Source organism: Pongo abelii, chromosome Y (genome assembly GCF_028885655.2).
Source record: "Pongo abelii isolate AG06213 chromosome Y, NHGRI_mPonAbe1-v2.0_pri, whole genome shotgun sequence".
NCBI lineage: Eukaryota > Metazoa > Chordata > Mammalia > Primates > Hominidae > Pongo > Pongo abelii.
In genome coordinates, this window is record NC_072009.2 from 13184463 (window position 1) to 13256551 (window position 72089).

The 72089-nt window shown below is 39.3% G+C and overlaps 1 long non-coding RNA gene across 1 annotated transcript; it reads left to right on the top strand.

Annotated features, from left to right (window-relative positions):
- Window positions 1–27668: 27668 nt before the first annotated feature.
- LOC129053117 (uncharacterized) lies at window positions 27669–56215 on the top strand. Its single transcript, XR_008518229.1, has 4 exons — window positions 27669–27970; window positions 30337–30423; window positions 42937–43013; window positions 56000–56215. It is a non-coding gene; the product is annotated as an uncharacterized LOC129053117 (long non-coding RNA).
- Window positions 56216–72089: the final 15874 nt, after the last annotated feature.

The following is a 72089-nucleotide window of genomic DNA, read 5'->3' on the forward strand; positions in this document are numbered from 1 at the left end:
GTGAGTACGTTTCCCTAGCCAATCAGTGAAGCCCTGGGCTTGGCAAAAGCAGAAAATAAGGTTGGCATATAGCAGACATGCTCAGCTGTCATGTGGACATAAAGGGGTGGGCAGGAGTGGTCCCAGAGTGGGAGAACCCTCTCAGGGCTGTTAACTCAGCCCAGAGGTTCTCCAGCTTTTTGAAGCACAGGATATACCTGGAGCTGCAGGGTGGGCACTCTGCAGTGGCCTGGTAAATGTGCAGTAAGCAGTCAGTCACTGAAGGGCCTTTATTGCCCATTTTTGGATGAGCAAATCGAGCCTCCAAAGCCACAAGTCAGGAGAGGCAAAAGTACTGGCCTGAGACATTACCTTTTTTCTTCACTGGCATCTGTAAGCTTCAGAGCTCCCTGAGCTTGCCTTGAGGAAGAAGATGCCTCTTCTTCATGAGTGTAGGCACAAAAGCAACCAGTCATTTGTGGTAGAGCCATCCACAGCCCCTTTTGTGGGCTGATTTGGGCCTCCTTAATCCACTGGCCTGTGAAACCCAACTGAAATTCCAGAGTCCAGAATTCATATTTGATTCTAGAACAAAAAAGTTTAGCACTCAGGCCAGAGCAGAAGTGGACCTGTTAATTCCAAGACACAAGGCTCAAATCAGAGAACTGACATGACTGTTCAGCTGCACCTAGGCAGTATGCAGCTGCACCTAGGCAGTATGTCTACTGTTGCAAGCAGATCCCATTCTCTTCCTGCCTCCAATTATTTCACCTGCAACTTGTTATTTGTACCAACCATTTATCTACTCCCTATATCCTGTTTTTTTTTTTTTTTTAATTTCTGTGAAGAACACATGACCTAATCATTAAGGGTCACAGAGCTCTAGCCTACTCAGGCTGTGCCAGGAAAAGAGTTCTCTCAACCTTTCTTGACACTTAAGAGTCATGAATAAATAGTATCACTCTATGAGGAGAGCTGTCACATACTCACTCTTTTCTGGTCTCCATACCAAAATACTCTTTTCTGGTCTCATTATCAAAAGATACACTGGAATGACAAAGAAAATAAGACACCAACCTTGCAGTTCTTTCTTTTAAAGGGCAATCTCAGCCTGGTCACACTGAACCACATTTTCAGGGTCTGGTTCAGCATATCCCACCATGGAAAATAGTGGAATTGGGGCTCCAGAATGTCACAGTCCAGTGAAAATCTGGAGGTCACCTCAGCAACCTGTAAACACACAGTCACACCTGTAACAGAAAGAGGCTCTTACCAACTAAGAATTCATTGCATTAACTTATACAACTGTACCTGAAATATTGACAGACATCAGTCTTTTTAGATAAACTCCTGTCAACCCAAACATTCAAGTAAAAGCAAAAACAATTTTGAATCTAGAATCTCAGGAGGAAGAAACTCCACAGCCTGAACCAGCCTGTATGATGGACAAAACTGACAGTGTTGACTTGGGAATACCTGAATACTGACCCTGTATAAACAAATGCTTCTGATTGTTCATAGTTCCATTGCTAAAAAATCTAGCTGTGGTCAACCTGGAGATAACTATTTATCTATAACTAATGTCTGAGCATCTGTTCTGTCTCATCATGTGACATGGAACACAGGCCACACATGGAATTGAGGCTATTCCATTTTTGTTAAATGAAGGCTGACAGGTGAAAGTTTGTTCAGGGAAAAAGTGCCAAATAAAAAGGCTATATGAACTGCAGGCTTTTTGCAAGTGGGCATAGTTATTCAGTTAAGCCCACTGACACTGTACTTTCTGCCCTCTATAGAAGTTTCCACTAAAAGTCCATATCTCATGTACTGGTTCTGAGTCTCTTCTTTGACATCCTGATCCTTGTGCCATTTCAGTCGGTGTTGAGTTTGATACAACTTACCCCATAGTGAGGAAGGATTCAGACTCGGCTCAATGTGCTTCACAGCTCACCAAGGCATCAGCTATAGAAGGATGCCATTGTTCTTTTTACTACTCTCATCCAGGCCTCTTTGTGTAGATGCACAATCAGTGGAATACCAAGAAAGATCAGTAGGAAACACATCATGGTCAGAAGCAAGATTAATGCCAAAATAAGCAGTGACCACTTGGGAAGTAAAAGAGAACATTTTTTCTTTATCATCTGGGCAGCCCTCAACTTCTTTTATTACTTTTTTACTTCAGTAATGGTTTTTAAGCTCCATTTTGCCTCTGGAGGAATCATAAGCCATGATCGTTAAACACCTTTACTTAATCCTGAAGCAAGAAAGCTTTCTGTTGACAAATATGGCCTCTGTGATTATAGCTTATAAGAAATCTAAACAATGCACCACCTTAAAACTTACGAAAGGGAAATGAGTAGGTCTGAGGGAAACAATTTCCCTCAATTTCCCTTAGCAAGTTCAAAAAGTTGTGACAGTAGACAAATGTATAGAAGAGGACAGCATAGTATAACTCCTTATCATGTGAGTTGATAACCAAGAGTTTTTAATCCTAGCTGTAAGAGCTCTGAGTAAAAACCAGAAGTTAACTCACTGCATCTATCAATGATCAATTAAACAACATTTTTTTTATCATACTGAGGAGTCTTCACTGAGGATTTTCCCATTGAAAATATAAAGACCAGAAAAAGTAAAATAGCAATGCCATGAAATCATCAGATAAAATGTAGAAATGTCATCTCCTAATATCATTAGCATTTTTGCACAAATTTGCATGTATATCTACCAATAAAGCTGATATTTTCATAATAAATCAGTTATATGTCAAGTTAACATATATTTAAAAAAAAATTCAACCAGGAGTGGTGGCTCACAACTGTAATCCCAGCACTTTTGGAAGCTGAGAAGGGTGGATCACTTGAAGTCAAGAGTTCAAAACAAGCCTGGCAAATATGGTGAAGCAACATCTCTACTAAAAATTTAAAAAATGACAGGCACTTGTAATCCAAGCTACTTGGGAGGCTGAGGCAGGAGAATCATTTGAATCCACGAGGCAGAGGTTGCATTGAACAGAGATCGTGCCACTGCACTCCAGCCTGAATGACAAAGCAAGTCTCTGTCCAAAAAAAAAAAATTCTTTTTTTAAAAACATAAAGACACATTTATCGTCTAGATATGCCCTGATGTGGAGTGGAGTGGGTGTGACCCTGTTCTGGGAAAAAAGAAAGAGCAGTCAGGACCCTGGATTATGTCTGGGGGATCCATTGGGACACAAACAAAGAGGCAGTCAGGGCTTAGGCCTAGCAACACTGAGGCTTGCAGGGGCCCTCTGAAAGCAGCAGAAATGACCAATGACACTGAACGCTAGATGGGCCTGTAACAATGGACGATATGCCCAGGGATCTTAGCAGTAAAAATTTTCAGAAGAAAGAAAAAAACAAAAATTAAAAAATAAAAAAGATAATATGAAGGAATATGCATAGAAATAAATAAAAGTAACAGTATAAAATTAAATAAACTGCTACAAAGAAGATACAAGTTGGAGTATATTGGAGATGAAGAGAATGTAATGACAAAAAATAGAAATTAAATTAACAGAAAATATGAAAAAAAATAAAAAATAAAGAGAAACAAAATAAAGATAAAGACAAAGGCACAAAGAAATAAAAATGCTAAATAGAGAAATGAGATGTTAAGTTAATCTACAAAACACTTTACCCAACAATAGCATAATACATACTACTACTAATTTCATATGACACCTTTTCTAAAATAGGGAAACTACTAAGGTAGTATGCTAGTTTTAGCATATTTAAACAGATGGTAATCACAAAAAATATTATTTCTGACTATAATAAAATATAACTGGAAGTTAAAACAAATCCAGCATGTTTGCATGTATTTGAAAAATAGACATAATCTTTATCATACTATTTTTCAAGAGTTAGAACATGCAAGTTTTTAGATGTTAATGGTATATAAAGTGACCTACAGATCAGTGAGATCTCTTTAAAAATGATAATTTTTGCAGAAATACTAAACTATGATAAAATGTCTGAATCAATATTTACCTGTGTCACTCAGGTTGGTGTACAGTGTCATAATCATTGCTCACTGTATCCTTGATGTCTAAAGCTCAATTGATTCTCCCACCTCAGCCTCACAAGTGCTGAAACTGCGGATGCATGCCAGTAAGCTCAGAAATTTTTTGTATTTTTTTTTTTTTTTTTTTTTAGAGACAGGGTTTCACCATATTTCCCAGGCTGGTCTCAAACTCCTGGGCTCAAGCAATCTACCTAACTTGGCTTCCCAAAGTTCTGGGTTTACCAGAATGAGCCAACAAATATTGCCTTATAAACACTCAAAAACCCACAAATAACAAAACAACCTGAAAAAAAAAAAACTCAGAGGAATAATTGTTTTATATTTCCAAACATATTGCAAAGTTCCATTAATCAAAATTGTGTGGTGCTGGCATAAAGACAGAAAAATAATTGTTGAAACCAATAAGAGAAGCCAGAAAGAAATCCACATGCTTATACTCAGCTTACCATAAATGAGGTTTCACAATCCTCATTTTGCAGAGCTTTCTCCTTACTTCAGCAAAATTGGGTTCTTCTCACATGACTATGAAAGATGAGGCTCAGGGATACTCTGAAGGATGAGGAGTAGAGTTGATTGGGTAAAAAGATCAAAAGAAGAACACATAAACTGTCAACAAAATGAGTGGAAGTCCTACGAGGAGGCCCCACCTCCCAGACAGATTAACACTAAACTATCACACAAGAACTTCAGAGACCAGTCTCCTCCTTGCACAAGAGTGAACACTCCATGGCTCCATGGCTCCAATCACTTCCCCCATTGTGGACGTGGACATTATTCAGAATCAGTTGAAAAAAGGGTGGCTTCATCCAGGAGAAGCAGTCTGATTTTTCAGTCTTTATGCTGTTTTAGGCTTGAAGGTGGGGTTTCACCCAGGACTATTTGGATGTTTTCTAACTCTGTAATTTCCCCATATAAAGAAGTATATCTAACTGCCATTAGAATAAGAAGGATCAGGACAAACACCACTTTTAAAAGCTTCCTGCTGCCAGGGGCATTGTTTTGAAAAACCAGCAGTCAGATTTTCCTAAGAGGCCTATTTAATTTCTCTAGTGAAAGGGGCCTTGTCTGAGCCTCTGGTGGCATGAGTGTTAGAAATTTGGTAGCCTAAATGTGAGAAGAATCAAACTGGGTTATTAAAAATCATGTATTAAAATGAAACAAGGAGAAGGTGGAAATTACAGCGCAAAAATTCCAAGATATTTTTTCCAGTGTTCATAGGAAGAAAGGAAACGAAAGCACAACATCAAATTTTTTTTTTTTTTTTTTTTTTTTTACCCTTTTGCAAGCATGTCTGGGTTCTGTGTTCTTCTGACCTGAGTCCAATCCTAAGCTAAGCCAACCAGTCTAAGGTTTGGGAAATTAACTGTTCCAAACTTCTAGGATGCATCTGAGGTGACTGTCCCATAGTATGAAGACATGATTACCTGTCTGTAAACAGAGGACAGAGGAGAAAAAAAGGTAAAAAGTAAGCACTTTTTCAAAGGAGGCCCAAAATTTTAGGATGGATTTAAAAGGAATATAGACTGAAAATGAATGGCTCCTCATCTACAAAGAGAGAGAAGATCAGGTATGCCTGATTCCTTTATCTTTCTACCAAATATCCAGTGTATGTTGAGGGATAGAAGAAGGAATGTTGCCTTTCACACTTGCATCCTTGTATCCCCAAATACCAGTGATTGTGATAGGGAGCAATCCATGGATGTCAAAGCAGCTTTCACTCACGTTAACATGGAGGCCTGTTGGGGGTGGAAATATCTGCTGTTAGCTACATATGTCCTCTCTCCCCTGCTGTCAGTAGTTCTGGCGTTCACTAGATCTCATTTATGCAACAGATAGTATCATGACCTTTATCCATGAAATATGAGACTTGGCTTAATCCACTGGAATTAGTCATGCTCTCCTCCACTGTGAATTTTAACCCCCATAATCATCTACTTCTGGGTTTCTCAGCTCCATTATACTTTCTTATGGCTTCAACTTGAGGCTAGGAATTGAGGTTGGGACAAAAACGTTTCTCAGGGGATTGCATGGACTCCTTATTAATAGCTGAATGCTAAGATGAAGTTGTGGAATTGAGTCCTCTTTCCACAGGAAGAGAAAAAAAAAAGTCTTGTGACAAACTCAGATAACTAGCGACAATAGTTAAACTTGCTAAGATTTGGGTGGGCACCCTATTTATTTTCATCACCTGAAAAATTTGCAGGATAATTGCCCAGAACTAGAATATTAAACCAGATTTTTGCATTACTCATCCCTTTTTGTTTCTTCTCAGCTGCAGTTGAAGATTACAAGTTACTTCACAGGAATAAGCATGGTTGGTCCAGAATGTAGGCAAAAATTCAAAACTCATGGTTTTAGAATTTAATGACAAATGCATAGTAAGTTTTGATACATAATCTTTCTCTGTCCAGTCCTCTAATTTAAAAAAACAAATCACAATAGGGCTGATTTGCTTGTGAAATTAACTTTAGTCTTATATAAGGCCTAATTATTTGCATAAAGTGCAGCAAGAATAATTTTGTATCCATAGGTCTTTTATGTTAGATTTGATGGAACTCTGTTCCACAAGAAATTTCAGATAGGACTTTCAAAAGTCATGCCCAGCAATCGGCTTGTATCCTCAATTAGTTGTAACTTGGGTAATCTCCTCCTATAATCCCAAGAGAAACTTGGAGCTACTGGGCCTATCAGAAAGTTTCTTTCTTTACTTACCACAGATCAGGAAACCTGTGCAAGGATTGTGAAGACAAGGTATAAGCCCAGTTCTTCCAAGGAACTTTTATTGGCTCTGCAAGTAGATCTTGCCTCCTTAAAGGAAAGCATACCATTGTAGTCTAGGCTTTGGGAAAATAATCAGTTACTTTAGCTGTGTCCTGTTGCAAAAGAAAAGGGATTATTATGGCACTTATGCAAATAGATATATTGCCTAAAGTTAAAAATACTCAGAACTATTTTTCAAATTGTGCAGAAATCAGACAGAGAGAGACAAACATGCTCTAAATTTTAGTCACAAGAGTACAATTTAGTCAAATATTAAAGGCTGTAAGGAACTCAGAATATGTTTCCTTGACACAAAATATTTTCCTTGACTCTCATAAACAATACAATGATCAGTAATGGTACAAGCAAAAGTCAGAAAGATTACTTTGGCTCTCTATTCTTCCAGTCTATTCAGTTAACTCTTGTTTTGTTTCATATTCATGAACATTTTAGCTCTCTGAGTCCTGTACATTTTTTCTATTTTCCAAATATCATAATCTTTAAGTTTAGCTTTACTTTAATTTTAATTTAACTTGAACTTTAATTTAACTTGAACTTTAATTTAACTTTTATGTAAATCTACAAATTTATCAGAAACCAGCATTTTAGAGCATCTGTACAAAGTTCTATAGCTGATTAATCCTTTTTTGAAAAAAATCAAAACAGGAAAAGATCTAACTGTGTATAACAAAATGTCTAGAGTAATTACAGTAAGAAACATGATTGACAAAAAATTTTGGCTATTTCTTTGACAAAAAAAATTTGGTTATTTCTATGGTTCCAACAACTTAACATAACAACTTTAATTGTGGTTGATAGCATATACTTCATATATTGGAATTTTAGAAATCCCATACAGTTTTGAAACATGAACTAGTATTATTTGCCAAAACATCATCTAAAGAATATTGAACACCATTTTGGCAATTTCATGTAACTAATCATGTCATATAATCCTGTTTGCCACTATTGTGGATACTCCATGGGTGCTCTGTATCATCTAAAAGTCATAAATTCAGGATGACAATTTTGTAACTAACATTGATTTTGAGAAGCATGTTACATGTTACTGGTTTAAAACACTTAATATTATGAAATAAAATTCCAGATTATCATAAATAACTTATTTAGCAAAAACAATGACTTAGAAATGTAAAAAGCAAAAACTTTTAATAATTCTTTAAAAGTTATGCTAAAAAGCAGATTATTGCATTAAGACTACTGTGCTGTTTTTATTTCAATGTTTAATTTACAAAATCCCCATATAATACTTTTAGAATTTAATTAATGTTCACATGAAGAATTTCTTTTTCACTATTTACTTTTACAATACTTCCACAATTTGTTTGAACTTTAAACTTCATCTTATCTATTTCAAAACAATTGTTCAAGCCTAGCCAAGAATTTATATTACCATGACCTCTTATAATCTAAGTCATTTGTAAATACATTTCCATTGGTTTCTATTACATGTTATAATGGCAAATTCTAGCAATTTTAACTTTAATGTAATGCCACATAAATTGTTTTAATTATGTGCTAAGTGCAGCCAAAGTTTTGTCTCCTTTCAGCGTAAGGGTGTGGTTAATTCCATTTGTTCTCAGGCCTTACCAATTTTAATGCAAAATTGAACTGTTCTCTAAAATCAAAAAATCAGTTTATAACCTTAAAATATTTAGCAAGCCTAGTATCTGACCTGCATAGTTTAGTCCACCTACTCATACATTGATGACATTTGTGTTTTTATGATCACCTTTAAGGCTGTTTTTATGTCCCTAAGATGAAAATTATGTGAACTTAAATGTATATAGCTTTTATCTTCCCTTCAAAAAATATTTGATCCAAGGTCTTATCATTCTTTAAGTGAATTTATTAGAGCTCGTCTTTATAGACATGTCACTCACACAGCACACATATAACTACACAGACTGGCAAAGGAAAACCCAGTAGCCAATATGTTTTTTATTTACCATTTTCCTGATTTAATTACTGGACTCTCATTCATGCAGGACAGTGGCAAGCCAAAATAAAGAAAAATAATTCAGTTAGCTGAGAAAAAATTCTTTCCCCAGTCAAACAAGAACCCAGAAGAGAAAAATATAAAGGTCTTTTAACCATACTGATTATTTGGATATGTACTTTTAATTGAGTTGAGTACTCTTTAAGAAAATCCTTTTACATTCTTATTATCTGCTGCAAGAAGCACCAAGTAGCCAGTATTTCTGGCTTTCAAACTTTATCAGAGATACCTTACCAGGTGCTCAGAGAAAAAAAAGGTTGAGGTAGTTTGTGAAGGGGAAGAGAATCTACAAATAGCAAAAGTCACATGATGATGTGAAACCAGAAGAGACACATTCCCTAAGCCAGAATTAAACTTGGACCACCATCATAAAATTGAAGAGGCCAAAATAAAACATTACAACATGGTTACAGGTCATGTTTCTAAAACATAAAACAAGAGGGAGGCCTGCTGCAAAATTTCCTAACAATCATAGAGAATCACATAGAAAGCATGCCAGATTGGCCACAGCTCAAGATCAACCTCACAAATACCCTTTAATGATTAAAACACTACAAAGAATATAAGCAGTGATCATTGGGGTCTTATCCCAGCAAAACATTTTCTATGAAGAAAAAATTTAAAAAACCCTTTTGTTTAAAAGGAAACTGCTGACAGTATGAAGAAAAACAACAGCAGCAAAACAAAACAAACAAACAAAAAAGACACAAAAACAAATGAAAGGCTAAAGGGGAGGGAAGAAAATATTCATTCATTTGCAAATTGTTTTCATCAACAGAGAGAAAAACATAATTGCTTTTAGAGGAGACTGAATCCCTTGGTCAGTGAATGGGCAGACACCATGAATGCTTGCCATTTTCCCACCCAAAGGAGATAAAGGTAAGGGCCACCATACATCTCTCCATTGGATGTGCCTGGGGCTGTTGGGGTGAGGTGGTGCAGTTTCCTCTAGCCTCAGGAGAAATCCAAGAATGAAAAGGCTTACAAATAAAATAGAATTTTTATTTTTTGGTATACCTCTTACCCCTCCTCAAGCCCCACATGTAGACACTGAAATGTTTTAGAAGTTTTTTTCTTTCTTTTCTTTATTTTATTTTATTTTATTTTACTTTATTTTATTTTATTTATTTTTTTTTTGAAAGCTGAAACCAGGATCTTGTCACATGATCAGGAACAAATAGGCTAACAGACATACTGAAGGGGGAGGAATAAAGTTTATTGGGCAAAAGAAAACAAACAAACAGACAAAAAACAAACCTGTCAGCAAAGTGAGTGGAATTCCTGTTAACAGGCCCCTTTTCACAGGTTGATGAACACAAGTTCACCACATACCAACTAAAGAGTTCAGGCTCCTGCCCTGCCAAAAGGTGTGAATTTAAATGCCTCCACTTCCTTTTCCCAGTATAGAGGTAGATATTATTCACAGAGAAGCAATTAGAAAAGAGTGAGTGTGAAAAAAGTTATCCAGTTTTTCAGCCTTCAGGCTGTTTTAAGCTTGAAGACGGAGTTTTGGCCAGGACCAGTGACTGTCTCTTGTTTCTATCACTGAAAAAGAGAATAGGTCCCTTGGCTATCTCCTGTCTTCATCACTCAAAATAAAAATTTCCCTTGGCTATCCCCTGTCTGTATCACTCAAAATGAGAAAATAAAACACAGTCTTTTTAACAAATTGGTTAGAGAGAGAGTGCTGAATGTCTGAATTATAAAAAATAAAGTTGAACTGGCTGGGTGTTGTGGCTCATGCCAGTAATCCCAGCACTTTCAGAGGCCGAGGTGGGTGGATCACAAAGTCAGGAGATTGAGACCATCCTGGTTAACTGGTGAAACCCCATCTCTACTAAAAATACATAAACATTAGCCAGGAGTGATGGTGGATGCCTGTAGTCCCAGCTACTCAGGAGGCTGAGGCAGGAGAATGGCATGAACCTGGGCAGTGGAGCTTGCAGTGAAGCAAAATCATGCCACTGCACTTCAGCCTGGGTGACAGAGCAAGACTGTCTCAAAAATAAATAAATAAACAAACATACAAACAAACAAATAAAGTTGAACCTTTCCACAAGCATGAAATTAAAATTAAGTAAAACATATAGCAGTTTTAAGTATTTTTGTTTCAACTTGTTTTTTAGATGGCTTATTGGTGGCATACCAAAATGCTTCTACTGCAAGACTCCATCTCAAAAAAAACTGCTTCTACTAATTTTTGTATGTTAATTTGGTATTCTGCCACTTTATTGAATTTTTTATTAATTCTCAAGATTTTTAGTGCAGTGTTTTAGTTTTGCTATAGAGACAATCATGTGATCTGCAAACAGAGAAATTTTGAAGTCCTACTTTTTTATTTGGATGTGCTTTATTTCTTTATCTTCCATAAATGATCTTTCTGGGCCTTCCAGTACTCTGTTGAATACAAGTTGTAAAAGTTGATGTAATTGTCTTGTTTCAAATCTTCAATAAAAAGCATTTTCCTTTCCTGTTTGCTGTAATGAGACAGGACAAGTTGGATTTCCTATGCTGACTAAGAAATTCCTAATCCTAGGTAGGGAAGGTGACCTCACCTACCTTTAAACATGGGGCTTGTAACTCAGCTCACACCTTACCAATCAGCAGTAAAGAGGGCTCACTAAAATACCAATTAGGCAAAAGCAGGAGGTAAAGAAATAGTCAAATCATATATCACCTGTGAGCACAGGGGGATGGACAATTATTGGGATATAAACTAAGGCATTCAAGTCAGGGTGGAAGTCCCCTTTGCATCCTCTCCCACTGTATGGGAGCTCTGTTTTCACTCTATTAAATCTTGCAAGTACACAGTCTTCTGGTCTGTGTTATAGCTGGAGCTGACTTTTTGCTCACCATCCACCACTACTGAATGCTACCATTGCATAACTGCTGCTGACTTCCATCCTCTCAGATCTAGCAGAGTGTTCACTGCACTTCTGATCCAGTGAGGATCCCATTTCCACTCCTGATTGGGCCACAGTCTCATCATTGTTTCTGCATGGCTAAGTGCCTGGATTCATCCTAATCTAGCTGAACACTAGTCACTGGGTCCAACGATTCTCTTCCGTGACCCATGGCTTCTAATAGAGCTATAAAATTCACCACATGGCCCAAGGTTCCATTCCTTGGCATCTGTGAGGCCAACAAACCCAGGTCAGAGAACAAAGGTTTGCTGTCACCTTGGGAGCAGCCCACCCCATCTTGGCAGTGGCCCCCCACCATCCTGGGAACACTAAGAACAAAGACCAACTGGTAACATTTGATGACCCATATGGGGCTTCTCCAAAGAGGCAAGTAATATCAGACCACTTTCACTTGCTATTTTGTCCTATCCTTCCTTAGAGTTGGAAGAAAATACTAGGCACTTCTCAGCTGGTTAAAAACAATTAGCGTAGCTGCCAGACTAAAGACTCAGGTGTGAGGCTTTCAGGGAAAAGGCTTTCTAACAACCCCCAACCCTTCTGCATTAGGAGCATTGGTCTGCCTGGAACCAGCTTCCACTTTCACAATTTTCCTGGGGAAGCCGAGTGTCAACTAAAGGCAGAAAGCTGTCTTCCCAAACTGCTGGCATTGGTTGGTTGAGATCATGGCACATCCAGAAGTCTCTACTCAGCAGTCACCCATGCATGCACCCCTACCTCTCCTGACCCATACCTCCTGGGTCCTGACCATGACTTCTTGAAAATGTATTGACAAAATTGTCCTTACCTCTGAATCTATTTCCTCTGATCCCTGCCTCCTAGATACTAATGCTTCAGACTTTCACTTTCTCTCCCAAATTGAGTAACTAAAGGGTGGCCCATATTCCTATAGTGGAAAATTGGAGCAACAAGCAACCATCCTTCCACTGTGTTTCCAAAATCCATCTGCAAAGACAGAAAGGAGAGAGAGAGGAGAAAAGAGAGAGTGAGAGAGAGAGAGAGAGGAGACAGAAACAGAGAGGAATGTGAGAGAGACACAGAGAGAGAGAGGCAGAGAGTAGACAGAGAGATACAGAAAGGAGAGAGAGAGACAAAGATGAGAGAGAGAAAAACAAATTGGAGAGAGAGAAACAGAAAGAGACATAGAGAGGAGAGAGAGAGAGACAAAAGGGAGACAAAGAGAGAAAGAGAAAGGTAAAGTAGTAAAGAAAAAACAATGTGCCCTATTTTAAAAGACAGGCTAAATTTAAAACCTATAATTGATAATAGAATGTCTTCTCCATGACCCTATAACTCTCCAATTCTACCTTGTTGTCAGTATAAACAAGGGCATAGCTTGAAAACACTTAGATTGCTGACAACCCATAGCCTTCCTATCAAAAATCCTTAACCTAGTAACTCATGGATGGACCAAATGCATTCAGCCGGTACCAGCAACTGCTTTGCTAAAAGTAGAAAACTAACCTTTAGAGCAAACCTCATTGTGAGCACAACTTACCGCTTCAGAGCTATCCTAAATCAAAAAAAAAAAAAAGCAAAAATTAGCTTACTAACACAAAAATCTTAAAGTATGGGGCTATTCTGGTAGATAAAATTGATTTAACACCAATCACTGAAAATTCCCTTAATGCAGCAGATTTTTTAACAGGTGATTTAAATTTTAATTACCATACAAATATCTGACCACATCTAGGAGGAACTCCCTTCAGGACAGGAAGATAGATGGTTCACCCCGGGTGTTTGAGAAAAAGCAAACAAACAAAAAATGCACAATGGGTATTCAGTAATTGCTAAGGATATTCTTGTGGGAACAGAATTAAGAGAACTGCCTAATAACTGGTCTGCTCAAACGTGCAAGCTGTTTGCACTCAGCCAAGCCTTAAAGTACTTACATAATCAAAAAACTCTATCTCAATCCTGACTCAAAATGTTACCTACACCATCTCTGAAGCAAATTTTCATAAAAACTGTTTATGGGAATGCATCTTGATGGGGCAACTTGGTTGTTATTAAATACTCAGAAACCCAGCCCAGCTCTAGAACTCACCCCTGAGCACAAAGGCAATGTTGGGCATGCTGGTAAAGGACCACTAGAATCCAGCAGCCTGGTTCCCTTTCCTTGTTGTCAAGAAAGGCAGAAAAAGGGGTTCAGAACTTCTACATCAGTGAGCATAACTAATCTGATAAGCAGATGTCCATGGGTGATTATGCACCCTAGAAAGAAACTCACCTCTGAGCACAAAGGCAATGTTGGGCATGCTGGTTAAAGGACCACTAGATTCCAGCAACCTGGACCCATTTGTTTGTGGTCAAGAAAGGTGAGAAAAGGGGTACAGTACTGCTACATCAGTGAGTGTCACTAATCTGATAAACAGAGGTCCATGTGTGGTTATGCACCTTGTAAAAGAATAAGCATTAGGACCATAGAGGATGCTCTAGGAACTAACACTTATGAGAAAATGACTAGGGGTGTTGGCATCCCTGTGTTCTTTTTTCAGATGAGAATCATTCTCCCTAAGTCAAAAATGCCCCTATGATATATTCTGGAGAATTCGGCCCAGTCAGAGTATATGTACTTTTCCCTTTCAGACTTAAAACAAGTCAAAATAGACCTAGGCAAATTATCAAATAACCCTGATGGCTCTATTGATGTTTTACAAGGGTTAGGGCAATCCTTTGATCTTACATGGAGAGACATAATGTTACTACTAGATCAGGCACTCATCTTAAATGAGAGAAGTGCCTCCATAACAGCAGCCCGAGAGTTTGGTGACTTCTAGTAACTCAGTCAGGTCAATGATAAGATGACAACAGAGGAAAGAGAACAATTCCCCACAAGCCAGCAGGCAGTTCCCAGTGTAGACACTCATTGGAATGCATAATCAGAACATGGAGAGTGGTGTCACAGACATTTGCTAACTTGTGTTTTAGAATAACTAAGGGAAACTAGGAAGAAGCCTGTGAATTATTTGGTGATGTCCACTATAACAAAGGGAAAGGAAGAAAATCCTACTGCTTTCCTGGAAAGACTAATGGAGGCATTGAGCAATCATACCATTCTGTCACCTGACTCTATTGAAGGTCAACTAATCTTAAAAGATTAGTTTATCACTCCGTCAGCTGCAGACATTACAAAAAAATTAAAAGTCTGCCTTAGGACCAGAGCAAAACTTAGAAACCCTATTGAACTTGGCAGCCTCTGTTTTTTATAATAAAGATCAGGAGGAGCAGGCAAAATGGGACATACGTGATTTAAAAAATAAATAAATAAAAGGCTACTACTTTAGTCATGGTCCTCAGGCAATTGGACTTTGGAGGCTCTGGAACAGGGAAAGCCTGGGCAAATCAAATGCCTAATAGGGCTTGCTTCCAGTGCAGTCTATGAGGACATTTTAATAAAGATTGTCCGAATAGAAATAAGCTCCCCCTTGTCCATGTACCTTATGTCAAGGGAATCACTGGAAGACCACTGCCCCAAGGGACAAAGGTCCTCCAAGTCAGAAGACACTAACCAGATGATCTAGCAGCAGAACTGATGGTGCCTGGGGCAAGTGGAAGCACATGCCATCACCCTCACAGAACTTTCACATGCCTTTCAAGAAGGTACACCATTTGTTTTACCTTACTTGAAGAAGGAAATAATATTGAAGTCTGGGCAACAGAAGAACAATATGGACAAGCAAAGATTGCCCATCCCATTAAAGTTAAACTAAAGGATTCTTCCTCCTTTCCCTACCAAAGGCAGTAATCCCTTAGACCCAAGGCTCAACAAGGACTCCAAAAGATTGTTAAGGACCTAAAAGGCCAAGTCCTGGTAAAACCATGCAATAGTCCCAGCAATGCTCCAATTTTAGGAGTACAAAAACCAAATGGATAGGGTAGGTTAGCTCAAGATCTCAGGATTATCAATAACACCATTGTCCATCTACACTCAGATGTATCTAACCCTTATACTCTACTTTTCCGAAATACCAGAGGAAGCTGAGTGGTTTACAGTCCTGGTTCTCAAGGATGCCTTTTTCTTCATCCCTGTACATCCTGACTCTCAATTTTTGTTTGCCTTTGAAGATCCTTTGAACCCAATGTCTCAACTCACCTGGACTGTTTTACCCAAGGTTCAGGGATAGCCCCCATCTATTTGGCAAGGCATTAGCCCAAGACTTGAGACAGTTCTCATACTTAGACACTCTTGTCCTTCGGTATGTAGAAGATTTACTTTTAGCCACCCGTTCAGAAATCTCATGCCATCAAGCCACTCACATGCTCTTGAACTTCCTTGCCACCTGTGGCTACAAGATTTCCAAACCAAAGACTCAGCTGTGCTTACAACAGGTTAAATACTTAGGGCTAAAATTTATCAAAAGGCACCAGATTCCTCAGTGAGGAATCCATCCAGCCTATGCTTCCTTATGCTTATCCCAAAACACTGGGTCAACTAAGAGGGCTCCTTCCCATTATCAGGCTTCTACTGAATATGGATTCCCAGATACAGTGAAATAGCCAGGCCATTATACACACTAATTAAAGAAGCTTAGAAAGCCAATACCCATTTAGTCCTCCATGCCCATGCAGCAATATGAAAAGAAAGGGAATTCCTAACTTCCTAGGGAATACCTATCAAACATCAGAAAACCATTAGGAAATTATTACTGGCTGTATGGAAAGCTAAAGAGGTGGCATTCTTACACTGCCAGGGTCATCAGAAAGGAAAAGAAAGGGAAATAGAAGGGGACTGCCATGCAGATATTGAAGGCAAAAGAGCCACAATGTGGGACCTCATTAGAAATGCTTATAGAAGGACCCATAGTATGGCGTAATTCCCTCTGGGAAATCAATCCCCAGTATTTAGCAGAAGAAATAGAATGGGGAACCTCATGACGACATAGTTTCCACCCTTCAGGATGGCTAGCCACTGAAGAAGAAAAAATAATTTTGCCTGCAGCTAACCAATGGAAATTACTTCAAACCCTTCACCTAACCTTTCATTTAGGCATTGATAGCATCCATCAGATGGCCAAATCATTATTTACTGGACCAGGCCTTTTCAAAACTATCAAGTAGATAGTCAGGGCCTGTGAAGTGTGCCAAAGAAATAATCCCCTGCACTTCAGGCCTTACATTTCAATCTCTGTACCTTTAACCTTCTTGTTAAGTTTTTCTCTTCCAGAATTGAAGCTGTAAAATTACAAATCACTCTTCAAATGGAGCTCCAGATGCAGTCCATGACTAAGATCTGCCTTGGACAACAGGACTTGCCTGCAATCCCATGATCTAATGTTAATGACATTAAAGGCACCCCTTCTGAGGAAATCTCAACTGCACAACCCCTACTACACCCCAATTCAACAGGAAATAATTAAGAGCCATCGTTGTCCAACCTGCCCAATAGCACTTTTGTTTTCCTGTTTAGAGGGGGGATGACAGATAGCACAAGCTGGATTTCCTGGGCTGACTGAGAATTCCTAAGCCTAGCTGAGGAAGGTGACCACACCTACCTTTAAACACAGGGCTTGTAACTCAGCTCACACACGACCAATCAGATAGTAAAGAGGATTCACTAAAATACAAATTAGTCAAAAGCAGGAGATAAAGAAATAGTCAAATCATATATCACCTAAGAACACAGATGAGAAGGACAATGATTGGGATATAAACCCTGGCATTCCAGCAGGAAGGAGCAATCATGTTTGGGTCCCCTTACATTTTATGGTAGCTCTGTTTTCACTCTATTAAATCTTGGAAATGCACAGTCTTCTGGTCTGTATTTGTTCCTGCTGGAGCTGAGATTTTGCTCACTGACAACCACTGCTAAATGCTGCCATGGCAGACCAGTCACTGACTTCCACCCCTCTGGATCTGGCAGGGTGTTCATGGAGCTCCTAATCCAGCTAGGTGTCCATTGCCACGCATGATTGGGCTACAGGCTCACCATTGTTCCTGCATGGGTAAGTGCCTGGGTTTGTCCTAATCGAGCTGAACAGTAGTTGCTGGCTTCCATGGTTCTCTTCCATGACCCATGGTCTCTAGTAGTGCTATAACACTCACCACATGGCCCAAGGTTCCATTCCTTGGAATCCCTGAGGCCAAGAACCCCAGGTCAAAGAACAAAAGGCTTGCTGTCATCTTGGGAGCTGTGCACCTCATGTTGGGAGCATCCTACTACCATCTTTGGAGCTCTGAGAATAAAGAAGACCCACCAGTAACAATAACTTCTATTGATTTGTCATATTTTGCCTTAGCTGTGTTGAAGTACATATCATCTATATGTAATTTGTTAACTTGTTTTAATTACAAAGGCATGTAAAATTTTCCAAATACTTTTTGTTTATCTAGAATAAAAAATAAAGGTGTGTAGCAGTAAGCTTAATTAGAAAGAGAAAAAGTCTCTACACAATAAATTATAAAACATTGGTAAAAATGTAAAAACATTAGATATTTTTCTCATGAGTTATAAAAAATATAGGTAAAATAGCTATGCTACACAGAAATCTACAGATTCCATACAAAATCTATAAAAATACCATGAATATTTTTGTAGAGAAATGAAATAAAGAGGCATAAAATTTATGTGGAACAACAACAACAAAAAAAACACTCCTGAAATAGCTAAAATAATCCTGTGAAAAAAGAACAAAGCTAAAAACATCAAACTACCTTCATTCAAAACATGCTGCAAAGCTATAACAAGCAAAACAGCATGATAATGGCATAGAAAACAGACACGTAGACCAAAGTATCTAGTGATCCCAGTAATAAAATTCATAAACCTAGAGCCAAGTAAGTTTTAAGTGCTTTAGAACATACATTTAAGAAAAGACAATCTTTTCAATGAATGGTACTGGGAAAATTGATTATTTAAATACAGAGGAATACAACTAGGTTCCTACCTGTTACCATATTAAAACAATGTAAATAAAAATAAGTGGAAGATTGAAATGTAAATTCAAACTTATAAAACTGTTTGAATAAAACATAGAGAAATTCTTTACCAAATAGGACAGGAAAAAAAAATTTAAATAAGACCTCAAAAGAACAGGCAAGAAAAGCAAAAGCAGACAAACAAAATTACCAGAATCTAAAAAAAATTTACATAGCAAAAATAAATTAACAGAGTGAAGGGACAACTTACAGTGTGGGAAAATATATTTGCAAAATATACATACAACAATGGAAAAATATAAAGAATATATAGGAAACTTAAAGCAAAAATAACAGAAAATTTAGTAATAGTCAAGACATACCAAGTGATATTTCTACAAAGAAGACATAGAAATGGCCAAGCACATGCAAAGATGCTCAACATTATTAGAAAAATGCAAATCAAAGCTACAGTAAGTTACCAAATGACTCCAGATAAAATGACTGTAATTATAAATGATACATGCCTGGCCCTTTCAACAGGTGGCATTGTAACATATCTATGGGCCTATCATTTAGGTGATATGACTCTCTTCTTCTGCCTGACACTACCCACAAGAGACACTGTGCCATACAGTTGGGCATAGACCCAAAGTTATGCGATTTTTCTGTGAGAAACCTGCCTACAAAGAGAATATTGGAACATGTCTGCCAGCATTTAGGTTATGTGGCTGTCATGCCTGTTTCATTACTGCAGAGTAACACTTGACAAATAACTAGGCACAGCTCACAGGCATGATAATGACTCATATGTGGACCCCCCAAATAGGAGTAAGTTTGACTCTTGTAACTTGGTTTAGCAATGCAAGTGATGTCTTAGATAATCTTTCTGGTAAAAAGTTCACAGAAGATTATAACAGCCTCAGATATTTCACAACCTTTGGCTTGTGCAGATAATGCCATAACAAAACCCAGCCAAAAGATGAAATTGCGAGTCTCATATACATACCCAGCTGACAGGAAGTATTGTCTGCATCTCATATATATGAAGACTACTGTGAAACATGAAAACAGGACATGTATGTTATTGTAAATCTCATCTCTGCAATAATCTCCCAGTGTGAATGTCATGCATATCTTTGTCAAGCATCTGTGTGATTTGACTCTCCAGACAGGTTCTAGCACATATATGGGATTGTGATCTCTACCGGATCCAATGTCTAGGTGATGTCATTCTCCTGCCTGGTCCCTTTTCTCAGTAAGGATCATGACATATCACTGTATCTAACATCGAGATGATGTTACATTCTTGCCTGGACCACACCCACAGACATCATTGTGACATATTACTGTGTTCACCACTTAGGTGATGTAACTCCCTTCTCTGGAAGGTTCCCTGAAAACAGAGGATCATAGTGACATATTGGTAGGCCAGGAACACAGGTGATGATAATTTTTGCCAGAGCTATATTTCAAGAAAGTCCTTGTGACATATCTCTGGGCTTATCACCTAGGTGATATGACTGAATACTTGGGCCTCACCCACATAGAACATTGTTACATAAAAGTTAAACCTGCACCAAGGTAATATAACTCTTTCACTGTAGTTCTGTCCTGCCTATGCCAGAGCCACAGAGAGTATTTTGACATATCTTTGGCTTATTCATTAAGTGTTTTGGCTCCCATCACTTTGTTATGTTTTTTGACATGTGGAATTGTGACATACTGCTGGATCCAGCACCCAGTTAATGTGACCCTCCTTCCTAGATTCTGACTAGAGGGAACATTGTGACATGTTGATTGCCACATCACCTAAGTGATATTACACTTTTTCTAACTTTTTGCCCACAAATGGGATTATGGAATATACCTTGCTCAGTTCACAGACATGATGATCAAATTTATATTGGGATTCAGCCAATAGAAGATATTTTGCCTCTCATCACTAGGCTTACAGCAATAGAAAAAATTCTGGGTTGCATATTTGTACAAAGCTCACAGAAGTTTACAAAAATAACTCATTCTGTATAAACTTTATGGGTGGTACAGAGATTTTCATAACAAAGTCCAGCAAAAAGTTAAAATATTGACTCTCAGTTACCCACCCAGGTGAAAATAAAAGTTGTCACTATCCCCATTTACAAAGTACACTGTTGAGTTACTAAGTTTAACATGAGAAGACAGTACCAAAATGGAATTGTGACTCTCACATGTGCATCTGGCCACAGATGCGATCATGACTTATTTTTGGACCCATCTCACAGGTTTATAAATGGTTCTCCTTCCTGAACATAGCCTAAATGAGAGATATTGACTATCGTATCTGAATTTAAGGCAATATATAAGATTGTGAGTCCATACGAGCATATGGGCCTCAGAGAAGCTTGCAAATATAATGCATGCCATATGAAGCCCTTGGGTGTTGTAGAGGGTGTCATTTGGTGGCCCAGCATACATATGACCATGTGACTTTGTTATAGACACCAAGCTAATGGTTAAAAGTGTCACTCTCAAAAATTAGGATATTGGGCTGGGCGCGGTGGCTCATGCCTGTAATCCCAGCACTTTGGGAGGCCAAGAGGGTGGATCACAAGGTCAGGAGATCAAGACCATCCTGGCTAACACGGTGAAACCCTGTATCTACTAAAAATACAGAAAATTAGCCAGGCGTGGTTGTGAGTGCCTGTAGTCCCAACTACTCAGGAGGCTGAGGTAGGAGAATCGTGTGAGCCCAGGATGCGGAGCTTGCAGTGAGCTGAGATCCTGCCACTGCACTCTGGCCTGGGTGACAGAGCAAGACTCCATCTCAGAAAAAAAAAAAAATTAGGATATTGTGTCATATCACTGGGCCAAGTACTCATGTGTTAAAACTTTTGCTTAAATTGTTTCCCATGTGTGTATTTTGGCATATCATTGAGTGAGAATCATAAAAATGTGACTCTTCTGCCTGGGCCCTGACAGCAAGGGATATTATCAGATCTCTCTGAGCCTATCAGTTAGATGATTTGCATATTTTTCCTTTGCTTTTGCCCCAAGGCACATTGTGACATTGCTGGTCATAGCATCTAGGAAATGTGACTCTCATCTCTTGCCTAGGTTCTTCTCAAAAAGGAATTGTGACATACTACTGAGTGCAAAACCTAGGTAATGTAACTCTCCTCTATTCTGGTATCAGCCAGAAGAGGAAATTATTACATATTGCTGAGCTAAGCACCTATGTGGTGTGACTCTTTTTCTTCAAACATGTCTACAGTTGGCATGGTGCCATATTTCTTGAGGTTGTTCCCATTTGACATGACTCTTCTGACTTGGCCTGCCTGCGAAGGAGATTATAATGTATTCTGTGCTCAGAATCCAGTTAATGTGACTATGCTGCTTTGTTTCTGTCCTCAGGTGAAATTTTGACATAGGTTCAGCTTACATGCACAAATTTAGTTATCATACCATTACCCAGAAGGGAGTGATATTTTGACTGTCATAGTCAGCCTCATGGCCATAAGTAAAGAAATGAGTCACTTAATTGTGCAAAGTTCACAAAGGATTATGATACTCAGGCATATCCTGAGTGGCACAAAACTGTCATAACAGGGACCACTAACCAGGTGTGGTTGTGACTCTTGGATGCACACCTAGCTGACATGATTGTCATTTTCTCACAAGAATATTATCTACAAATAAGGTACTAAATCTCACACAAATGAACAATTGAAGGTTGAAATTGTTCCTCTTATACATGGACCTGATTCATGAGTGGTTTGGTTATGCATGATTCTGCACACCTGTGAGGCTGTGACTCTCCAACTGGAACACAGTCTTCAAGTGGGATTAGGCATCTTATACATGGATCTTACCAGTTTTTGAGATTGGGACTCCTCTGCTTTGACCCAACTCACAGGAGGTGTTGACTCACATACACAAAGCCAGGAGTTGTGTGGGACTGTGAAACTTATTTCTGAATATTGTCTAGTGTGTGATTAGGACATAAAAGTTAGTCCAGCTCCTGAATAATTTGACTGCTTTTTTAAGGCTATGACCGCAGGTGAAATTGTGATATACTTGGACCTATATAAAAAGGGCACTTTTACATGTCAATTAGGACCATCTCCCAGGTGATGTGAATTATTTGCCTATTCCCTTCCTAAAAAAGCACTATGGCTTACATCCGGGTTCATCAGTAAGTGATGTTACTCAATTCTACTGCCTTGGCCCTTCATTAACAGTGCATTGTGACACATAACAGGGTACTGCTCCCAAGTGATGGGACTCTCCATTTTGGGTTTTGCCATCAGAAAGCTTTGTAACATATAACTTGTCTCAGCACCACACTTAGGTGATGTTTTTCCTCTCTTGCCTTGGCCTGACCACAAGGGAGATTGTGACATACGGCTAAATCCAGGGCCAAGTTGTGATCTCTTTCAAACATTTGTCCTGCACATAGCGGCCATTGTGACACATATCTACACCAATTGCCTAGGTGAAGTGAGTATCTTCTCCTTTTTAAGCCCAGCCCAAAAGGGGAATTTTGATATATCATTTAAACCAGCATCCAGGTGATGTGACCCTTCTTCCAGAATTCTGCCTACGATGATTGTGACATCTCACTGGACCAACATCCACCCAGGTGATGTGATATTTTGCTTCCTCTCTGCTCACAAGGGATACTGTCCCATATAATTGAGACCAGATAAGAGGACTAATCATGACTCTTAAACCTGGAGCCAGGTCATATGCATGATGGTGACTCCTATTCCTGGAACTTTCCACCAGTGTTATAGTGACATATACTTTTGCCCAGACCCTGAGTGATTTAGTAATCCTGCCTAGGTGTAGCACACAATTGAGATTTTGACGTATATCTCAGCTGAGCACTTTGGTGATTTGACTCTCCTGGCCTAACATATCTTTAGGCAGCTTTGTAACATGTCTCTGGACCCATAATCTAGGTGCCTCACTATCTTGTCCCGCCTGGATTCTGCTTCCACTGGAGATTGTAGCATTTCTAAGGATTGCATTTAAATGAAATAATTTTCTTGCCTGGTCCTTTCAACAAGGGACACTATAACTTATCTCTGGACCTATCATTTATTTGATATGTCTCTCCTCTTCTGTCAAACACTGCCCACAAGGGTTGTTGTCCCATACAGTTGGGCTTAGCCCCAAAGTTATGTGATTTTTCTTCTAGAAATTTGCCAAAAAAGAGAATATTGGAAGATTTCTGCCACCGCATTTAGATTATATGGATCTCATGCCTGTTTCATTACCACAGAGTAAATTGGGACATATACCTAAGCACAACTCACAGGCATGATAATGACTCTCATATGTAGACTCCCCCCCGCCAAAATGGGAGTAATTTTGACTCTCTTAACTTGCTTTAGAAACACAAGTGATTAAATCTCTATGGTAAAAAGGTCATGGAAGATTATAACACTATAAGTGATATGAAAAAGGCTTTGTCTTGTATAGAAAGTGTCATAACAGAACCTGCCAGAAAGGGAAAATTGTGAGTCTCATATGAACACCCAGCTGACACTAAGGACTGTCACTGTTTCACATATATAAAGCCAATTGTCACTAATGAAAACAGAACATGTATGGTATTGTTAACCTCATCCTGGGAATTTTCTGCCAGTGTGATTGTGATGTAAATATTTTCTGAGCATTTGTCTGATTTGGCTCTCCAGACTGTTTCCAGCCCAGTTATGTTATTTTGAAATCAATGTGGGCCAATCTTTAGGTGATTTGACCCTCCTGCATGGGCTCTACTCTCAGTAAGAATTGCCTGAACCATGCCCACAGAAATCATTGTGACATATCACTGTGTCAACCACCTAGGTGATGTAACTCTCCTCATTAGAATGGGCACTGCACACAGTGGGGGATAGTGACATATGGCTGGGCCAGGCACACAGATGACAGTACTGTTTGGCTAGGGCCATGTCATAAAAAGGGCAATGTGAAAAATCTGTGGGCCTATCACATAGGTGATATTGCTCTCCTGCTTGGGTCCTGCTTACCTAGATAGTGACATATTGCTAGGCTACGCACACAGGTAATGATAGTCTTTCAGCACTGCCATGTCTCAAGGACGACATTGTGAAATATCTCTGGGCTTATCACCTAGGTGATGTGACTCCCTGCTTAGGTCCTGTTCACAGGTGGCATTGTTACATAAGGGTAGAACATGCACTTATTTGTTGTAACACTCTTGCCTGTGTCCTGTCCTAAGGGAGCCTTGAGACATATCTTAGGTTCCGCCATCAAGTTGATGTGACTCTTCTGCCTGGCTTCACATCACATGCTAGATTTTTTCTTATAAGGAGAGAAGGACTTAGGTGATATGACTCTTATCTTCTGCCTGAGCCCTGCCTACTTGGGACATCAAGCCATACATGTGAGCCTGAGTCATAAGTGATGTGACTCTTTTCTTTTGCCAGCATTTGAAATGTGTTTATGTGACATATTGCTAAGCTGAATACTTAGGTAATATGACATTGCTTTTTTGTCCCAAACAATGCCCAAGAAAAGGAATTTTGATGTAATTCAGGGCCCAGCACTCAGATGATATTCCTTTTCTGCCTAGGTCAGGCATAAAGAGATAATTATGGCCTATTTCTGCCCCCACCCCAATCCTGATGATGTAATTGTCTTGAATGTGCCAAAGCAACAGAAAGTATTTTTATATACCTTGTGCACACTCTGTAGGTGATTGTGCTCTCATTATTTGGGTGGGTTTACTTTTTCTATGTTTGGGATTTTGTCATATTGCTGGGCCAGTACCCATTTAATGAAACCCTCATTTCTAGAGAATGCATTGTTACATATTGCTTGCCAAGTCCTAGATTTCCCACCTGAAAGGATTGACAGAAAAGTATGCTACCAAGTATATCATATAAAGCCTGAGGGGTACAAAGAGCATCATTAGAGGCACCAGCAACCAGGTAGTATTGTGACTGTTGGATGCACACCTAGCTGACACAATTGTATTTCTTACACATGAACAGAGCCTACCAGTGAGGTACTAAATCTTACACACATAAGCAGTCGAATATTGAAGTTGTGACTCTCATACATAAATCTGATCCACAGATGGTTTCGTGACATTTCAACTGTGATTCATCAGATGTTTGGTGATTTGACTCTTCTACTGGATCACAATCTTCAAGCGGGATTTAAGCTATGATACATGGATCTTGATCATTGTTGAGACTGTGACTTCTGTTACTCTTCAAGCCAACTCATAGGGTGTGTTGACTCTCATACCAAAAACCAGGACTTGTGTGAGACTGTGAAACTTATTTGTGAACATTTTCGAGGATGTAATTGAAAAGTATGACCTTACCCAGCATCTGAGTACTTTGACTATCATTTTAGGCCCAGAACACATTTGAAATTATGACACAAGCACACCAAGGACCTAAGCAATAAATAACACTTTCTTTGGCAATGTGGCAAAGGGTACTTTTACATATCATTTAAACCAGCACCCAGCTGATGTAAAATCTTGGCCTTAACACTGATTTCAAAGAGCACTGTGGCTTTTATCTAGGTCCATTACATAAATTATGTGACTTTTTTCTACTGCCTCGGCCCTGCACTTAGGGTGCATTGTGACACATAACTGGTTATTCAACCCAGGTGATGTAACTCTTTTTTGGGAGGATTCTCCCAACAGAAAATTTTGTACAATATCACTTGACTTAGCACCTAGGTGATGTGTCTTCTCTTTTTCCTGGGCCCTGAGCAGCACAGAGATTGTGACATATTGCAGAACCAAGCACCAAGTTAAGATCATTCTCCTGCCTTGGTCCTGCACATAGGGGCCACTCTGCCACATATCCTGACGAATAGCCTAGGTAGAGTTTGTCTCCTCCACTGCCTGAGTCCTATTCACAGGCAGGATTTAGATATATCACTGAAACTTGCATCCAGATGATGTGAATCTTCTACCAATATCCTGCTCACAAGGATAATTGTAACATTTCACTGTACCAGCACCCACGCAGGTGATGAGGCTTTCCTTTCTTCTCCCTACCCATGGGTTATATTGTGCCATATAGCTGAGACCAAATAAAAAGCTGAATAATGACTCTCGTACCTGGAGCCAAGATATGCAGGATGGTGACACTCATCTCTGAATCTTTCCACAGGGGTTATTGTGAGTTTAACCTGTCCCCATCTTCTGAGTGATTTAATAATCCTTCCTAGTTACAGCCCCCAGATGACATTTTGACATAAACCTGGGCAAAAAACCTCAGTGATTTGATTATCATGTCCTAACACTGTCCTCAGATGGGATTTTAACATATCTCTGAATCAATAATCTTGGTTATGTGACTCTCCTTTCCTGTGTAAACCCTGCTTCCAGTGAATAACATACCATTTCTAAGCACTACATACAAATTACATGATCCTCTTGCCTAAGCCTTTTCAACATGAGGCATTGTCACATATCTGTGGGCTATCCCTTATGTGATATGTCTCTCCTCTCCTGCCTGGACACTCTCCACAGGGACATTATGCCTTAAAGCTGTGCATAGCCCATAAGTTTTGTGATATTTCTCTTAGCGCCCTGCCAACAAAGCGAATATTGAAATATCTGTGGCTTAGGATTTAGGTGATATGTTTGTCTGCCTATTATATAACCACAGTGGGGATGTTACATATTCCTATGCATAGCTAAGAGGCATGATAATGACTCTCATATGTTGACCCAGCCAATAAGGCCACTTTAATAACAAGGTTGAGGGACATGAGTGCAGGGTCTCCTGGTAAAAATGTCAAAGAAGATTAAAACACTCACACATATTTTATAACACCCTTGCACTGTATAAAGAGTGTCATAACAGGGCCTAGCACACAGAGGAAATTGTAAGTCTCATATGCACACCCAGCTGACACTAAAGACTTTATCCATCACAGATGGATGAAGGCAATTCTCCTACATGAATACAGGACTTATGTGGTATTGTATATCTAAGCCCTAGAATTATCTTCCACTGTGACTGTGATATATATGTTTTTCAAGCACATGTGTGATTTCACTCTTCGGACAGTTGCCAGCCTACAAATGGAATTTTGATATTTACCTTGGTCAACCTTGAAGTTATTTGATTGTTCTTCTTGGGCCCTGCTCTCAGTAAGTATTGTGACATCACTGGAACTAGCACACAGGTGATGGTACATTCTTGCCTGCACCATTCCAACACACATGATTGTGACATACCACTGTGTCCCTCAGTTACGAGACATAACTCTCCTCTGGAATGGGCCCTGCACACAGGGCAAAATAGTGACATATTCCTAGGCCAGGCACACAGGTGATGACATTCTTTTGCAAGGGCCATTTCCAAAAGAGGACATTTTGACATATCACAGGGCATATCATGTAAGTTACATGGCTCTTCTGTTTGGGAATTTTGTGCTTGAATAGTGGCATAATTCTAGGCCAGGCACCAAGGTGATGGTACTTTTCTGGCAGGGACATGCCTTAACGAAGGCTTTGTGACATATCTCTGGGACTATCTCCTCAGTGACGTGACTTATGGCTTGGCCTTGCCTACATGAAGCACTGTGAATCCTGCACCTAGGTGATGTAACTCCCTTGCCTGGGTTATTTTTTTAAGAGGTGCTTGTGAATAACTCAGGTACCTTGGCCAGGTGATGTAGCTCTTCAGCCTGGTTTCTACCCACATATAAAATTGTGGCATATACCTAAATAAGCATCTAGGTGATATAACTGTTTTTTTCTGCCTGAGCCCTGCTTACTGCTGGCTTTCAGCCATATGTCTGAGCCCATGACCTAAGGGATGTGACTCTCTTCTTCTATCTTAGCCTTTACAATGGCAGGACTGTAATACATTGAGGAGTCCAGCTTCAGCACTTAGGTAAACTGACACCTGTCTTGTTGCTGAACAATGCCCACAAACAGGACTTTTGCTATATTTCAGCACCCAGAACCCGGATGCTGTTTCTTTTCTGCCTAGGTCATTAATAAAGATGGAACTATGGCATATTGCTTGGCCCTGCTCCCTAATGAAGTGACTCTTTGGCTTGTGCCAGAGCCACAAAAGGTATTTTGAAATATCTTTGGCCCATTCTGTAGGTTTTTTAGCTGTTGTCAATTTGCTGGATTTCTTCCTCATGTGGTTTTTATTGTATTTTTGGCTGAAGCCCCCAGTGTCTCTCCTGCCAGTGTACTACCCACAGGGAACACTGACATTCTATAGATGTAGCATCTAGGTAATGTGACTCTCCTCTCCTGCCTGGATTCTGCCCTCTGAAGAAATTGTGACATGCCACTGAGTGCAAATCCTAGGTGACATGACTCTACTCTTCGTCTTTGACTCTGCCCAGAAAGAGAATTATCACATACTGCTGAGCCCAGCACCCAGGTGTTGTGGTTCTATTTTTTTTTTATATCTTCAAATCTGTTTACATTGGGCATGGTGACATTACATCAGGCTGCACCCAGGTGACATAGCTTTTCTGTTTGGTTTCTTCCCACGTATGAGATTGTGACATGTATCTAGGGAAGCACCTAGGCAAAATGACTTCACTTTTCTGCCTGGAACCTTTCTATAGGGGACACAGGGATATATCTATGAGCCTATGATATTAGTGAAGTTACTCTTTTCTCCTACCTGCTCTTTACAATGGGAGGATTGTGACATATTGCTGAGCCTAGCACTTAGTTTATTTGATTCACCTTTTTTTCTCAAACCATGCCCACAAACAGAAGTTTTCATGTATTGGAGGATTCAGCAAGCAGACAGTGTTACTCTTTTATCTGCAACCTGCATATAGAGAAAATTAGGGCATATTACTGGGCTCAGCAACCTGAAAATGTGATGCTCATGCCTGTGCAGGAGCCACAGATGGTATTTTGGTATATCCTAGGCCCATTACGTGGTATTTTGGCTCTTATAAGTTGGCATTTTTTTTCCACATGTGGGAAGGTGTCATATTGCTGAGTCCATCACCCAGTTAATGTGACTCTAATTCCTATACTCTGCCTCAAGAGGGCATTGTGACACACTGCTTGGTACACCACCCAAGTGATATTACCCTCCTGCCTAGTTTTTTGCCCACATATGGGACTATTACCTATACTTGACTTCAGTTCACAGGAATGATGGTCAAATTTAACCTGGGATTCAGCCAGCAGGGGACATTTTTGCCTTTCATCATTAGACTTAGCACAATAGTTAATGTCCTGAGTTGCACATTGCTACAAAGCTCACAGGACTTTACAGCATTAACTCATAATTTATAACCTCCTTTCGTGGTACAGAGAGTTTCACGACAGGGACCAGCAAAATATAACATATTAATATAACATATAATATAACATATATCTAGGCATGGCTCACAGGCATGATAATGACTCTCATACGTGGACTTAGCCAATAGAGGATATTTTGACTCTTACAACTAAGTTTAGGGACATGTGTGATGTCCTTCATCACCTTCATGTACAAAGTCATGAAATATTATAACACTTATACATATTTTACAAAGTCTTTGGTTTATACAGACAGAGTCAAAGCAAGTCTCAGCACATATTTAAAATTTTGAGTCTTGTATGCAAACCCAGCTGACAGTAAGTACAATCATCATTTCACATGGATAAAACCAACTGTCACACACACAAACGGGATACATGTGGTATTGTAAATCTCATCTTTGGAATTTTCTGATAATGTGAATTTGATATGAATCTTTGCCAAGAGCCTGTGTAATTTGACTCTCCAGATTTGTTCCAGCTCATATATGAGATTGTGATATCTACCTTGGCCAACCTTGAGGTGATGTGACTTTCCTACCTGGGTTTTTCTAACAGTAAGTATTGTGACTTAACCCTGGACCTAATATCCAATTGATGTTACATTCTTGCTGTGCCATGCCTACCAAAATTATTGAGATATATTTCTGTGTTCCCCTCACAGGTGTTGTTACTCTCCTCTCTGGAATGGGCCCTGCACAAATAAAAGATAGTGACATATTACAAGGTCAGGCAAACAGATGATAGTACTCTTTTGCCAGAGCCATACCCAAAGGAGGACATTATGACATATCTCTGGGCCTATCACATACATTGTGTCACTCTCCTGCTTCAGCCTCGCCAACCTGGAGAGTGGCATAATTCTAGGCCAGGTGCAGAGGTGATGGTACTCATTTGCCAGGACTGTGCTTCATAGAAAACATTTTGACATATCTCTGGGCCTATCACCTAGGTGAAGGGACTCCCTCCTTGGACCCTACCCACATGTATTATTGTGGCATAAGCAGAGAACCTGCACCAAAGTGATGTAATTCTCTTGTCTGGGCTTTTCTTAAGAGTGGCTTGTGACATATCTCAGGACCCAGCACCCAAATGATGTGGCTCTTCTGCCTGGATTCTGCCCACATATTACACTGTGACATATTTCTAGGGAAGCACTTGGTGATATGACTCTCCTTGTTGACCTGATTCTTGCCTACTGGGTACATTGATATATAACTCTGAGTACATAACCTAAGAGAAGTGACTCTCTTTTTCTGTCTGGGCCTTCAAAATAGGAGGATTTTGACACATTGTTGAACCCAGCACTCAGGGTATGTGAGTCTCATCTTTTTCCCTAACGATGACCACAAAAAAGTAATTTTGACCTATTACAGGGCCAAACACCCAGATTATGTTACTCTTCTGCCTGGATTCTGCCCAAAGAGGAAATTTTGGCATATTGCATATTGCTGGGTGCAGCATCTTTTGGATGTGACTGCCCTGGTTATGCTGGAGCCAGCAAAGGTATTTTGACATATCTTAGGCCCATTATGTAGGTGTTTTGGCTCTCATAACTTGGCTTGATATTTTCCATATGTGCAATGAGTTTATATTAGTGTGCTAAGAATCAAGTTAATGTAATCCAATGTCCTATACACTGCCTAGAGAAGGCATTGTGACAAATTGCTTGGCAAAACATCTAAATGATGTTACGCTCCTGCCTGATATTTCTACCCACAGATGGGATTATGATGTATACCTGTCTTCAGTTCACAGGCATGATAATCAAACTTATATTGGGATTCAACCAATAAGAGATATTTTGCCTCTCATTGTTAGGCTTAGGGCAATAGATAAGGTCCTGGGTTGCATATTTGTAAGGACTTCACAGAATCTTTCTACATTAACTTATATTGTATAAGCCCTTTGGTGGTATAAAGGGCCTTCAGAGAAAGCAGGGGCCAGCAACAAGTTTAGATTGGGACACTCAGTTACAAATACATGTGAAATTAAAGGTTGTCATCATCCCACATTTACAAAGCCCACTGCTGAGGTCCTGAGTCTAACAAGGGGATACAGCACAAAGTTGGAGTTGACTATTGCCTTGGCTCTGCACTTACAGTGCATTGTGAAATATAATTAGGTAATGCACCCAAGTGATATGATTCTCCTTTTATGTTCTGCCAACAGGAAGCGTTATATAATATATCACTTGACTCAGCTCTTACAAGACGTTTCTTCCCTTTTGCCTATATTGTGACAACAGGAAGATTTTGATATATTGCTGTGCCCAGCACCAACATGAGGTCACGCTCCAGGCTTGGTACTGCACATAAAAGTCATTGTGACATATATCTAGGCCAATTGCCTAGGTGAAGTTAGTCTCCTCTCTTGTCAAATTTCTGCCCAGATAAATCGTTTTGATTTACCACATAGATGATGTAACTCTCTTGCCTTCTCTCTGGCCACAAGTGATATTGTGCTGCATATCTGAGACCATAAGACAAGCCTAGAAGCAACTTATATGCCTGGAGCCAGAATAAGTGCAGAATGGTGACTCTTATTCTGAAACCTTTCCACAAGTGTAATTGTGCCATACACCTTTGCTCAGTTCTTGAGTGATTTAATAATACTGCCTAGGTGTAGCCCACAAATGGGATTTTGACAAATACCTGGGACAAGCATATTGGTGATTTAACTGTGTTATTATAAAAAGGTGCCAAAGTGGGATTGTAACATACTTCTGGACCAATCATTTAGGTTGCATGGCTCTCCTCTCTTGACTGCACCCTGCTTTATTTGGAGATGGTAGCACTTACAAACACTGCATCTAAGTATATGACACTCTTGCCTGGGCCCTGTCAACAAGAAGCATTTTGACACATTTTCGGACCCAGATTTTAGGTTATATGACTCTCCTCTTCTTCCTAGACACTGCACACAGGGACACTGTGCCACATAGCTGGACCTAGCACACAGTTATGTGACTTTCTGATGAGACCTTGCCTACAAAGAGAATATTGGAATATTTATGGTCCAGCATTTAGGTAATGTGGCAGTTCTGCCTGCTTCATAATCACAGAGGGAATTGTAACATATACCTAGGCCCAGCTCATAGGCATGATTAAGATTGTCATATGTGGACTCAGCCAACAGAGAATATTTTGACTTTTAAAACTGGGTTTAGGAACATGCGTGATGTTGTGGATCACCTTCTTGTTCAAAGGTTACAAAATATTACAACACTCACACATATTTTACAGTCTTTGGGTTATACAGAGTCAAAGCAGGGCTCAGTAAACATTTAAAATTGTGAGTCTTGTATGCCTACCCAGCTGACAGTAAGAATGGTCATGATCTCACATGGATAAAGTTAATGGTCACCTTTGAAAACAGGACATGAATGGTATTGTAAATCTTATCTTTTGAATTTTCTGACAGTGTAATTATGATATAAATCTTTGCCACGCACCTGTGTAACTTGACTGTCCAGACTTGTTTCAGGCTATATCTGGCTTGTGATAGCTACCTAGGCCAACCTTGAGGTGGTGTGACTCTTCTGGCTGGGAACTTCTCTCAGTAAGAATTGTGATATGTCACTGGATCTATCACCCAGGTGATATTACATTCTTGCCAGTTCCATGCCCACCACAATCATAGTGACATACTTCTGTGTCCACTTCATAGGTGATGCGACTCTTCTCTCTGGAATGGGGCCCACACTAAGGAATGATAGTGACATATTGCAAGGCCAGGAACACAGATGAGGGTACTCTTTTGCCAGAGCCATGCACAATGGCAGGCACTGTGACATACTCTGGGCCTACTACCTAGATTATGTGGCTCTCCAGTTTGGGCCCTGTCAACCCAGAAAGTGACATATTTCTAGGCCATGCACACAGGTTATGGTAGTCTTTTGCCAGGGCTATGCTTCATAGAGAATATGTTGACATATCTCTGGACCTATCACCTTCGTAAACTGGCTCCCTCCTTGGGCCCTACTCACAAGGAGCACTGTGATATAAGCAAAGAACCTGCACATAGGTTATGTAACCCTCTTGCCTGGGTGCTGTCCTAAGAGAGTCTTATGAAATATCTCAGAACCAAGCACCCAAGAGATATGGCTATTCTGCCTGGTTTCTGTAAATATGTTAAATTGTGACATATTCCTAGGGAAGCACCTATGTGATATGACTCTCCTCATGTGGCTAAGCTCTGCCTACTGGTCATATTGGGACATATCTCTGAGTTTTTGATGTAAGTGTTTTGACTTCCTTTTTCTCCCTGTGTATTCATAATAGAAGTATTTTGACATATTGCTGAGCTCAGCACTTAGAATATGTGACTCTCATGTTTTCAAATCATGTCCACTAAAACGGTATTTTGTCCTATTGCAAGGTGCATAATCCAGATGTTACTCTTCTGCTTGGATTCTGCATAAAGATAAAATTATGGCATATTGCTTATCGCTGGGCCCAGCTACCTTAATGTGACCCTCCTGCCTGTGCTGGAACCACTGAAGGTATTCTGATATATCTTGTGCTCATTATGCAAGTGTTTTGGCTCACATAACTTGGCTGGTTTTTTTCCACATGTGGGATTGGTTTCATATTGCTGGGTCCAGCAGCCAGTTAATGTGACTCAATTTCTTATACCTTGCCTAGAGAAGGCATTGTGACATATTGCTTGGCACAGCACCTAAGTGATGCTACCCTCCTGCCTACTTTTTTGCCCACAAATGGGATTATGACATATACCTTGCTTCCGTTCACAGGCATAACGATCAAACTTCTATTGGGATGCAATGAATAGGAGGTATTTTGCTTCGCATCGTTAAGCTTAGGGCAATAGGTAAAGTCCTGCATTGCATATTTGTACCAAGATCACAGAAGCTTGCAACACTAACTTATACTTTGTAAACTCTTTGGTGGTAGAGAGTTTCTTAGCAGTATCCAGCAAAATGTTCAGATTGGGACTCTCAGTTAAAAGTCATATTAAAAGTGTCCACTATCCTTTTACAATGAGCACTGTTGAGGTCCCAAATCCAACAAGGGAATACAGCACAAAGTTGGAATTGTGACATTTATGCCTGGATTGGGCAACAAGGGGGATGCTGACTCATTTCCATTCCCAGCCCACAGACAGAATAATGGGTATTCTTCTTTAACCTTGATTTTGGGAGATATTTTTGACTATAAAACCTGGTTTAGGGCAACATGTAAGATTGTGGGTCCATACCAGCATGAAGGCCTCAGAGATGTTTGGAATTCTCATGCATGTTTTATAAACCACTCAGATGTTGTAGACAGTACCATATATTGACCCAGCACACAAGTGAGATTGTAACTCTAATGTACATGCTCAGCTATAAGTTAAAGGTGTCAACCTACAAAATGAAGAGACTGTGTCATATCACTGTGCCTAGTACCAAGGTATTGAGACTTTTTGACTCAAATACTTTCCCATAGGTGCATTTTTACCACAGAAACACCCAGGTGATATGACTCTCTTTTTCTGTCTGGGCCTGCCTACTGGGGATACTGGGATAAATTGCTGAGCCCATGACCTAAGTGTTGTGACTCTCTTTCTGCCTGGTCTTTACAATGGAGAGATAGTGGCATATTGCTGAGCCCAGCATTCAGGTTATTTGGCACTCCCTTTTCTCCCAAACCATGCTGACACTCAGAAATTTTGATCTATCACAAGGCCCAGCACCCATATAATGTTACCCTTTCACCTGAGTCCTGTATATACAGAAAATTATGGCATATTCTAGGCCCATTCTCTGATAATGTTACTTTCATTACTGTACCAGAGCCACATGAGGTATTTTGACATATCCTTGGCCCACTGTGTAGGTGTTTTAGCTCTCATCTTTTGGCATTTTTTTTCCCACATATGGTATTGTGTCATATTAGTGCATCTAGTATCAAGTTAATGTGACTCTAATTTCTATATCCTGACTAGAGAGCGCATTGTGACACGTTGCTTGGCACAGCACCCAATTGATGTCATTCTCTGGCATAGTTTTTTGCCCACAAATGAGACTATAACAAATACCTTACTTCAGTTTTAAGTCATGATGGTTAAACTTATACTGGGATTCAGCAAATAAGAGATATTTTGCCTTTCATTTCTAGGCTTAGGTCAATAGGTAAGGTCCCGTGATTCATATTTATACCAAACTCACTAAACTTTACAACACTTACTCACAATGTACCAACTCCTTGGGTGGTACAGAGAGTTTTGTAGGAGATCTGTCAGGGTGGTGGAAAAATTATAGGAAAAACGCAAACCTTCTTGGAAGGCTGGGAGATATCACAAACTCTTCAGAAAATAATTTGGGCTGAAAGCAGACAAATTCTCTTATCCAGAACCTGAGAGCAAATATTAGATAACAATGAAATGTATAGAAACTTATCTAGATAATTTGGTTTACTTATGTTTCCAGAAACCAATCTTTTTTTCATTCACATGAATGAACAAAGAATGCTATCTATGCAGGGAGTCAAAAATCTTATTACCCAAAAATTTTGCTTGCATCAAGCCTTTGTCATTAATTCTGTACTAAATAAATGCAAGTGTCACTGGCTTCTGGGTGCTGCACTCTTGCTGTTGTTATGCTGCACTCTCGGCAGCTGCTACACTGTATCAGTGGCTACTGCATTCTCTTCATGGTGGCTGCACTCTTGGCTGCTGCTGCTGCTGCTGCATACTTGCCAGTGATGCTGAGCATGCAGTCCCTTTGTGGAGCTCTCAGGCAAAATACCCGTGTCAGCAAAATTCTTTCATCCATTGCTCAGCCAGAGTCCATGAGACAGACTCAGCAGATGGTGCCCTGTGTGAGGAATGGCGCAACAAATCATGATGAAACCCTCAAAAATGAAGGTGAAGAGACTGTGCAGTGAATAAGTCATTGGTACCTTCTTGGGATTTCCAAATTAGAGGGAATTTTTCAGACTAGGGTTTCATCATGGGACATCAGTTATTAGCTCAACAGCAACAGTATATAAAAACAGTGAAACAGCTGCTTAAAGCTAATGGAGCCTCAGTTTCAAAGTCTCAATTAAGGAACCTAAGGCAAACTGTTTTTTTTTTTTTTTTTTTTTCATGACCAATTGTTCCCAGAAGAAGGCACACTAGACATAGACTTCTGGGAAAAAGTCAGCAGAAATCTTAAACAACATCAGGCACAAGAGCAACAGTTTCCAGTAACATCTTTAATGTTAGGACTGATTTTGTCCCACTCTACACAGAAGAGCCTAAGAAGAGAAGGGAGGAAGAATCATCACCTACCTTACAACCTCCTCTTCCTCCCTCAGTTCCATTATTTGAGAGTAAAATTGCCACAGAGAAAATGGAGGTTTCCCCTGAGCTCCCTCCCTCAATAAATAAGAAAAAGGACAAGGAATATGTCACAGGTATGGGAACCTGTCTTAAGCAAGTGGCATTAAAAGGGAAAATCTTGTCCTGCTAAGTAATGCAAGATCAACAAGGCAATCACGTACATAAAGAAATAAGAAAAAGCATTAGAGAAAATGTAACCACTAGCCCATCTATGAGAGGGTTAATCAAGGTTACTTTACAGATCTCTTTCTAATAAGGGCCACTGTTATTCCTCCCCTACCCCTGACATGGCTCTCTTAAAATACAATTTGGGTAGAACAGAAACTTTTAAAGTGAGAGAAGTTACAACAAGCCCATGAATAAGCTGAGAAGCAATCAGAAGCTGGCCATATAAAGCCGTCAAACATCCCTTGGAATTTGCCCTTTTTCTTCCTTCCCAAAATGTCCATAAATGGAGATTGTGCATGATTTATGGCCTACCAATGCTAATTTGCACAACCCTTCAACAGGGGATCTTTTCATCTGTGGCTATTCCTCAAGATTGGTCTATGGTCGTTATTGACTTAAAAGACTGCTTTTATGCTATTCCCATTGAAGAACAGAACATAATAATTTGCATTTACCATAGCAGCTCTCAATAATGAAAGGCCAGCTCACAGACTTCATTAGAAAATACTTCCTCAAGGGATGCCCAGCTGTCCTACTGAGAGAAAAGACTAGCTGGATTTCCTAGGCCAACTATGAATTCTAAGCCTGGCTGGGGAAGGTGACAACACCCACCTTTAATCCCGGGGCTTGTAACTCAGCTCAAACTCAACCAATCAGGTAGTAAAGAGACCTCCCTAAAATACCAATTAGGCTGAAAGCAGGAGGTAAAGAAATAATCAAATCATCTATCACCTGACAGCACAGGGGGAGGGATAATTATTGGGATATATCCCCAGGCACTTGTCCCAGCAGAGGCAAGCCCCTTTGGGTCCCCTCCCATTGTATGGGAGCTCTGTTTTCACTCTGATAAATCTTGAAACTGCACACTCTTCTGGTCCACGTTTGTTCCAGCTTGAGATGAGCTTTTGTTCGCCATCCGCCACTGCTGGTCACCACGATCACAGACCTGCCACTGACTTCAGGTTCATCCTAATCAAGCTGAACACTAGTTGCTGTGTTCCACCATTCTCTTCCATGACCTACAATTTTTAATAGAGTTATAACATCCACCACATGGTCCAAAATTTCAATCCTTGGAATCCAGGAGGCCAAGAACCCTTGGTCAGAGAACAAAAGGCTTGCCACCACCTTGGAAGTTGCCTGCCACCATCTTGGGAGCTCTAAAAAAAAGACCCACTGGTAACACTACCATGGGACAGTATCATGTAAATCAGGCTTTGATCCCCAGTAAAAAAGGATTGCCTAATTGCAGAATTATTCTGGCTTATGGCTGCTCACAACTGACACAATTTTGTCATATACAGAGTGTCCTACATTCCACAGGCATCCCATGTAAACCCCAAGGACAGAATATGTCCATTGCTCTCTTAAAGATAGGCTCAGAAAAAAAGAAGAAGGAATATAAGTAAAGACCCTGCAACACTACTAGTACAAGTTTTCTTTACCCTTAATTTCTTAAATTTAGATGACAAATTTCAGCTATAGAAAAGAACTTTGCTAAAACCTGTCAAGACATAAAACCCACAGTTTTATAGAAAGATGTGGTTACTTGCATATGGTATGGTCCAAATAATTTGCTAATGTGGGGAAGAGGATATGCTTATGTTCACACTTCCTCAGGCCCTCTTTGAATTCCAATGCAATGCATCAAATCTAAACATAGCATAGCTAAAATGCAACCTTGTACCAGAAATAAAGGAAATAACCATGCAAACCCCACAGCCCCCCAAAATGTGGCTTACTTATACAACTCAGGCCCCAGACATTACCAGAGAGAGGCTGAAGAAGACAACTCAGAAGGCTGAGTGAATCCTGCTCTGGACACAGACACAATTCACTCCAGAAAATTTGTTCCTTGCAATGTTTTATTAACCTTTGTTATTTTCTCACTTTGCCTGAATCCCATATCTGCTACACTCTATTAGGCACATCTTTTAAATCAGCCTTTCTACTGTCCTGTTAGTTAGACAAAAACCACCTTCCCAGCTTCTGACAATGCAACTGCTTGGCTAGAAAGTGTTAAAATACCCTCAGTGGGATTCCTTAGTAACAGCACACATTGAACTGAGGTGTCAATTAACACTACATGTCACTCCTTGATTGGAATAGAATATTTATGATTATATTTATGTTTGTCTTCTGTTATTTAGTAATTCTAGGATGCAAAGCCAAAATACCAGTTATAACCACTGTATCTGGCAATCTTGTTGCTGCAAACATCTGTAGTCTTCAGTAAACAAAACTTGATTTAAAAAAAAAAAAAAGAAAGAAAAGAGGGAGATGTAGGACGTCAGTCAGTGTGTGATGGAAAAAATGATAGGAAAGATGCAAATTTTCCTGGAACACTGGGATGTCTTGCAAAATCTTTGGAAAAGAATTTTGTCTGAAGGCAGCCAAACTCTTACTCAGAGCCTGAGAGTAAACGGAAGATAATGAGGGAATATAAAGGAGCTTATCTACATACTTTGGTTTACATATGTCTCCAGAAACCAACCTTTGATCATTTGCATGCAGGACTGCTCTCTACTTGGGAAGTGGAAAATGTTTATTAACCACAAACTGGGTTTGCTCCAAGCCTTTGTTATTAAATCTCTACTAAATAAATGTGTGCATCGCTGAAAGTTCAGCACTGCACTCTCAGCTACTGCTGCTCTACACACTTCACTGCTGTTGCGTAGAAGCATGTTGTAATCAGCTGCTGCATGCTCTTGGTGGCTGCTGCACTCTCTTCTTGGTGGCTACACTCTCAGCTACTCCTTCTCCTGATGCTGTTGCTGCACTCTCTTCGGCAGTGTTAAACATACAGTCAGCTAACCACACTTCCAGGAAAAATACCTGTGTCAGTGATATTCTTTCATCCATCCATCACTTGGGCAGTTTCTGTGGGACAGAGTTGGCAGGGTTTTATGAAAAAGACCTGCATAAAGTCCAGATTGGGACTATTGATTAGACACCCAGGTAAAAGCAGATGTTGACACCATCCCGTATGTCCAAAACACACTGTTAAGTTCCTGATTCTAACAAGTGAATGTAGTGCTAGTTGGTATTGTGCCCTTCATATATGGATCTGGCCACAGGTGAGATGGTGGCTCATTTCTGGATCCAGCTCATAGGCATAATAATGGTTTTAATCCCTGGACCCAGGCTACAGTAGAGATATTGACTATTATATGTGGTTTTAGGGCAGTATGTAAGATCGTGAATCCATAGGAGCATGTAGGCCTCAGAGTGGTTTGCAAATCTCATGCATGCTGTATAAAGCCTTCATATGCAGTAGAATATTATACAACAACCCAGGAAACTTGTGAGATTGTGAATCTCATATACACATTCTGCTCAGAGTTAATGGTGTCACCCTCAAAGACAAGAAGATTTGGCATGTAACTAGGCCTAGTACCCAGGTGTTGAGACTTTTTGGTTTAAATTTCTTATCTTTGGTGCATTGTGGCATATCTCTGGGTTAGAATCATAATAATATGACTCTTCTGCATGGACCCTGCCAGCGGGGGATATTATCACATATCTCTTGGACAATTAGTTAGGTTATTTGTCTCTCCTGCCTGTGCCCTGCCCCCAGAGCAAATTGTGAAATATGATTTGACTTAAAAACTTGGTAAAGTGACTCTCCTCTCCTGCCTGGGTCCTGCTCACCAAATAAATTGTGACATACCTCTGATTGCAAAACCTAAGTAATGTGACTTTCCTTCGTATTCTATACATTGCCAGGAGGAAAGATTATTACGTACTGCTGAGCCCAGAATCTAGGAGGAGTGACTCTCTCTCTCTCTCTTTATTTGTTTATTTTTTTAAGACAAAGTCTCTCACTCTTGCCTGGCCTGGAGTGCACTGGTGCAATCTCAGCCTACTGCAATCTCTGCACCACGGGTTAAAGCAATTTGCTTTCCTCAGCCTCCCATGTAGCTGAGATTACAGGCACCACCATCATGCCCTGCAATATTGCAATATATATATATTGTATTTTTAGTAGAGATGGGGTTTCACTATGTTGTGCTGGCTGGTCTCTAACTCCTGACCTCATGATCTCCCCACTTTGGCCTCCCAAAGTGCTGGGATTATAGGCATGAGCCACTGCACCTGGCTGACTCTTCTTTTTTTCTTCTTCACGGTCTATAGTGGGCTTGGTGAAATACTATTTGAGGCTGTGATGTGACTCTTCTTATTAGGCCCAGCTGAGTAATGAGATTATCGTGTATCACTAACTCAGCACCCAGTTGATGTGACTCCCTTGCCTTGACTCTGCTCACAGGTGAAATTGTGACATATGCCTTGATTAAGCACACATTCACTATATTAAATTTCGTCTCTGGACCCAGCCAATAGAGATATTTTGACTCTTATAGCCATTCTATTGATAAAGAAAAAGTCCTGAGTTTTTAACTTGTATAAAGTTCACAAAGGATTATAACAGTCAGGTATGTCATCTAAACCCTTTATGGTAAAAAGAGTGTCATAACAGAGACCGGCAATCAGGTAAGAATGTGACTTGTATGCATACCTAATTGATACAATTGTGATTCTCACATATGAACAGGGCCTAGTAATGAGGCACTAAACCTCACACATGAAAGCTGTCAAAGACTGAAATAATTACTCTCATACATGGATTAATTTCACAGGTGTTTTGGTCACATTTGAACCATGATTCATCATGTCTGTGGTGCTGCGACTCCCCTACTGGAACACAATCTTCAAATGGGATTGGAGCTCCTGTACATGCATCTTGCCCATTGTTGAGATCGTGACTCCTAGTTCCACCAAACTCATACAAAGTATTGACACACATACAGGAAACTAAAACTTATATGGAATGTGAAACTTATTTGTGAATTTTTCTGAGAGTGTGATTGGGGCAGGCAACTTTTACCAGCACATGAATGATGTGACTCTTTTCCTAGGCCCAGACCACAGATGAAATTGTGCCATAACTATAACAAACACCTACACAATATATAGCATCTATCATGGTTCTGCCTACAAAGGGAATTTTTATATACCACTCATATTGTTACCAGGAGATGTAAATTATCTGCCCAAAACCTGGCTACAAAGATAATTTATGTTTTATATCTAGATCCACCACATAAGTAATGTGACTCCCTTCTATTGCCTTGGCCCTGCACTTACAGTGCATTGTGACACACAACACTGTACCCAGGTGATAAGATTCTTTCTCAAGGGTCCTGCAAATAGAAAGCATTGTAACATATCATTTGGCTGAGCACCTAGCTGATGTTTGTCCACTTTTACCTGTACACTGACCACAGGGAGATTGTGACATATTGCTGGTCCCAGGACAAATATGAAGTCACTCTGCAACTTTGGTACTGCACAGAACAGACATTGTGACATATATCTAGGTCATTTGCCCAGGTGAAGTAAGTCTCTTTCTTGCCAAAGTCTTGCCCACAGATGGTGTTTTCATATGTCACTGAAATCAGCATTCAGGTTACGTGACTTTTCTGCCAGTGTCCTGTCCAAAAGGTAAATTGTGACATCACACTGGAGCCATACCCATGTAGGTAATGTGAATTTCCTGCCTTCTGTCTGGCCAGGTGACATTGTGCCATATACCAGAGACCACAGCAAAAGCCTGTAACAGTTCATAGGAGTGGAGCCAGGACATATGCAGGTTAGTGACCCTTATTCTTAAACCTTTCCACAAGTGTAACTGTGACTTATACATTTACCCAGCTCTTAAGTGATTTAATAATTCTGCATAAGTATAGCCTACAAATGAGATTTTTCACAAGAACCTTAGCCAAGTAACTTGGTGATTTGACTGTGCTGTCTTCTGTGTTACATAACTCTCCTCTCCTGCCTGTACCTTGTTTCCTTTAGTAATTGTAACATTTCTAAACACTGTTTCCAAATGATATTACTCTCTTGCCTGGGCCCTGTCAACAGTAGGCATTGTGACATATTTTGGGGCCCATCTTTTTGATGATAGACTATCCTCTCCTGCCTGTACAGTGCCCAAAAGAAACATTGTGACACAGAGCTGGACCTAGCACACAAGTATGTGATATTTCTGACAGAACCCTGACTACAAAAAGAATATGAAATACTTCTGGCCCAGCACTTACATGATGTGCCTGTTCTGCCTGTTTCATAACCACAGACGGAATTGAAACCTATACCTAGGCATGGCTGACAGGGATGATAATGACTGTCATACGTGGACTCATGCAAAGATGCAATTTTGACTTTTATATCTAGTTTTAGAGACATGCCTGATGCCCTGGATCACCTTTTATAGAAAGGTCACAAAAGATTCCAACACTCATACATATTTTACAAAGTCTTTGGGTTATACAGAAGGAGTCAAAGCTGGGATCAGCACACAGGTGATATTGTTAGTCTTGTATGCACACCCATCTCACAGTAAGAACTGACATTACCTCACATGGATGAAGTCAACTGTCAAAAATGAAAACAGGACATGTTTGGTATTGTAAATCTCACCTTTGGAATTTTCTGGAAGTGTGATTTTGATATAAATTATTGCCAAGCACTTGTGTAATTTGACTCTCTAGACTTCTTTCAGCCCATATATGGGATTGTGATATCTACCTAGGCCAACATCAAGGTTTTGTGACTCTCCTCCCAGGGTCCATCTCTCGGTAAGGATTGTATCTTATCACTGCTTTTAGCACCCAGGTGACGTTACAATTTTGCCTGTGCCATGCCCACAAAAATTATTGTGATATATCTTTCTATTCACTCCACAGGTGATATAACTCTTCTCTCTGAAATGGGCCCTGCACAAAAGAAGTAGAGTGACATATTGCAAGTCCAGATGAGAGAACTATTTTGCCAGAGTCATGCCCAAAGAAGGGCATTGTGACATATCTCTGGGCCTGTCACCTAGGCTATGTGGGACTCTTGCTTGGGTCCTGTGAACCTGGAGAGTGACATATTTCTAGGCCAGGCACACAGGTGATGGTACTCTTGTTTCCAGTGCTATGCTTTACAGAGGACATTGTGACACATCTCTGTGCATATCCCCTAGGAGATATGAGTCCCTTCTTGAGTCCTACCCACATGGGGCATTGTGGCACAAGCAGAGAACCTTCAACTAGGTGACGAAATTCTCCTTGTAGTGTGTTGTGTTAAGAGATACTTGTGAAATACCTCAGCACCCAGCACTTGAGTGATGTGGCCCTTCTGCTTGGATGTTGCTCTCATATTCCACTGTAACATACTCCTAGGGCAGCACCTAGGTGATATGATTCTCCTCATCTGCCTGAGCCCTGCCTACTTGGGACTCTTTGAAATATTTCTCAGCCCTTCACCTAAGTGATGTGACTCTCTTTTTCAAACTGGGCCTTCAAAATAGGAGAATTTTGGCATATTGCTGAGCCCAGCATTCAGGACATGTGATCCTCCTATATTTCCAGAATTATAACAAGAAAGAAGGAATTCTGACCTATTGCATGGCCCAATACCATGTAATTTTTTCTCTTCTTCCTGGATTGTGCATAAAGAGAAATTATGGCATATTGCATATTGCTGGGCCCACCACCCTTATGATGTGACTCTTCTGCCCATGCCAGAGCCACCAAATATACATTGACATATCTTTGGCCCATTATGTAAGTGTTTTGCATCTTATAACTTGGCTTGATATTTTCCACATGTGGGATGTTGTCCAATGCTGAGTCCAGCACCAAGTTAACATGGCCTAAATTTTTTATACCCTGCCTAGAGAAGGCATTGTGACATATTGCTTAGTACACCATCTATGTAATGTTAACCTCATGTCTTGTTTTTTGCTCACATATGGAATTGTGACATATACCTCACTTCAGTTCACAGGCATGAAAATTAAACTTATATTGGGATACAGCCTATAGGAGATATTTTTCCTCTCATTGTTTGGCTTAAGGCAATATGTAAGGTCCTGGGTTGCATATTTGTACCAAGCTCACCTTAGCTTACAACACTAACTTACATTGTATAAACTCTTTGGTGGTAAACTGTTTCATAACAGGGACCAGAGAAAGGTTCAGAATGGAACTCTTGGTTACACACCATAATGAAATTAAGAGTTGTCACCATTCCACATTTGCAGTGGCCACTATTGAGGTCCAGAGCCTGACAAAAGAATATAGCACACAGTTAAAGTTGTGATATTTTTATGTGGATTTGTCCACAGGGGAGATGGTGACTCATTTCTGGACCCAGCCCAGAGGCACAATAATGGATCTTCTCCCGTAACCCTTCCTATAGATGTTGACTATAAAACCTGGTTTAGAGCAATATATAAGAATGTGTTGGTCACTTTAAACAGCATGGACATATTCACAACGTTAGGTATTCCAATCATTGAAAAAGAGCATGATAAAAAGGGCATTGGAGCTGGGTGGGGAGGCTCATGCCTCTAACCCACCACTTTGATAGGCTAGGGAGGGGGCATGCCAAGTTCAGGAGATCGAGACAATCCTGGCCAACATGGTGAAACCCTGTCTCTACTAAAATACATAAAATTAGCTGGGCAAGATGGTGCATGCCTGTAATCCCAGCTACTTAGGAGCCTGAGGCAGAAGAATCACTTGAACTTAGGAAGTGAAAGTTGAAGTGAGCTGACATTGCACCACTGCACTTCAGCCTAGTGAGAGAGTGATACTCCATCTCAACAAAACAAAACAGGAAACTGTGTTGTTTAATCTTTATAATTTTTGAACTTTCCAGCTTTTCTGCTGTTACTGAGTTCTAGTTTCTTTCCATTTGAGCTATAAATAACTATAAAATTTTAGTTAAAAATTATTAAGACTTCTTTTGTGGTGTCACATGTGGTCCATCTAGAAAAATGTTTTATGAGGTATTGAAAAGAATGTGTATTCTGTTGTCTGTGTACATTTGCTAGCTGTAATTATTGTATAATGCATTATTGCATAATGCACTCAAGTTTTTCGTTCCTTCATTGATATTCTGTCATGCTTTATTTATTACTGAGAGTGAAATATTGATGTATTATTCCATTACTATATTGCTGTCTATTTTGGCGTCAATTCTGTCAATGTTTGCTTTATGTGTTTGGGAAAATTGTCAGATATTTATAAGTTCTTAGTGAATGAACCCTCTTATTATAATTGAATGTCCTACTTTGTCTCTTGTAAATTATGACTTAAAGTAAATTATATGAACTATGGAAATTTTCACCTTAATGAAGTGTTGCCTCTTCACCTCTCATTTGGTTAACACTTGAATGAAATGTATTTTTATCCTGCCATTTTTAGTCTGTTTTTGTTAGATATGGGTGAGTCTTTTTGAAGACATGACATAGTTCGATGTTAATATAGATCATATTATATTTAGAGTTATTTTTTTTATTTTGAAGGATACTTTTGCAAAATATAGTATTTTTGCTTACATCTTTTTCTTTCAGTGTTTTAACTATGTCATGCTACCCCCTTCTTGCTTGAAAGATTTATGTTCATAAATTTACTGGTAATCTTGCAGAAGCATGAATAGAAATAATACATCTGTTTTTTTCTTCCTGCATTTCTCATTCTCTTTTCTGTGACTTTCAAAACTTGTATCTCGTAAATCTCTTTTGTGTTAATTTTATTTGAAATTTGCTGAGCTTATTGATTTTCTCATATTTATTTCTAATGTTGAAGTGCATATTAGTCTTTTTTGTACTTCCACTCTATGATTTTTGTTTCTTTTTGAGCTTTTTATTTTATTTTTTGGTTTAATTTGTGTTATTTCATTTATTTCCATTTTCTTAATTTCCTTATTTCCATTTTATTCATTGAGCATCAGTGAGATGGTAATGCTAATTTTTAAGGGTAATTTTTTTTTTTTCTTTTTAACAATGTATCTAGACTTTAACTCAAATTGTCTCTGGTAATTTTTACATCATCATTTTTTTAATTGATTTCTGGATGTATATTTTTATATTTGAATGAACCACATTATCTTGATGTTTTGAATATGTTATAATCTTACGTTGCAATTTGTATAATAAAAAGTGGCATCAAAATCTTTATTAAGTTTTTTATTATCTGGGGGAATATAATACAAATTTTTAGTCTAGATATTCTTGGATCTCTGAAGCCTGTTCTATGGATGTTTTGTCTGGGTTTGTGTGTTTTTTAGTTGAAAAAGTTTTCCCTTGGGAGGCTGAGGTGGGTGAACCACCTGAGGTCAGGAGTTTGAGACCAGCATGGCCAACATGGTGAAACCCCGTCTCTACTAAAAATACAAAAATTAGCCAAGTGTGGTGGTGGGCACCTGTAATCCCAGCTACTGGGGAGGCTGAGGCAGGAGAATCACTTGAATCTGGAAGGCAGAGGTTGCAGTAAGCCGGGCTGCCCTCCAGCCTGGGCAATAAGAGCAAGCCTCCATCTCAAAAAAAAAAAAAGTTTTCCCGTGTTTTTTCTTCTTTTCTTTTTGTTTCTTTTATTTCTGTCTCTTTCTTTCTTTTCTTTTCTTTCTTTCTTTCTTTCTTTCTTTCTTTCTTTCTTTCTTTCTTTCTCTCTTTCTTTCTTTCTTTCTTTCTTTCTTTCTTTCTTTTTTCTTTAAGTGGGAGCTTCACTCTTGTTACACAGGCTGGAGTGTAATAGCACAGTCTGGGCTCACTGCAACCTCCAACTCCTGGGTTAAAGATATTTGCTGGCCTCAGCCTCCTGAGTAGCAGGAATTACAGGAACCTGCACCACACCCGTCTAATTTTTGTATTTTTAGTAGAAAACAAGCTTTAACCATGTTTACCTGGCTGGTCTTGAACTTCTCACCTCTGGTGATCTGCCTGCCTCAGCCTCCCAAAGTGCCAATATTACAGATGTGGGCAACCACTCCCAGCATTCCCCATGTTTCTTATTGAAATCCTGTTGTCAGTTGCTATACCCATTGTCTGTCTTTGATACTAAAGTCTTTCTTCACTTGTAACAGTTATTTATCTTTGATCTTAGCTATCCAAAACTGTCAGTTACCAACTTTCCTTTCAACACTACCATGGAATATAGAAATTAGCCTATGGCAAGGTCTCAGAAACCTAGAAACATGGACGCAGGTGCCAATACTTTACTTATTGTTGGACAGGGGAGACAGAAGCAGGGAGTCTATATTTAAAGTCATTATAGGATGAAGAATGGTTGTCGTGGGTAAATACAAAATACTTTTTTTAAACTACTATGTGGTTTTTTGCATTTTGCTCACTTAGGGTGCTGCAAATTTGTACCTGATTCTTAGAGTTCTCACAAAGGCATTTGGATCAGTATATTGCTGTTAAGTATAAATTTATATCAAAGAATTAGAGCCTGTAATATTTTATTGTCACCTTGTTAATGTGCTTTGTTTAATTACATATTTGCAAAGTGTATTCACCTGGGTCTAATGAGAGAGAAATTTTTAGTTATTTTATTTTATTTTTTAGCTGCTCATTTTATCTTACTGTGGATATATTGCTGGAGTATGACATAAAAGAATCATTTCAAAAAGGGTTCCTGATAAAATTTGGAAGCTGTGATCTTCATAATTTAAATTTAAAGAAAGACTACCAAAGTGTGGGTAATTCCAAGGTGCAGAAAAGCGATTATAATGGCCCACATCAATATTTGTCAACTATCCATAGCAAAACCTGACAACCTAATAAATATGGCAAAGCTTTTGAGTTTTGCTCAATCTTCACTGAACAGAAAAAATTCTTAGCAGACAGAAATGCTGCAAATGTGAAGAATGTGGCAAAATCTGTAGGCTGTTCTCAGATTTTACTATAAAAAAATTCATACACAGGGAGATGGTACAAATGTGAAGAATGTGGCAAAGACTTTAAAAGTTTTCAAACTGTCCTGAACATAAGAGGGTTTAAACTGGAGAGAAACCCTACAAATGAAAAGTATGTGACAAAACCTTTACCTGCTCCTCAACTCTTATTAAACACAAGAGAAATTATACTGGAGACAGAACCTACAGACACAAAGAAAGTGGCAAAGCCTTTAAGTGCTTCTGAAACCTTCCTAATTATAATAAAATTCATACTACTGAGAAACCCTACAAGTGTGAAGAATGTAATGAAGCCAATCAATAGTTCTCAGAACTTCATAAACATAAGATAACTCATACTGAAGAGAAACTCTACAAAGGTGAAGAATGTAACAAAGCCTATAGGTGGTTCTGAGACCTTACCAAATATAAGATAATTCATACTTGAGAGAAACTCTACAAATACAATGAACATGGAAGAACAATTATGTAGTTCTCTGCCCTTATAAACATAAAATAGTTCATTCTGGAGAGAAACCCTATATCTGTGAAGAATGTGGCAAAGCCTTTACCCACTCCTTAACCCTAATTCACCACAAGATAATTCATATGGAAGATAGACCTTACAAATATGAATAATGTGGCAAAACCCTTAAGTGCTTCTCAGACCATACTAATCATAAGATAATTCACACTGGAGAGAAACCCTACAAATGTGAAGAATGTCGCAAAGCATTGAGCTCATTGTCACATCTCATTAAACATAAGATAATTCACACTAGAAAGAAGCTCCATAAGTGTTCAAAATGTGGAAAAGTCTTCAAGTCCTCATTTTGTGTTCAACATCAGAAACTTTATACTGAACCAATGCAACATAAAGCTAATGGCTGTTGAAGAACATTTAACTTATGATCTAGGAGGGTCTCTAAGAAGTTGCTTTAAAATCTGAGTGCTTTTTTTGGGGTGTGTGTGTATATATATATAGGCCTTTACTATTATGTAATGTCCTTCTCTGTCTTTTTTTAAAACCTATATTGATGTAAAGTCTCTTTTGCCAGAAACTAGGAGTGCAACCTCTGCTTTTATTCTGTTTTCTATTTGCTTGGTAGATTTTTCTTTTTCTCCTTTCATTTGAGGTTATTGGAGATGGGTGTCTTGATTACAGCATACCATTAGGTCTTGACTGTTTATTCAGCTTGCCACTCTGTTTTTATTGTTTGTTTGTTTTTTGTTTGTTTGTTTGTTTTGTTTGTTTGTTTTTGAGACAGAGTCTTGCTCTGTTGCCCAGGCTGGGTGCAGTTGTGCAATCTCGGCTCACTGGAAGCTTAGCCTTCTGGGTTCATGCCATCCTCCTCCCTCAGCCTCCTGAGTAGCTGGGACTACAGGCACATGCCGCCACACCTGGCCAATTTTCATGGCTAATTTTTTGTATTTTTAGTAGAGATGAGGTTTCACCGTGTTAGCTAGGATTGTCTTGATTTCCTGACCTTATGATCCGCCCACCTTGACCTCCCAAAGTGCTGGGATTACAGGCGTGAGCCACCTCACCTGGCACCACTCTGTTTTTTAATTGGGGAATTTAGCCAATTTTCATTCAAGGTTAGTATTCATGTGTGTGGATTTCATTCTATCACTATGATCTTTGCTGGCTCTTTTGCAAATTTATGTGGTTGCTTTATAGTGTCAGCAATTTATGTATTTTAGTGTGTTTTTGTAGTGACTGGTTATAGTCTCTTTCTTATTTAATGTTTTCTTTAGAAGTTCTTATAAGGCAGGTCTTGTGGTAAAAGATTTCCTCAGCATTTGCTTAACTGAATAGGATCATATTTATTTTTATTTCTGAAGCTTACTTTCATTGGATATAAATTTTTGGTTTAAAATTCTTGCTTAAGAATGTTGAATATTGGCCCATAATCTCTTCTGACAAGTAGAATTTCAGCTGAAAGGTTTATTGTTTGTTTGATGGCCTTCATTTAGAGGTGACCTGGCTTTTCATGGATAATATGTGGAAATATGTATTTCAAGTGGTTTTCATTCTCCCCATGCCTTTCAGACACTCTTTTTAACCATAGATTTGGATTCATTTCATAATCCTGTATATCTTAGGTGTTTTGTTCATTCCTCCTCATTATTATTATTATTATTATTGTTTTCACTCTTCTTGTCTAATTTAAGAAAGCCAGTATTGAAGCTCTGAGATTCTTTCCTCTGCTTGTCCTATTCTGCTGTTAATTTTTGTGATTAAATCATAAAGATTTTGTATTGTGTTTTTTCAGCTCTATTAGATTGGTCACACTTTCCCCCTAACTGGCTGTTTTTTTCTATCTATTCCTGCATTTTTTCCCCTTCATTGCAATGGGTTGCAACTTAAATTTGTAGCTCAATGAAGTTTATTAAGTTCCATATTCTGAATTCTACTTCTGTCATCTTAGGCCTCACTGGAAATGTAATTTCATCATTTGGATGAAAGAAGTCACTATGGGTTTTTGTGTTTTCAAAATTTTTGTACTGATTTTGTCTAATGTTTGCATGTATATCTTTGAGGTTGTTGACCTTTGAATTTTTTTATCCTATTTAATGGTCTTGAGTATTTGATGTGGAATAAGGTGTTTGCAACCAACAAACTTTGTTCCTGGGATTTTTTTTTTTTTTTTTTTTTTTTTTTTTTTTTTTTTTTTTTTTTTTTTTTTGGTGGTGGAGGGGCTATGCACAGCTCACAATTCAGAGGCTGCATACTCTGGGGAAATTGTATTGTGCTCCAACTCTCTTCTCTGGCTCCTTGATATTTGGAGTCAGTCACTCTTTGTCACTAAGGTGTCACAGCTTTAGAAGATAGTGGATATGGGGTATCTCCCTGTCTTTGGGCATTCACCTCAGTGGCAGAAACAAAGCAGTTGAGAGAGAGTCAGCTGTACCTGCTGGAGACTGTGTGGTCTGTTGCACTAAAGGTGGTGTTGGCTTGGGCAGGATGCTGGCCAGTGAAGTTTATGATGCCTTATTTTTGCCCCCCACCCATGAAGTAATAATTGCTCAGAGTGTGGGAGAATACACTTTTTGTCCCACAGTGTTAGCAGAAAAGCACAGATGAGGCTTTCTGGCTTTCTGCCTACCAAAAGTTTATCTACAGTAGGAGTTCCTGAGGGTAGGAGAAGCATACTGCATTCCCATTTGCTGGTGGGGCAAGCAAAGTCAAACCCACCTTTGCAGACATGTGCCAGCAAAGTAATATGGGGAGTTGCCATGGTGTCAGGGGAAGATGCAGTATGGGAAAGATACACGTAGGCTGCAGAATGGGGAAGATACATGTAAACTGCAGTGATAGTGTCTGCTTTCCTGGAGCTCTTCAGGAGCCAAGCATTGATTACCAGGCAGATGCTATGGTATGGGCTTCTAGGCTATGGTATGGGTTTCTAGGATACCTGAGACTGCCCTGTAAGAAGCTTTAGCTAGACTGGGACCCTGGGAGAGGCCAGATGGCAAAGGAGTGCTCAGTTGGACCACCCCCTTCTGATTTGCAACATCATCCTGTAGAAATTAGTTCCAACAGTTCCCCTCAGCCTAAAGTGTCTTATAGGAGAAAGTTTAGCCTAGAGAACTGGCCATCACTGGCCATATTTTGCTATAGAGGCTCTTGCACCAAACCCTTGGAAACCACATAAGCTGGCTCTCTGCCCCACCTGTTTGCCAGTCTTCTGAAGGGCTGCATCTAAGAGAGATGTAGGTGATCAATCCCTCAGTGCAGTCAGTCCTGGATGGAAAATCTGTGCTTTTGGCCAAGTTAGGGACTCACTGTCTTGTGAGGAGCATTGGGGAGTTTGTGGGACCCATGGAGAATGGACTGACCTCCTCTCCTTGGGTATGCTGCAGCTTGTTTGAGGTGTGAATAAGGCACTTAGGGTTTTGGATTTTTCATTAGTTTCAGGGCAGTAAGGACAGTTCTACTGCAGAGACAGTGAATAAATATATCCAGTTGCCCCTGGAAGTTCTGTCCATGGAGTTCTTAAGTTGTTACTAGCTCAACAGCTGTGGCAATGATTGGCTAGTGGCCCAGGCCTGAAGAACCTGCCCAGTGAAAATATATGAGAGCAAGAACACATGTAACAGTCTGTCCGCTTTTGTAAAGAGCTGCTGCAACTGCAATAGGCTGGGTGTCCACTGCAGTATCTAGTCACCATAGAATTTCCAGTACCTGAAATTATCACCAGTGAATGTGCAAAAAAGTAACAATGGCAGCATGCCCTTTTCTCTGGGAGCTCCATCCCAGGGAGGTACAGACCTGTTTTCAGCCCAAAAACACCTGTAGGTTGTAGCTGGAAATACCTGTTGAAAGGAATTCCCTAGTGAAAAGAAAGTGATTGGGGACCCACTTAAGAAAGAAGTCTGCTGGGTACAGCAGCTCATGCTTGTAATCTCAGCAGTTTGGGAGGCTGAGGTGGGCTGATCAATCGGAATTGGGAGTTAGAGACCAGTGTGGCCAACATAGTGAAACTGAATCTCTACTAAAAATACACAATTATCTAGGCATGGTGGCACATGACTGTAATCCCAGGTAGTCGGGAGGCTGAGGCAGGAGAATTGCTAGAACCCAACAGGCAGAGGTTGCAGTGATCTGAGATTGCCCCAGTACACTCCAGCCTGGGCAACAGGAGGAATACTCTGTTTCAAAATGAAGAAAGGAAAGAAAGAAAGAAAGAAAGAAAGAAAGAAAGAAAGAAAGAAAGAAAGAAAGAAAGAAAGAAAGAAAGAAAGAAAGAAAGAAAGAAAGGAAGGAAGGAAGGAAGGAAGGAAGGAAGGAAGGAAGGAAGGAAGGAAGGAAGGAAGGAAGGAAGGAAGGAAGGAAGAAAGAAAGAAAGAAAGAAAGAAAGAAAGAAAGGAAGGAAGGAAGGAAGGAAGGAAGGAAGGAAGGAGAAAAGAAAAGAAAAGAAAAGAAAGAAAGAGAAAGAAAGAAAGAAAGGAAGGAAGGAAGGAAGGAAGGAAGGAGAAAAGAAAAGAAAGAAAGAGAAAGAAAGAAAGAAAGAAAGAAAGAAAGAAAGAAAGAAAGAAAGAAAGAAAGAAAGAAAGAGAAAGAAAGAAAGAGAAAGAAAGAAAAAGAAAGAAAGAAAGGAAGAAAAGAAGGAAGGAAGGAAGGAAGGAGGGAAGGAAGGAAGGAAGGAAGGAGGGAGGGAAAGTCTAGCCATATTTTTGTAGAACACCTCTGCTGTGCAGAGGTGCCACTTCCATTCACAGTTTATTTGGATTCTCCAAAGCCAGAAGGCTGGATCAGCTAAGTCACATAAACAGGAAAAAATGGCAGCCCACTCTTTGCTCTAGGAACTATAGCAGAAAAAGTTTTCAAAATTCCATCTACCAAACAGGGCCAGTGATGTTAGCCGGAGACACTCATCGGGAAGTACTTTTCAGTGAGGAGAAAGGAGATTGGGTACCTGCTTTAACAGGCAGTCTGGCCATGTCTTTTTAGAGCACCTGTACTGGGCTAACAGATCCTTTGTGCTTCTAGTAAGCTTGGGCTCCTCAAAGCCTGAAGACTGGAATGGCTAATTTTATCAGGCAGCAAAGATTGTGGCCAACTCCTCTTTCTGATTGCTTCATCCCAAGGAGGGGTAGTGCTGCTACCGATCATTGGCTGGAATTCAAAGCCAGTACATCTGTGAGACACTAAGAAAATGTTTCCTAGAGACCATCACTGCTAAGCCCCCTGGATTCTGCCTTTTTCCTATGTGTATGTACAGGGTTGTAGCATCCTTCTTTTCTGGAGTTGCAGCTACTTTTTCTGGGAAGCCTGGAAACATCATATGTAAGGCTTTTGAATCACTGCACAGTCCTGAGCAGCTGCTCTGCTGAGACTCCATGTAGCTATGTGTCCTATACGGAAGGCCTTCGTGAAGTGGGTTTATGAGGGGATCACCTCACCAGAGGATTGCAAAGATCTGTGAAAGAATCATGGGTTCCCAGGATCACACATTCACTTACTGCCTTACTGGGTGTGACAGTTTCCCTGACTCCATGTTGTTTTCAGGAGTCCCAGTGTCTTGTCTTGCTTTACTCCATTCTCCTTATGTTAAGTTGCTTCTTTGATCAGTCCTAATGGAAATAACTAGAAGTTTCCACTGAAAGTTATGTATTTATGCACACCTTGCCTTCCTGTCTATGGGAACTATGCATTCTAGCTGCCTCTTTCTAGTCAGCAATCTTGATCACTTTCCTCTAAAGGGAATCTATATTAAAATAATTTAATATTTTTTGAAAATAAATATTATCAAAAACAAATATTGATGTAATTTATCTCTTACCTTTGAAAGTATATCTTTATTTCTGGAATGTGTGTGAAAGAACATGGTCAATATTTGCTGCACCAGAGTTATGAGAGTTTCTTCTATATTAGAAGGACAGATTTATATACTTTTCCATGGAAAGTGAGGAAAACACAAATCCAAGATACTTGAAGAATTTATATGTGCAGAGGCAACTTAGTGGATGGTTTAATTGAGTATCATAAATGACAGTATGATAGGAGTGTGGTAAGGGCAACATTCTGCAGAGTAAGAGAAACAATTTGATTTTTAGTTGGAAATTGTTTTACCATTTGCAAATTAAGGTAATCAAAATAAAGTGAATTCCAAAATGCCTTTTTAATGATAATATGTGGACTCTATTTGTTTTAATAAACCAGTATTGTTGTTGTCATGTTAAAGCTATTGTACATTGAATGTGTATCTTGCCAGTGATGTTAAGTTATCCCATCTTAACCAAGGCTGTAGGTAAGAGATGGTAACAATACGCTACTGGGGAACAGTGGAATAACATCTCTAGTAATATTTTTGTGTTGTTAGTGTTTTTTAACTTAAAATAATTTGGAAAGTATGTTTCTTAAAACTTATATTTTTGTTTTCTTTGTACCTACAGGTTATTATGATGGTGGTAATGAAGATACAAATTAGTATAATGGAGCTATATGTTTCTGAATATTGAACAACTATTTAGAAATTTTATCCTACTTTTGTTCTATTAAATGTATGACATCTCTGCTCTGATAAACACATACAGTACTTTAGTTTTGATTTACATGAATTTAAATATAAGAAATATGTTACTGTAAAATAAACTTTAGATGTGTAATACATTGATAGAAAATAATCATATTTGTTTATCATTGGTTACATAGAGAAGAAAAGAAAAATATTAGAATAAAACAGATAATTTTACAAATGTTCATATCTTACAAACAAACCAGAAACTTCAAGATTTTCAAAGCAAATCTATTTTCTCTGCTTTGTATTAAACTCCATGATGTAAAATATTATTGCTAGTGGCTTAGAATCATCTTCTGCAAATATTTCTCTTTTTTTGTATGTTTGCCTGTTGCTCACCCTAAACATAATATATAAATTTTTTCATCTAATTTCATAGAACACTCTTTGGACTGGACTTGGTGGATCATGCCTGAAATTCCAGCACTTTGGGCAGCCAAGGCAGGTGGATCTCCAGAGATCTAGAGTTTGAGACCAGCCTGGCCAATGTGGTGAAACCCTTTCTCTACTAAAAATGCAAAAATTATCTGGCTATGATGTTGGGCTCCTGTAATCACAGCTACTCAGGAGGCTGAGTAAGGGAGAATCACTTTAACTCAGGGGACAAACATTAAAGTGAGCCAAGATGGTGCCATTGCACTCCAGCCTGGGCAATGAAGCAAAATTTCATCTCAAAACAAACAAACAAACAAAAAGGCATTCTTTCTACACTCACCTCAGAAATTATGAAAGTGACTTAGATAAAATTGAATGCTTTTCAGAAAATAATTTTCACATGTGAGTAATTTTACAGTGTGTGTATGTTATTTATTTTGTACATTTTACATTTTTCAATTATAGAATTCTATTTAATCCAATAATCCAATATTTGTTTAGTTTTTATCTATTTTACTCTACAAAAATGACATAATTGAGTTTATTAATTTTATTGGGCCAATATATTCAGGTGAACAATAGAACGCTTAATAAGTCATGAGGTTTTTTTGACATATACATGAAGTAAACAAAGGCAATACTAGCTACGTAAAGGAAGCTACATAATTATAAATAAGTATTCTTTTTAAAATTAGCCTGTGGTCTCAAGTGAAACATTTAAAATATCTATAGTAAAAAAAATGACATTAATTTTGCATATGAAGACATCATAATTGTACCAATGCTGCAAGACTGCATCTCAAAGTTGAAACAAGATTAACAGATGGACATTTTAGCAAAACTAAGTGAAAACATTGTAAAATTTTCAGATTATGTTTCTACATGTAAACATCACTGAGAGAAGTAGTGCACAAGTCTATCCAGTCAAACTTGAAATGTCTGACACATGTTAACATTATTTACCACATGTATGGTCAGAATTCTATTCATTTTGTTTAACAAAGTATAGTTTTTTTCTTCCTTCTCTAAATTCTGGCTTAGATGGAATTATCAAGGCTTTTCATGTAGATTTGATTCTAGATTTATTTATTTACTTACTTTTTGATGTAGAGTCTCACTCTGTCACCCAGGCTGGAGTGCAGTGTCATGATCTTTGCTCTTTGCAACCTCCATCTCCTGGGTTCAAGTGACTTCCCTGCATCAGCCTCCCAAGTAGCTGGGACTACAGGAAGGGGTTTTCACGCCTGACTACATTTTTGTATGTTTAGTAGAGATGGGGTTTTACCATATGAGTCAGCATGGTTTAGATATTTTGACCTTGTGATCTTCCTTCCTTAACCTCCCAAAGTGCTGGGATTACAGACATGAGCCACGACTCCCAGACTTGATTCTAGATCTTGACACAACACATTTTCAACTTATTGTTTCTGAGGATAGAAAAGCTGTGTGATATGGAAGAACAAAACCAAACATTTGCCACAATTAAAGGAGATTTTACTTGTGCCCTGCTGTCCCGGATTCTCAGAAGTGTAGGGCTGACAGTATTACTGGAAGGTAAAAGTAGGAAACAATCTTAATAGAAAATTGTGTGTGTGTCAAGATTGTCTTCTAAGGAATTGACGAGATCAGCCTTCAATTCTGGGTATATTATGGGCAATTGGGTGATATATAAAAAGTGGTTATGGTCTGTCAGGTTCTATGTCAACCCACCTTCTACAAGTAGTAAAACTCAGTAAGACCGGTTCCTGTTTGGAGTATGAATTTGGTGATTTTTATTTTTATTTTTATTATTTATTTATTTATTTATTTATTTATTTTTATTATATTTTAAGTTCTAGGGTACATACACACAACATGCAAGTTTGTTACCTATGTATATACATGTGCATTCTTGGTCTGCTGCACCCATTAACTTATCATTTACATTAGGTATATCTCTTAATGCTATCCCTCCCCACTCCCCTCAACCCATGACAGGCCCCAGTTGTGATGTTCCCCTTCCTGTGTCCAAATGTTCTCATTTTTCAATTCCCACCTATGAGTGAGAATATGTGGTGTTTGGTTTTTTGTCCTTACAATAGTTTGCTGAGAATGATGGTTTACAGCTTCATCCACGTCCCTACAAAGGACATGCACTCATCTTTTTAGGTCTGCATAGTATTCTGTGGTGTATATGTGACACATTTTCTTACTCCAGTCTATCATTGATGGACATTTGTGTTGGTTTCAAGTCTTTGCTATTGTGAATAGTGCCACAATAAACATAAGTGTGCATATGTCTTTAGAGCAGCATGATTTATAATCCTTTGGGTATATGCCCAGTAATGGGATGGGTGGGTCAAATGGTATTCCTAGTTTCAGATTCTTGAGGAATCACCACACTGTCTTCCACAATGGTTGAACCACTTTACAGTCCCACTAACAGTGTAGAAGTGTTCCTATTTCTCCACATCCTCTCCAGCACCTGTTGTTTCCTGACTTTCCAATGATCACCATTCTAACTGGTGTGAGATGGTATCTCATGGTGGTTTTGATTTGCATTTCTCTGATGGCCAGTGATGATGAGCATTTTTTCATGTGTCTGTTGGCTACATAAATGTCTTCTTTTGAGAAGTGTCTGTTCATATCCTTCACGCATTTTTTATGGGGTTGTTTGTTTTTTTCTTATAAATTTATTTGGGTTCTTTGTAGATTCTGGATAGTAGTCCTTTGTCAGATGAGAAGAATGCAAAATTTTTTTCCCATTCTTTAGGTTGCCTGTTCACTCTGATGGTAGTTTCTTTTGCTGTGCAGTAGCCCTTTAGTTTAATGAGGTACCATTTGTCAATTATAGCTTTTGTTGCCATTGCTTTTGGTGTTTTAGACATGAAGCCCTTACCCATGCCTATGTCATGAATGATATTGCCTAGGTTTTCTTCTAGGATTTTCATGTTTTAGGTCTAACATTTAAGTCCTTAACACATCTTGAATTAGTTTTTGTATAAGGTGTAAGGAAAGGACACAGTTTCTGCTTTCTACATATGGCTAGCCAGTTTTCCTAGCACCGTTTATTAAATAGGGAATCTTTTCCTCATTTCTTGTTTTTGTCAGGTTTGTCTGAGACCAGATGGTTGTAGATGTGTGGCATTATTTCTGAGGGCTCTGTTCTGTTCCATTGGTCTATATCTCTGTTTTGCTACCAGTACCATGCTGTTTTGGTTACTGTAGCCTTGTAGTATAGTTTGAAGTCAGGTAGCGTGATGCTTCCAGCTTTGTTCTTTTTCCTTAGGATTATCTTGGCAATGTGGGCTCTATTTTGGTTCCATATGAACTTTAAAGTAGTTTTTTCCAATTCTGTGAAGAAAGTCATTGGTAGCTTGATGGGGATGGCATTGAATCTATAAATTACCTTGGGCAGGATGTCCATTTTCACAATATTGATTCTTCCTAACCATGAGCATGGAATGTTCTCCCATTTTTTGTGCCCTCTTTTATTTCACTGAGCAGTGGTTTGTAGTTATCCTTAAAGAGGTCCTCCATATCCCTTAAAGAGGTCCTCCATATCCCTTGGAAGTTGGATTCCTAGGTATTTTATTCCCTTTGAAGCAATTGTGAATGGGAGTTCACTAATGATTTGGCTCTGTGTTTGTCTGTTACTGGTGTATAAGAATGCTTGTGATTCTTGCACACTGACTTTGTATCCTGAGACTTTGCTGAAGTTGCTTATCAGCTTAAAGAGATCTTGGGTTGAGACGATGAATTTTTCTAAATATTCAATCATGTCATCTGCAAACAGGGACAATTTGACTTCTTCTTTTCTTAATTGAATACCCTTTATTTCTTTCTCTTGCCTTATTTCCCTGGCCAGAACTTCCAACACTATGTTGAATAGGAGTGGTGAGCGAGGGCATTGCTGTCTTATGCCAGTTTTCAAAGGGAATTCTTCCAGTTTTTGCTCATTCAGTATGACATTGGCTGTGTGTTTTTCATAAACAGCTCTTATTATTTTGAGATAATTCCCATCAATACCTAATTTATTGAGAGTTTTTAGCATGAAGGGCTGTTGAATTTTGTCAAAGGGCTTTTCTGCATCTATTGAGATAATCATGTGGTTTTTGTCTTTGGTTCTGTTTATATGCTGGATTACATTTACTGATTTGTGTATGTTGAAGCAGCCTTGCATCCCAGGGATGAAGCCCACTTGATCATGGTGGATCAGCTTTTTGATGTGCTGCTGGATTCAGCTTGCCAGTATTTTATTGAGGATTTTTGCATCGATGTTCATCAGGGATATTGGTCTAAAATCCTTTTTTGGTTGTGTCTCTGCCCGGCTTTGGTTTCAGGATGATGCTGGCCTCGTAAAATGAGTTAGGGAGGATTCCCTCTTTTTCTATTGATTGTAATAGTTTCAGAAAGAACGGTACAATCTCCTCTTTATAGCTCTGGTAGAATTCAGCTGTGAATCCATCTGGTCCTGGACTTTTTTTGGTTGGTAGGCAATTAATTATTCCCTCAATTTCAGACCCTGTTGGTTGTCTATTCAGAGATTCAACTTCTTCCTGGTTTAGTCTTGAGAGGGTGTATGTGTCAAGGAATTTATCCATTTCTTCTAGATTTTCTAGTTTATTTGCATCAACCCAGAATTTCATATCCAGCCAAACTAAGCTTCACAAGTGAAAGAAAAATAAAATCTCTTAAAGGCAAGCAAATGCTGAGAGATTTTGTTACCACCAGGCCTACCTACAAGACCTCCTTAAGGAAGTACTAAACATGGAAAGGAACAAGTGGTACCAGCCACTGCAAAAACATGCCAAATTGTAAAGACCATCAAGGCTAGGAAGAAACTGCTTCAACTAATGAACAAAATAACCAGCTAACATCATAATGAATGGATCAAATTCACACATAACAATATTATCCTTAAACATAAATGGGCCAAATCCTCCAATTAAATCTGTTAATTTTTTAATTTTTTTTATTATACTGTAGGTTTTAGGGTGCTTCTGCACAGCAAAAGAAACTACCATCAGAGTGAACAGGCAACATACAAAATGGGAGAAAATTTTCCTAACCTACTCATCTGACAAAGGGCTAATATCCAGAATCTACAATGAAATCTGTTAATTTTGAATCGCATACCAAACTAACATTTTTTGAAGATTGGGGATAAGATAAAAAATAATTTATGCAAATAATATAAACTAAGTTAACTGTAATTATTTACTTATTTAAGAAACTTAATTACATTTTAAATAAATTGCTATCACCTGTTAGTATTTTTGTAGCATAGATTTTTAAGATTATGCCTCTGAAGCATGTAACAATTTGAACAAAGGTGGAAACAAAAATTCAACGATTGGCATAAAAATAAGTTTCAGAAAACTAAAAGCTTTGTATGATGATCTAATTAAAATAAGGGAAAGGATAAAATTTTAATATTTATTTTTTCACATTATGTGGTAAAATCAACTATGAGATAGCAACATGCAGAAAATACTATTAATTATATTTTTAAAAACTTCTTACTGACTTTGGCTCTTAGGTAACCTTCAGCACAGGCTCAGGATTCCCTGGGCATTTCTTCCAGGAGGACATCCAATGGAAATGAAGGACAACATCAAATCCAAAAAGATAGATGGATGCTCACCACCTACAGAGCAGTGGGTGCAGGTTGCAGATAGAGTAAACCATTCTTAGAGGCCCAGAAAGGGGATATGGACACTGACTTAGGAAAGGGGCCTGGAAATACACTGAGACCTCCTACCTAGGTGGCCCTTGCATTCTGCCTCACCTGCTGGCTATTTCCACAAGGAAATCAGGATGGCAACCCCCAATAAAGCCCCAATAGAGGAAAGAGATCAAGAGTATCAAGGCCCACACCCATCTTGGCACATTAAGTGAACTAATTTACTAGTAAATAAGTTGGAGAAGAATGTGCTGTTTTTACCCGCTGAGATCACAATCTAGGAGGGAACCTGGATGACACCTCCCTGAGGCTGTGCATTGGAGGAAGGATGGAGAGGCCACATGGGCTTCAGTGAGCATGTGCCCCTTGCCAACCCAGGAAGACATGGGCTTGACAAGAGCAGGTAATAAGGGTAGCATATAGCAGACATGCTGAGCTATCCAGTGCACACAGAGGTTTTGGCATGAGCGAACCCTGTGAGGGGGGAACCCTCTCAGGGCCCTGAACTCAGCCCAGAAATCCCCCAGCATTTTGAAGCACAGGCTATATATACCTGGAGCTGTCGGGTGGGTACTGTGCGGTGGCCTGGTAAAAGTGGGGTGAGCAGCCAGTCACTGAGGGGCTTTCATTGTTTATTTTTCTGATGATCATATTGAGCCCCCAAAGCCACAAGCCAGGATAGGAAAAGCACTGGGCTGAGGCATGAACTATTTTCTTCACTGGCTCCCATAAGCCTGACACCTCCCTGGGCTTGTATTAAAATTCCCTGGGATTGTCTTGAGAAAGAAGATCCCTCTTCCTTGTGAGTGTAGGCACAGACACAACCAGTCATGTGTGGTAAGCCCACCGACAGCCACATTTGTTGGCCCACCTTGCCATCCTCACTCTATTGGTCTGTGAAACTGAACTGGATTTCCAGAATCCAGAACTCACATTTGATTCTAGAACCAAAGAGTTCAGCATCCAGGCCAGAGCAGAAGTGGGCCTGTTAATTCCATGGCACACAACCCAAATCAGAGAACTGGCTTGGTTGTTCAGCTGCATGCAAGTAGTATGTATACTGTTCCAAACAGGTTCCATTATCTTCCTGCCTCCAATTATTTCACTTACAACTTGTTATTTATACCAGCTCTTTCTCTATCCCCCACATCCTGTGGTTTTTGAAATTCCTCTGAAGTATTGCATGAGCTGAGCTATAGGGGTCACAGTGCTCTATCCTACACAGGCTGCACCAGGCAGATAGATCTGTCAACCTACCTTGACACTTAAGTGTCATGTATAAATAGTCCCAACTCTAGGAAGAGTGCTGTCACATATTCACATTCTTTTCTGTTCTCCATACCAAAAGATATGTTAGAATGACAAGTAAAATAAGAAATAAACAAAGCAGTTCTGTTTTTTAAAGGGCAACCTCAGCCTGATCACCTGAACCACAATTTAAGGGCCTCATTGAGCATGTCCCACCTTGGAAAATAGTTGAACTAGGGCTCCAGAATGTCATGCTCCAATGAAAATCTGGAAAAGGGGCACCTCAGCAGCCTGTACACACTTGTAGCTGAAACAGACTTGCCAACTAAGAAGCCATCTCATTAACTTAGACAACCATACCAGCAATGTGCACACACATAAGGTCTTTTAGATAAACTCCTGTCAAACCAGCTACTCAAGAATCAGCAAAACCTTTTTTGAATCTAGAGTCTCAGGAAGAAGAATCTCCATTGCCTGAACCAGCCTGTATGGTGGATGCAGTTGACAATGTTAACTTGACTTTGGCATAGCTGAAGACTGATATTATATAAAAAAATGCATCTTCGTGTTCAAGTTCCAACCTAAAAAATCTAGCAGTAGCCTGGCCATGTACAGTGGCTCATGCCTGTAATCCCAGAACTTTGGCATGCCAAGGTGGGTGGATCACCTGAGGTTGGGGTTTCACCAGCCTGACCAACATGGTAACCCTGCCTCTATTAATAATACAAAATTAGCCGGGTGTGCTGGCACATGCTTTTAATTCCAGCTACTTGGAAGGCTGAAGCAAGACAATCAATTGAACCTGGTGAGCAGGGTTTGTGGTAAGTTGAGATTGGGCCATTGAACTCCAGCCTGGACAATAAGAATGAAACTCCATCTCATTCACTGGTTCTGAGTTTCTTCTTTGACATATTAAACCTGGTACCATTTACATGAGTGTCAAATTTGACACAACTTACCCAAAAGTGAGGAAGAATTCAGGCTCTGCTCAATGTGCTTCAAAGCTCACTAAGGCATCATCTATAGAAAAATGCTGTTACTGTCTTTGCTACTCTTATCCATGTCTCTTTTCATTAGATGCACATTTAGTCGAATACCAAGAAAGATGAACAAGAAACATAGATGCAAGTTTAATGTCAGGATAAGCAGTGACCACTTGGAAAGTGAAAGAAAGCGAAAGCATTTTGCTTTTTCCTGTGGGTAGCCCTTAACTTCTGTCTTCACTTTCTGGCTTCAGTAATGGTTTTTGAGCTTCATACTGGGTAGTAAACACCTTTACTTAATCCTGGTGCAACAGAGCTTTATCTTGACAAATATGATCTCTGTGATCATGATCTTATAAGAAATAAGAAAAATGCACAATCTAAAAACCTATGAAAGGGAGATGGGTAGGTCTCAGGGAAACAATTTTCTACTCTATTCATTGGCGAGTTGAAACAATTGTGACTGTAACTAAACGTGCAGAAAAGGACAGCATAGTATAACTCCACATCATGTGAGTTTAGAACCAAGAGGTTTCAATCCTAGCTTTGAGAGTACCCAATTAAAACCAGAAGTTACTTCGCTGTGCATCTATCAATGATTGATTGAACAACGTTCTTTCAATCATACTGAGGAGTCTTCAATGAGGATTTTCCCATTGAACGTATGTGATACCTCTGCCTTGGCTGTTCTCTCAGTAAGGATTGTGACATATCCCTGCATCTAAAACCCAAGTGATGTTACATTCTTGCCTGGGCCATACCCACAGAAATAATTATGACATCTCTGGAATGGGTCCTGAACACAGCAGGTGGTAGTGACATATTGCTAGGCTGTCACTAAGGTTATAGTAGTCTTTTGCCAGGGCTATATTTCAGGGAGGACATTGTGACATATTTCTGGTCCTATAACATAGGTGATGTAGCTCAATGCTTTGACTTCTTCCACATTAGGACATTGTGAAATAAATGTTATACCTGCATCAAGGCGATTAACTCTTTCAACTTGTTTTGTCCTAAGGGAACTTGCAACATATATAAGGACCCAGAGCCTGATTTCTGCCCATTTGTTATATTGTGACATAGAATTAAAGAAGCACCTAGGTGATACAACTCTTATTTTCTGCCACGTCCTGCCTACTGGGGATATTGGTACATGTCTCTGAGCCATGACCTAAGTGATATGACTCTTTTATGCTGCCTGGGCCTTTAATAAGGTGGGATTGTGGCATATTGGTGAGCTCAGCATTTAGGTCATTTGACTATACTCTTTTCTCTGAAACATGCCCAGAAAGGGAAATTTTGACCTATTGCACACAGACGATGTTACTCTTCTGCCAGAGACCTCAATAAAGCGGGAATTATTGCATACTGGGAGGCCTAGCACCCTGATGATGCTACTGTCCTGCCTGTGCCAGAGGAACAGAGAGTATTTTTGACATATCTTTGGCTCATTCTGTAGGTGTTTTGGCTCTAATCTCTTGGCTGACTGTTGAGATTGTGACTTGTCTGCTTCGACTCAACTCACAGGAGGTGTTGACTCACATACAAAAAGCCAGGACTTTTGTGGAACTGTGAAGCATATTTCTAAATATTCAGTTTGGTTTGATTAGAATACAAAAGTTAGTCCAGCTTCTGAATAATTTGACTTTCCATTTTAGGCCATGATGACAGATGAAATTGTGACATATGTGGTCCATGCACATAAACAATGTTGTCTGAGACTGCCTACAAAGAGCACTTTTACATATCACTGTGACCAGCACCCAGGTGAAGTGAATTATTTGCCTTACCCCTGCCTATAAAAAGCATTCTGGCTTATATTTAGATTCATTTTGTAAGTGATGTGACTCCATTTTACTGCCTTGAGCCTGCACTTATAGTTCATTGTGACACATAACCGGATACTGTACCCAGGTAATGTGACTCTGTTTTGGGTCCTGCCAACAGAAGGCTTTGTTAACATATCACTTGGCTCAGAAACCAGGTGATGTTTCTTCTGTTTTGCCTCACCCTGATCACATAGAAGATTGTGGCATATTGCTAAACCAGTGCTAAGGTGATGTCACTTTCATACTTTTGTTTTGCACATAGTGGCCATTGTGATATACTTTTATGGCATGTTGCCAGGACCCCAACCCTGATGATATAACTCTCTGGACTGCGCCAGAGAAGCAAACAAAAAAATGGCATTGTGACATACTGCTTGGCACAACAACAAAGTTGTGCTGCCCTCCTGACAAGATTTTTTCTTACAAATGCAATTGTGAAATTTACATTGCTTGAATTCAGAAGCATGCTGATCAAACTTAAATTGGGATGCCACAAATAGTAGATATTTTGCTTCTCATCACTACACTGTGGGCAATAGGTACTGTTATGAGTTGCATATTGGAACAAAGTTCACAGAAAGTTACAACAATAACTCATATTCTAAAAACTCCTCGGGTGGTACAGAGTTTTATAACAGGGCCCAGGAAAAGGTGAAGATTCGGACCTTGATTACCAAGCCAGGTGATAGCAAAATTTGTCACCCTCCCACATTTAGCAAGCCCAGGGTTGAAGTCCTGAGTCTAATATGTAAATAAAGAACACAGAGGGAATTGTGACTTTGGTATGTGGATCTTGCTATAGGTGAGATGGTAACTCATTTCTGGACCCAAATCACAGGTGTAATAGTGGGTCTCATATCGGAACTTAGCCTATAGCAGACCTGTTGACTGTCTTATCTGGCTTTAAATAAATATGTAAGATTGTGATTCAATGTAAGCATGTAGGCCTCAGACTGGTTTGCACCTCTCCTGCATGTTGCATAAAGGCTTCGGACATTGTAGTGTGTCATACAATGACTCAGAACTCACATGAGATTGTGATTTTTATATACACACCAAGCTAACAGTTAAAGGTGTCACTTAAAAGGTGATAAAATTATTTTATATCACAAGGCCAATATCCCTAGGAGTTGAGAATTTTTGGCTTAAATTCTTTTCCATGGGTGCAATTTAAATTATTGCTAGGTTAGATTCATAATACTGTGACTCTTCCGCTTGGACTCAGCCAACAGGGCATATTATCATATATCTCTGGGCCTATCAGCTGGATGATATATCTCTCCTCCCAGTGCTCTGCCCACAGGTTACATTGTGACATATCACTTTATATAGAAACTAGGTAATGTGACTCTTTCTCTTGCCTGGATCCTCACCACTGAAGACATCGTGACGTACAATTGTGTGCAAAACCTAGGCAAATTGACTCTCCCCTTTGTCCTGGACTCTGCCAAAAGAGGGAATAATAGCATATTGCTGAGTGCAGCACTTAATAGCTGTGATTATCCAACATCTTTTCAACGCTGTATACAGTGGGCATGATGACATATTGTTTGAGATTTTACCCAGATGGAAAGACTGACTGGGTCCTGACTACTGAAGAGATTATAATGTATCCCTCACTAAGCATGAAGATGATGTGACTCTTCTGTCTTGTCTTTGTCCAAAGGTGAGATTATGACATATAACTGGATTCAGCTCATATGCATAATAGTAACTCACATACCTAGACTCAGCCAGGGGTGATATTTTGACTTTCATAGCCAGTCTTACGGCCACGGAAAAAATTCTAGATCACTCACTAGTAAGAATTCACAGAAAAGTATGCTTCTCAGGCATATTATACCAAGCCTGAGTGGTACAAACTGTGTCATAAAAGACACCAACAACCAGGTGATATTGTGACTTTTGGATGCTACCCCAGCAGACACGATTGTCATTCTCACACATAAACAGAGCCTATGAATGAGGTACTAAATCTCTCATACATAAGCAGTTGAAGATTGAAATTGTTACTCTCATATATGAATCTGATCCACAGGTGGTTTGGTGATATTTGAACCATGATTCTCCAGTCCTGTGGCACTTTGACTCTCCTACTGGAACACAATCTTCAAGTGGGATTGGGGATCTTCTACCTGAATCTTGGCTATTGTTGAGATTGTGACTCCTGAACTTCAATCCAACTCATACAAGGTGTTCGCTCTCAAACACAAAGTCAGGACTTGTGTGGTACTGTGAAACATATTTCTGAATATTTTTGAGTTTGTGATTGACAATTATGACTTTACCCACCATCTGAGTGTTTTGACTCTCCTACCTAGGCCCACAGCACAGTTGAAATTTTGACATACATACACCAAGCATCTAAGCAATGTATAACACCTTCTATGGCCATGTGCCAAAAGACACATTTATGTGCCACTTGGACCAGCAACCAGCTGATGTGAAATCTTAGCCTGAACCCTACCTACAACTAGCATGTTTGGCTTTTATCTAGGTCAATCATGTAAGTGATGTGACTTACTTCTACTGCCTTGGCCCTGTGCTTCTCATGCATTGTGACACACAACTGGTTATTGCACCCAAGTTGTTTGGTGCTTCTTTGAGGGGGGTTCTCCCAGTGAAAAGCTTTGTAACATATCACTTGGCTCAGCAACTATGTAATCTTTCTTTTCTTTTTCTGAGACCTTTCCAGCACACAGATTGTGACATATTGCTAAACCCAGCATCAAGGTGAGGTTGCTCTCCTGCTTTGGTCTTTCACACAGGGGCCATTGTGACATATATTCAGGCCAAATGAAGAGCTGAAGTTTGTCTTGTCTCTTGCCTAAACCCTGCCCACAGGGAGGATTTGGATATATCACTGAAACCAACATCCAGTTGATGTGACTCTTCTTCTAGAGTCCTTCCCACAATGAAGATTGTGACATTTCACTGGTCCTGCACCCACTTAGGTGAAGTGAATTTCCTTTCTTCTCTCTGCCAACAGGTGACATGGTGCCAAAAACTTGAGACCAAATCAAAGGCCTTATAATGACTCTTGTACCTGGAGCCAGGAGGAGCAGGCTGGTGACTCTCATCCCTGATTATTTCCATGGGTGTTATTGTGACATTTACCTTTGCCCACCTGTTGAGTGATTTAATAATTTTTCCTAGTAATAGCCCACAGATGACATTTTAAAATATACCTGGGCCAAAAACCTCACTTATTTTACTCTTGTGTCTTAAGAGTGTCCTCAAATGGGATTTTAACATATCTCTGGACCCATCATCTAGATTATATGATTCTCCTCTCCTGAATGAACACTGCTTCCAGTGAAGAGTGTAGAGTTTCTAAGCACTGCATCCAAATGGCATGACTTTATTGTTTGGGCTCTTTCAACAGGAGACATTGTGACACGTGTCTGGCACCATCATTTAGGTGATATGACTCTCTTATCCTGCCTGGGCACTCTCCACAAGAAGCATTATGCCATACAGCTGGGCTCAGCACCCAAGTTTTGTGACTTTTTTATTACATGCCTACAAAGAAAATATTGGAATATTTCTGGCTTAGAATTTATGTGATGGTTTAGTCTTGGGAGAGTGTATGTGTTGAGGAATTTATCTTTTTCTTCCAGATTTTCTAGTTTATTTGCACAGAGGTGTTTGTAGTATTCTATGATGGTACTTTGCATTTCTGTGGGATCAGTGATGATATCCCCTTTATCATTTTTTATTGCATCTATTTGATTCTTCTCTCTTTTTTTCTTTATTAGTCTTGCTAGCGGTCTATCAATTTTGTTGATCCTTTCAAAAAACCAGCTCCTGGATTCATTAATTTTTTGAAGGGTTTTTTGTGTCTCTATTTCCTTCAGTTCTGTTCTGATTTTAGTTATTTCTTGCCTTCTGCTAGCTTTTGAATGTGTTTGCTCTTGCTTTTCTAGTTCTTTTAATTGTGATGTTAGGGTGTCAATTTGGGATCTTTCCTGCTTTCTCCTGTGGGTATTTAGTGCTATAAATTTCCCTCTACACACTGCTTTGAATGCATCCCAGAGATTCTGGTATGTTGTGTCTTGGTTCTCATTGGTTTCAAAGAACATCTTTATTTCTGCCTTCATTTCGTTATGTACCTAGTAGTTATTCAGGAGCAGGTTGTTCAGTTTCCATGTAGTTGGGCGGTTTTGAGTGAGATTCTTAATCCTGAGTTCTAGCTTGATTGCACTGTGATCTGAGAGATACTTTGTTGTAATTTCTGTTCTTTTACATTTGCTGAGGAGAGCTTTACTTCCAAGTATGTGGTCAATTTTGGAATAGGTGTGGTGTGGTGCTGAAAAAAATGCTCCGAATAGACCAATAACAGGAGCTGAAATTGTGGCAATAATCAATAGCTTACCAACAAAAAGAGTCCAGGACCAGATGGATTCACAGCCAAATTCTACCAGAGGTACAAGGAGGAACTGGTACCATTCCTTCTGAAACTATTCCAATCAATAGAAAAAGAGGGAATCCTCCCTAACTCATTTTATGAGGCCAGCATCATCCTGATACCAAAGCCGGGCAGAGACACAACCAAAAAAGAGAATTTCAGACCAATATCCTTGATGAACATCGATGCAAAAATCCTCAATAAAATACTGGCAAACCAAATCCAGCAGCACATCAAAAAGCTTATCCACCATGATCAAGTGGGCTTCATCCCTGGATGCAAGGCTGGTTCAATATACGCAAATCAATAAATGTAATCCAGCATATAAACAGAACCAAAGACAAAAACCACATGATTATCTCAATAGATGCAGTAAAGGTCTTTGACAAAATTCAACAATGCTTTATGCTGAAAACTCTCAATAAATTAGGTATTGATGGGATGTATCTCAAAATAATAAGAGCTATCTATGACAAACCCACAGCCAATATCATACTGAATGGGCAAAAACTGGAAGCATTCCCTTTGAAAACTGGCATAAGAAAGGGATGCCCTCTCTCACCACTCCTATTCAACATAGTGTTGGAAGTTCTCGCCAGGAAAATTAGGCAGGAGAAGGAAATAATGGGTATTCAATTAGGAAAAGAGGAAGTCAAATTGTCGCTGTTTGCAGATGACATGATTGTATATCTAGAAAACCCCATCGTCTCAGCCCAAAATCTCCTTAAGCTGATAAGCAACTTCAGCAAAGTCTCAGGATACAAAATCAATGTACAAAAATCACAAGCATCCTTATACACCAACAACAGACAAACAGAAAGCAAAATCATGAGTGAACTCCCATTCATGATTGCTTCAAAGAGAATAAAATACCTAGGACTCCAACTTACAAGGGATGTGAAGGACCTCTTCAAGGAGAACTACAACCCACTGCTCAATGAAATAAAAGAGGATACAAACAAATGGAAGAACATTCCATGCTCATGGGTAGGAAGAATCAATATGGTGAAAATGGACATACTGCCCAAGGTAATTTATAGATTCAATGCCATCCCCATCAAGCTACCAATGACTTTCTTCACAGAATTGGAAAAAACTACTTTAAAGTTCATATGTAACCAAAAAAGAGCCCGCATCGCCAAGTCAATCCTAAGCCAAAATATCAAAGCTGGAGGCATCACACTACCTGACTTCAAGCTATACTACAAGGCTACAGTAAACAAAACAGCATGGTACTGGTACCAAAACAGAGATATAGATCAATGGAACAGAACAGAGCCCTCAGAAATAATGCCGCATATCTACAACTATCTGATCTTTGACAAATCTGAGAAAAACAAGCAATGGGGAAAGGATTCCCTATTTAATAAATGGTGCTGGGAAAACTGGCTAGCCATATGTAGAAAGCTGAAAATGGATCCCTTCCTTACACCTTATACAAAAATCAATTCAAGATG